This window comes from Strix aluco, chromosome 2 (genome assembly GCF_031877795.1).
Source record: "Strix aluco isolate bStrAlu1 chromosome 2, bStrAlu1.hap1, whole genome shotgun sequence".
In the NCBI taxonomy this organism is placed as follows: Eukaryota; Metazoa; Chordata; class Aves; order Strigiformes; family Strigidae; genus Strix; species Strix aluco.
Window position 1 is genome coordinate 76476306 of NC_133932.1, and position 60948 is coordinate 76537253.

Here is a 60948-nt window from a genome sequence, read left to right on the forward strand (position 1 = left end):
AAAGATATTAATTTTTAAATGTGAGACTAGCAACAATGGAATAAGGAATGTTGGAGTTACTGAGAGTATTTTTCACAGAATCACAGAATCACAGAATGAACTAGGTTGGAAAGGACCTTGAAGATCATCTAGTCCAACCATTAACCTAGCACTGCCAGTTCCCATCTACACCATATCTCTCAGCACTATATCGACCCTACTCTTAAACACCTCCAGGGATGGGGATTCCACCACCTCCCTGGGCAATCCATTCCACTGCCTAATAACCCACTCTGTAAAGAAATACTTCCTGACATCTAGTCTAAACCTTCCCTGGCGCAACTTGAGGCCATTCCCTCTTGTCCTATCACTTGTTACTTGGTTAAAGAGACTCATCCCCAGCTCTCTGCAACCTCCTTTCAGGTAGCTGTAGAGGGCGATGAGGTCTCCCCTCAGCCTCCTCTTCTCCAGACTAAACACTCCCAGTTCCCTCAGCCGCTCCTCGTACGACCTGTGCTCCAGACCCTTCACCAGCTTCGTTGCCCTTCTCTGGACACACTCGAGTAATTCAATGTCCTTTTTGTAGTGAGGGGCCCAAAACTGAACACAGTCATCGAGGTGCGGCCTCACCAGTGCCGAGTACAGGGGTAAGATCACTTCCCTGTCCCTGCTGGCCACGCTATTGCTGATACAAGCCAGGATGCCATTGGCCTTCTTGGCCACCTGGGCACACTGCTGGCTCATGTTCAGCCGGCTGTCAGTCAACACCCCCAGGTCCCTCTCTGACTGGCAGCTCTCCAGCCACTCCTCCCCAAGCCTGTAGCGCTGCTGGGGGTTGTTGTGGCCCAAGTGCAGCACCCGGCATTTGGCCTTATTGAACTTCATATAGTTGGCCTTGGCCCATCGCTCCAGCCTGTCCAGATCTCTCTGCAGAGCCTCCCTACCCTCGAGCAGATCAACACTCCCACCCATCTTGGTGTCGTCTGCAAACTTACTGAGGGTGCATTCAATCCCCTCATCTAGGTCATCAATAAAGATGTTGAACAGGAGTGGCCCGAAAACCGAGCCCTGGGGGACACCACTCGTGACCAGCCTCCAACCGGATTTTTGGCAGAACTGAACTCATCAGGTGTAGAGAGATGCAAGTGCCTGACACTGTGAAACACAAGCTGAACAAACCCTACAAGAAATACAATAAAGATGATTAAAAAAGAAAAAAATCTTTCTTATCGAGGAAACACCAAACAATGTATCTCAGACACGATACCCAAGCAGTAAAAGGGGTTGTGGTCTATCAAATAAATCATCTGTTTAAGGCTACTCTCTCAATTGATTTGCAGGTAGCTCCAGCTGCAGCTGCTGCCGCCTTACATGACTCATTGGTAGCTACTACAGATGAAAAAAAAAACCCACAACATGTTAAGTGTCTGTTAAAATTAGACCATGACTGCTCATGTCATGTTATGTGCTAACCAAGGATGAACAGAGTGGATTCCAAGTGCCAACAAATTCAGATTCCTCCAGACCTTCTTCCTCTGCACATTTTACTGCTTCTTACTAATGGGTCAGGTTGTTTAAACTGCTTTCTGTTTATATATCTCTCACAGTGCTTTTATCTCCGGTGAGCACACCTCATTATTTTTTATTGTGCTATTTAAGGGTCACTTATTAACTTTTCCCTTTCATGCTCTTTATAGGTATAGATACTCACCTACAGATAGTAACAGTTCCAAATGACCAGAGACTCATGAATAAAATGCAGTTCATAAATAACTTCTGGAAAGTCAAGAACCAACTTACAAAATGATCTGGTTCCAGCGATTAGAAATCATATGAAGGAGAATCTGGAAGTATCCTTTCAAAACTTCCTACTCATGATGTATCCACCATACCCATTTATGAATCCTGTATGTGCAAAATCTCCCCATGCATGAGGAAAGTAAGTTAGCAGTAACACAAAGAGCAACTTTAAGTGTTCATCTTGCCTATGCAGATGTGTGGAGATGAACTGAAGGGCTGGAGGAACCATTAATTTTCTGGGCCAGTCCTACTGCAGTGCAACAAGGTCCCTAGCCTGCACCATACTACATATATATTTCTATTTATAACAATTGAATAAAGCAGGAAATTTGAAAATGCATGACCAGTAAAATTTATCTTTACATATTTTGATTCCTTTATTTAATGTTAACATTTTATTTTATTTTATTTTGCTTACATTATATTAAATTAAACTCATACAGCCTAAGTGTCTTTGGATAATTCAGATCATTTATATTTTCATTTTTGTGGTTTCATAGGAAAATGATTCCCTACTTGTTATGAAAATTCCTTTTAAAAAGAAGTCCTGTAATTCAGAAGCAGAACGAGAGGTAGATTCACAGGTTCTTGAAGTCAATGTAAAATATCCTGTTAACTTTGCAGGAGAGGGGACTTCTAGTAAAAATGTTTAATTGAGGACTAATTTTTGATATCTCTGCTTGCAGTTTCAAATATTTTGCAGTATGGTATCAATCAAACTCTACAGTATCAATCAAACTTCAATGACGACCACTGTGTTTGTTGGAGCTTCTCCCTGGCCCTGCAGTTCTCTGTATCAGAAGAGTATGCTATCTCCTCTCCTTACTCCACATGCCTGAGTGACACAGGCAATGGAGGAGAGAGAATTACATGTGCATAGCTAAATTGTGCCTCAGAACAGCATTGGGATGTTGCCAGGACAGTCACCAGGACATTGGCTTAAGAAGGTTTCCAGGACTTGTCAATGTATGTCTGTCCACTTAGAACTACATGTGGTAAAATGCTAGTCTGTAAGAACAAGGGTAATCTGACCTGACAGGACACTGACCTTGCCCAAAGTTATGCCTACCAGAATACTGTATTTTATTCATTTGGGCCAGGATGGCAATTTTTTCAGTGCTTCTTTACCTCCTATTTGAAAAATCCTTTTTCAGTAAATCAATCAAAAGGGGCTTAAAAAGAAGACTGACCTCCAACAAATCAATTAGATCTTAAATGAAAGCTCTTTTGTAGTCTTTTTAAAAAAAAAAAAAAAAAAACTAAGTAAAATATAGTTTACCTTTAATAAAACTACCACAAAGTAATTGTATTGTATAACAAAGGATATATCAATGTCCATAGTTATAGATTTTCTATAATAGCTAAAGTCACAATGATCCATGTGCTTTCACCCAGGTTAGTTATTTCCTATTTTAGAAGAATAAAAAGAATAATTTAAATTTAATTATCCTTTTAAACTGTCATAAAATAGGGATTTAGCCTTCCAAGAAATCATCTTCTTTAATCTCACCTCTGAACAGGGTGATAATGTTGCTATGAGACAGAATATTATTTCAGAACATGGTACCTATTATGGGTTAGTGTGATCAGTAATCAGCCCATCAATGTGTGGAGCTTTTGGAGTTTGACCCATTCAAGAGATATACCTCGGTGTATTAAATCCTAACCTCCAGTACTGTCCCTGCCATAGCTGCTGGTTCACTCTGTGCCTAGTTCCAGAATTTCAACTCCCAGACTCTAATTACTAAACAACCTTCAGGGTGAACCACTAACAACTAGTGTGGTTGAAGAAGTTGAAATAAAATAAGATCTACTAAGAGTATTTGCTCCAAATCCAAACTAAACTTATACAACATACCTAACGTTCAGAGCCTTTGGCTAACAGCTTTGAATTATTTTGGTGTTTCAGCTCTTTGAGCTCTGGAGATGAAAGTGTCAAAATATCATGAGTCAGCTTCTTCGTATGAGATTTTCCATGAAATTTTGCAGACACAAGAGGTTCAGAAAGTTTAGGAAAGTTCCAATTAAGAGCCTGTAGCTTGCCTGTGCTCACCCTACAGCACTTGTTAGATGTGAACAACACAAATGCACTCACACACAAGCGCGCACACACACACACAAAGAATTTTTAGGTATGTAGTGACATCCAAAATGTTCCTTGTCTCAGTTCGATGGGAAATGGAGTTTTATACTACCTGGGAGAAAAAAATCAACAGCAACACTTGCAGTGGAAATGGTCACTATCTAAAGAAAACAGTTAAATAGAATCTGGTCTAAAATGTGGTGTGATATATTCCTTTGGTATCTTTAAGCTCCAGTTTGAGAATGTAAACCGTCCTTGTACTAAAGATTTTGTCTAACCAGAATGAAAGTACAATGTAGTATGAATTTCAAGAAGCATTTTCTAAGGCAAAACACACAGACAATATGCAGAATGGTTGCCTCAGTGATAAGACAAAGAAATAATTGAATAAATACCTGAACCGAGTCCCATTAAAAACAACTCATATTGAAAAAACTTTTATAATGACAAAGAGCTCACTTGGAAGTAATGAATAATTATTTGGCTTCAGCACAGTCAATGACAAAACCTGTATCTATTTCAGTAGAGTTAGAATTTAAATTTATATATAGTGAGAATAATTAGGGCCTGTACTCCTCCTGCCTTGCTTACCTCAAAATTGGTTTATTTATTTGTAGCTCATTGGTCTCTTGTTGCCTTCAATTGTTCCCTCCTCACAGCAAAAACAAGTTCCCAGTTTTTAACCCAACTATTGCAAATAATTTTCACATACTGAACTAGCACTGAATTGATTATGAAAGGGATGATATGAAGTGCCTACCTGAAGCACAGGAGGTTGCATTTGACAACCAGGGAGCTCCCTATCAATCGCTAGTAATCAGTGAAACAGGGATTCATCATCCAAAGACAACAAATGGCACATTTTCTAGATCTCTGTACTTTTCCATATTTCCAGGACAAGAAGTAGAATAAGACTGCTGAAATTATTTATTTCCCATGCTTCCAAACAGGACGTTCGAGCTTTCAGATTATGTGGGTGCATGTAGATACATTTGTGTTGATAAGCATAGTTTCTGATTTGCTGTTGCAGCTCAGTCCCAACCTTTCTATGTGAATGTACTTGTACCTTGGTTGTCCACCTGTAAAATTGAAATAGCATTTCCTTACCCAATAAAGCTACTGTAAATATAAATTAGTGTATCTGAGATGCACAATGTTATGGCAATTACAAGAGGAAATGTTGGGTTTATAGTTTTTTCAATTTAAATTGCAGGCAGAAAGACTAATGGAGAACAAAGACACTAACGTTTAGATCTGAAGTCCTCTGATCTGTTTATTGCCTTTGGCTATGATCTTAGGGTCCACCAGTGTAGGGAGCAAAGCAGGAGATACCTATAGCTTGCAAGATATTAGCCCTTCTGGATATCACTCAGAACAGTCCTCATATCTGAAGTGCTGTCTTCATTGTTAAAACAATAAAAGATTTATGGGATTACATATTTCTTTTCAGAGGTTTTTCTTCCACTGAAACTGACTTCTAAAATTCTAAACATTATGCAAGAGAATTTTCTCCATATTAGCTTACTAATACACTCCTAAGTACTTTAAGTCTTGAGAGACTAAGCAAGAGAAAAAGAGCAAAACAGGGCTTTAGAGATCTAGTTGAGGGCCTTTTCTTCAGATATTCCAAATCTTTTTAAAACCTAAGATTCTTGACCTACTTGATACTGGAGTAGGGAGGTTTTTTTGCAGACATAGTTCTCCTAAGCATAAAATGTGACTTTCTCATCAGGATGCCCTAGAATGGTTCTAGCAAATTATAAAACTATTTTAGGGCTTCTGCCACTGATAGAGGCCACAAAGCATTCATAAGAGCATAAATTAAAAAAATAAATTTGCTTTTAAAATAAAATAAAAACAACAACTAAAAGAAAACCACATTATGTAGTGTTTTCAGCCAATGTCCTCCAACACATGTTTACAGATCTGAGTTACACATCTGTATGTTCTGACAAAATGAAATGGACTACAGATCAGAGTACTTCCATTTCCAGTTACCTAATTGGGAACTACAATCTCATACACATATCTACTTTCAGGGGAAATATATCTTATATACAGTAATATTACATGCCTAAAAGGAAGAAATAATGGATTAGTCACCCCTAAATCCACTGTCACTCCAGAGGACTTCTGTGGCATCATGTCTGGTCTCAGTCAAAAGCCAGTAATAAGATGTATACAGTTAAGACTGTTGACTTTTCATGTATGTTTTTAATGTAAAAGCTGATAACAGAGCAAGGTCTAAGAACAATACATTCCTTATTGAAGCATTAGAAATAGTCACCAAAGGGAAGGAGACAGTTGTGAACCTCATTGAAACAAACTGCTGTTTACTAATCAGTTAAGAGCAGAGGGTGAGTTCCAGTAAGCAAAAAGATATTTACATAACTATGGAAAAAATCTCGTTTTTTCCCGTTAAATTTGGTGTGGAGCCAGACTGCCTCTCCTAGAAGTATAAAACAGAAGTCACTGCAGAGGGAAAAAAATGCATGGTCTGGACTGCAGAGGGAAAAAAATGCATGGTCTGGACCACTGGAAGATTTGATTGAAGAAAAGGAGTAAAAAAGCTAGAATACTCCACCACAGGCAAGAAGCAGCAAGCATAAAGCTTGAAACTTGGATACAATCTTGACAAGAGAAGAAACAATCCCATTTAGAGAAGGATGACCTTTCTGATCTAAACTTAGTCAAGTAAGCTAAACATAGCTTTTCTTTTATTTCTTCACCTATTTCTTCTATGTACATGTGTGACTGTGCTGTCTGTTTTGGATGTTATAAATAAATGATTGCCTATTTGTTTAACCTGTTTTGAATTAAGGGTGATTTTTAAAAAAGAAAACCTGAATAAAAACAATGCACTACTCGACAAGATTTGCAGGTCCATAGCAAATTTTATCCAAATGGTAACAAAGTAAATTCCCTTTTGAGTTTCAAAAGCAGAGTAGAGAGTAGGTGACAGAGATGTCAGGAGGTTCCCAGCTTTCTTCAGGTGATGGCTGGTGGGACATTCCAGGCTCTCTGCTAATCAGTAAGATACAGAGATACATGCTTGAATGTTAAAGCTCTAAGTGAAAATGTGACAAAACTTCAGCCCTAAATACCCTAACATCAAGACAACTGAGGTTTTAGATGCAGGGTGGATAACAGACACTAGACAATATCTGATGGTGAGGCAGAAATAAGGACAACTATATTTTTCAAACATATAGTGGCACTGGCAATATGTTGTACTTGTGTGTTAATTACAGAATTTAATTAGTTTCTAGCAAAAGAAGACTGAATTTTCCATTGTAACACGTGGCTTTTAAACTGAAGAATTTTAAGAGAAAAGAAAAAATTAAGATATTGTAGTCTGGAGATTTCAGGGAGAAAGACTTCATGGAATTGTTGCAGTTCTACTATACATTTCTTCGCTCATTCACGTTCCGTTCAGTCAGGAGAGAACTGCAGAAAACCTTTTCTTACAGTACTGACAACTCCAATGATTCAAGAATCATAAATTAAGCACAGAAATTATGAGATTGACTTTAAAACCCTGAGATTTTTAAAAACATTTGGGTATCTTTATTTGCCTTTCCAATATGGAGGCATTAGGCTTCGCTTGGGCCATACAAACTCTTCAGCATGACCAGAAGGCTAGAAATGTTGTTCTGCGAGATGAAATCTGAGCATTTCAAATAAACACAGGAGCTGGCTCAACACAGAATCCACCAAGCATCACAAGACACATTGTAAAAATTACAGGCATCAGCGAACACAATTTTTAAAGCACTCTTTTTTTCTCAGACTCCAAGCAACGATGAATTCCCTCCTTCCCTTGATAGTCTGTTCCAGTGGCTAATTACTCTTGTAAAAGTTGGGTTTTCTTTTCACTTTTCATCTTGATTCTTTGCCTAACTTAGCTGCCAGCCAAGGGGGATCTTGTTATGGCTTCGTCACATTAAGCCCCTAAAATATTGAGATCCACTACACTTTATAGGTTTTAACTTCTGTTTACCACACTAGCTGTTTCTTGTAATGGACTGGGAGATGAAAGATGCTGTGTGCAGACCCTGAGGCAGCCTTGCCAGTTCTTTTGTCCTGATGAATCACACAGGTGCAGAGCACAAGTCTGACCACAGAGCACTCAGGTCATCAAACTGAGATGCCCACATGCATAACCAACATCTGCACCTCTGAACCACAAGTAGTCTGAGCAGTGAATACAGAAGGATGTTATTCAGCATGATTTGCAATATATTCCAAACATTTAATCCTCTGGTTTTTTCTTCCATGGATCATAACCCTTTATAATAAAAGCAGCTACAATAAGTTCAGTTTCATATAAGTGAGTATTTAGCCTAATCCTTCTGGAAAGCAAGCCGAACACCCCACAGAAAATCAAAATATTGCTATCGTGGTTTACATGACATTCAGATATTACCATAAAACATAAGTTAGCCAAGCACAAAATAAGTCACTATCATGCAAATTTGATTTTTGAAATAACTTACTAGTATAATCTCTTCCATATGTCCAGAGAATATGCAGGAAGAGAGTGAGAAGAGAACAACCAACAAATCCTGTATGAGTCACCCAAATGATTGCATGAAATGGTTGTTCACATTTCTCACTCTGTTCCAATACATAGGAACAGGTTCAGAGGCCTGTCTTGCCTGAAAGCATTTGGGAAGGAGGGGTGTGTTGTTATTATTATTATTATTATTTTTAGCCTAGACATCTGCTTAAGGATTTAGAAGGTATCACAGTGTATTTTGTGGTCAACTTTCTTCTGTGCTTGTTCCTTTATCAGGACTTCAAATATCTCAATGAAAGACAAAGTTACTTGTCAACAAGACTAAAGGAACAGCATGAACCCAACAAAAGTTTCTTACTAACACATTTTGTTTCATCCATGAATAAAGTCTGAACACTGAATATTCCAGTTTGTTTATTGGAAGGATAACAGTATTGCAGCTATGGATTCTCAAAAGGCACATGCAGTTCCTAAAATGTTCACAGCATACAAAGTAAGAAGACTGAATAATGCAGAGGGTAGTGTTCATATGAGTTTTACTTTGGGGGTTTAAAGGGGTTTTTTTTGATAATGAGTTCTTTATATAATTAAATCTTAACAGTCAAAGAACTTTTCATGCTTACATGTTGGGAATATAATGTGTGACCTAGAAGAGCAAAAAAAAAAATCTTTCAGTGCTTTTTATACATTTTAGGACAAAGGGAAAACCATGCGTCTGAGAAAAAATGAAATGTGTTTACAATATCTTTGTATTTGCTTTTCAGAGGGAGAAATATGGTGTAAAACTGAAGCAAACATCTTCCAGGGGATTAAACAGTAACTAGTAAAAAAGCAAGCTAATCATACTAAAATAATATGATGAATCCTGAAAGTAAAATTCAGCAAATAATTCAGTTAAGTAGAAATTTTTCCTAGGATACATAAATGTAACTATTGCTTTGGTCTCTTTCATCTGGCACATTTGTTATTTGGAACATTGAGATTAAAGGACAAAATTTCTAATCCAATTTGTAGAGAATAAGTTCATTGCTTCTGGTTCTATTTTAATTATGTGATAGATGTATAAAGGTTATGACCATGATACATTTTTCCTGAAAGCCACAAAAAAACCAAAGCCATAAAAAGTAAGAGTTGAATCCTTTGATCCATTAAAATCTAACACATTGATATTTGTCATCTTGTATAGTTATGTACAAGTGCATATGTCTTATGAAATTGGCTAATTTTTATCTGTCTTGGCTACTATATTCAGATTTGTCAGGTTCCTCAGTCTATTAAACTGTCTGCTTGACAGACATCTAATATGGAAGTTCAGCTCCTGAGCAGGAGTTATGTGTTCATCAGTGGGCCCCAATGGCACCAGGTATAAGTATAGCTAAATGAACAAATCATCAAGTAGCAGATGAAGAGAAAAGAAAGAAAAGAAAACTCTGAGTGGTAACATTGCAGTTAAGTATAGACAGATCATTCAGTGTCACCAGTTTCAGCTTTCTTTCCACAGGCCACCACTCATTCCTCTGTAATTATGAAAACATTACTATGGCAGGTTTAAATCCCATATGATTTGGCAGTGATGCTGTGTATTTACTATTCTGGCAGTTCATAACACTGTCGTTACATGTACAAATATCTGATAATACAAGAAGGAATTCCAAAATTTGTTTTCCTTCAATGCAGTGACCCATTCAAGCCTTTCAAAAAGTTAATGTTGACTGCATTCTTTGGGAAAATGTACAATAATTGCTTCATAGATAGAAAATATGCTATTATTCTCTTCCTTCAACTGTTATTTTGGCAGTTACCTCTCCTCCAAGCACTCTTTTTTAACAAAGGCCTCTATTAGAAAATAAATTCAGAAGAAAATTTACCATGATTAGAAATTAAAGGAGGAAAACACATGTTTATAATCTCTGGAGATTTTTATGTATTTTAACTCAAAAATATTTAAGAATCAAATTTTATGAAACTATTATTTAACAACCTTGCCTCAGAAAATGTAACAGCTGAAAAAAACAGAAAGGTTTACATAATGTATGTATGTACAGCTATCTGTCTTTTTTTGCTGTATCTTTTCTAGATTGTGATCAAACAGCCTAACAGACTTGTAGTTCTGGGATTTATATTAGCTTCTTGCAATCTTAATAGCTGTCAGGAATTTCTGTACTGTTGAGCTGTTTTATTATTACTAGCATCCTGTAGATTTTTGGTAACTCAGTTAATGCAATTTTGAAGGGGTTATTTTCTCCTAATATTACAGCTATCTAAGAGAGACAGATTGTCCATGAAGCATTTATGGTTTCAAAAGACTCTTTTAGTATAATTCTGCATTTGCACCAGGGAAGGTTTAGACTGGATATTAGGAAGCATTTCTTTACAGAACAGGTTGTTAGGCATTGGAATGGGCTGCCCAGGGCAGTGGTGGAGTCCCCATCCCTGGAGGTGTTTAAGAGTCGGGTTGACATAGCGTTGAGGGATATGGTGTAGTTGAGAACGGTCAGTGTTAGGTTAATGGTTGGACTAGGTGATCTCCAAGGTCTTTTCTAACCTAGATGATTCTATGATTCTGTATATCTTCATATGGATAACCTGATTGGGATATAGCAAAAGATGCAAAGACATGTTCATATTTGATCCTACAGGAGCACTGAAAAATGTATCTAACTGGGGCATACGATCAGTCTCCCTGTCCTTATGTTTAAGCGGGTTATTTTGGACAAAGGCCACAATCATCTAGGCACTTGGTTATATTCCTGCCTATAAAAACAATTATAATGACTTCAAGCACAGGAAGGGGACATAAGTCTGTATGATGCAGTGCAGCACTATGTGGAGCTACCCAAACCAGCTTTGAAAATGCTGACAGGTCTACAAAAGATTGGCTTACTGCAAATTCTTCTCTGTCAGCTGAAGGCATGGACGAGTTCAAGAAACCAGATGAGGTTGTATTGCAATGTTAGAGAGGTTAGGATGAGACCACAAAAGCACTACCATAAACACTTTGCCAGTTCTGTAATGTATCATACAGAGATACTAGTTTGTGTCCCAAAGGCAGGATAGCTATGATAGCAAAGTTCTTGGAAATTAGTCCTGCCTTTCTAAAGCTTCTTAATTGCATTATAATCAGAATGCTTAATGTTGCAGCCTTTTTACAATGTCTTTTTTAGCTAGGCTCACACATTGCTGCCTAATGGCAGCCAGTTCTGTAGCTTCCTGAATTACAGGTCAGGTGTGTGATTTACAGACACCCTTTCACTCAAACTCCAAACAAACTCAGATGTTACTTAGTGCTCTCATCTCTAATGGCTATGATCTACTCTGTCTCTTTTCCTCTGGTGCATTGATCGATTTCCTTCTTTCTGTTTCATATTTGGGGTGGTAGTGTCTCTGATGGCATTTGATGTCCAAAAAAGTTTTATCTTAGTATTCAGAATGGTCAGTACTGGCTCTACCTAACCATAAATCCTCTTGTTCAGTACAGGCAGCAGCATGTCGTTTGTAGTGAAGAAACCTCTAGAATTCAAGCAGGAAAAGAAAACACGGCATATTTTTTTGTAGACCGGTCACTGTTCTCTTTCTGGTCACTGCAATATTGATCACAATAAGGTGCGTAAAAAGCCCGACACATCACTTAATCAAACTTGTTTAGTTCAGTAGTTCACTGTTTTCTTGAGGCTGAAATTTGCCTGGAAGTTAAGGTCTGTAATATAAGTCACCATTTATGCCCTCCCTTCACTAATCATGAATTCAGTCTGACTTGAGGCATAGGCGAACCTGGTAGTGGAATGAGTCAACAAAATCTTGGCACCTCAGGCATGGTGGGGGGTAGACTCACACCATTTGACAGTGGGCTTTGTGCCCACACCCATAGGCCCAACTTCAGCACTCCAACAACCCACAGTCCCTAGGGAGAGTCAGACAAAACCCACAGCCTGAAGCCTCCACCACTGCATAAGCAATCATACAGAGGAGGTAGGACTGAAGAGAGGGCCCTGGAGGAGGAGGTCTTCCTCCACTCTGTGGCTGATTGTGTTATCAGAGACTGGCACAGGTGCAGGAAGCCACAGATTGGAGTGAGGGACAGAGATGGGGTAATACCAGGGCTGAGTCACTCATTTAATATTTTCACGTGGAGTGACTTAAAGACAATATTATGTTGTCCCACTGGGCAACCACAGGTTGCACACAGAGCCAGCTGAGAAGGACAGATCTCTGCCATAAACATGAATGCTATTTGACAATCCCCAAACACAGTATTATTTTACCTCATCCTAAGAACAAGAAAATTGAATTTCATTATACCCCTGAGATATCTTAGGCTGATCCTGACTGGTCCCAGCTGGATTAACTGATCACAACCAGATTTATCCTACTTAACTTCAAGCACTTCACTGTGGCATATAATTTGAGAGTAGCCTGACCCCACTATATTTCCTCTGTAATCAATGGAAAGAGAAAAATAGGCTAAAATTGACTTCTGGAAGTAATGCTATCTTTGTTGACTGCAAAGTGAGTTTGACCCTGAATTAAGCACCTTCATCATGTGTCTGAAGCTAAGAGGGAATGAATCATTACTCTGCAACTTCAGATATCAGGTTTGATCAAGACTATAGTCTTACAGTCTTAACATTTACCCAAGCTAGTTGCTGTGCCAGCGCTGTGTTGAACAAAGTCTAGGGTTTACTGCGTTGTTGATCTGCTGTTGCAAACTAGGAGGGTTTCATAAAGGTCATGTAATTAATTCCCAGCACCACAGGTAGATTCACAGAGTGGGTTTAAATTCATATATGTCTCCATCTTCTGAGTGCTTGCCATCAAATCCACTTTTAGAAACTCACAGTAATTCTGAAGGAAAAGTACCTCCTGAAACCGTGTTTCTGCCCTTCACCTCCTATAGTCCTCTTCCATGAGGAATTTTCTCTTTAGATATTTTATACTGTATTTGTATTCAGAGCTTTTGCTGCACACCCAGCAAAATGAATATATTCACAATTCCTTTTTGCATCAGTGGAACTCAGCAGAAAGTGCTTTTCAGTCTGGTTAGGAAAATCATCACTTCTGTTTGCTATACTACTTTAGTGTGGGACGTATAACTCCTCTTCATCCAAGAGTGGTAATACCCAGAGTAAACAGATGATAAAGAAAAATCATTGGGATGGAGTAAAACACAAGATAGAACAAATTACACCAACTGGTTCAAATCCAAGGATTGATTTTATGTATTAATGTTATTCTATTCATTTTGTTAACACTGCAATGCAAAGGAACTTAGTTATCCACAAAGTAATATTAAACAAACCTTAATTTTTTCATTCCCTCCCAGTCCCCCACTTCCCCAATACATGAACTAGGGGCTTGTAATACAAAGGTCATAATTCTTAAAGACAAACTCAAATAATGTATTTAAAATACTAGTTCTGATGTGTACATCCTTTTGGCAGGAATATAACCTTCTGAGGAAATAAAAGTCATGCTTTTTTCCTAAGCTAAAGAAATTGTAAACTTAATGCAGAAAGTGAATGAAGGTCTATAGTCTGAATAATCCAGAAGGTCAAACTAGCTGATAAGAATGGTTCTTCATTGATCTACTTAACTAGATTATCAGTTTAGTGATCGCCAGTGATCAAATCTAGTTTTGTTCTTTATCTTAGAGACAAATTTGCAACAACACAGTGCTGATTTCAGCTAAAACTTAAAATACCACTACAAGGAAAAGCAACTTCTGTGAATTAACTCTTCGATGTACTTCCATTTTCTCTGGAGATTCCAATTTAAGTATCACCTTCTTCAGCTCATGTAGAATTCCTAGATCTTTTCCATCAGTGGACACATCTAATAATGCTAACTATAGAAGAACAACTTCAGTCTTTCTGCAAAACAGATAAATCACCCAGATATTGCAGTTAGAAAATGAAATGTACAAAGTATCGATTTCTATGTGACACAAAAAAAGGACATGATGTTAGTTTAATTTGCAGAGAACCAATAAATATATTCTCTCCATATGTGGCCCAGACATAAAATTTAGAAAGATGAAATTCTGTGGCAAAAAGAAATGATTTCTGAAAATGCTGTGGTTAGAGATCAGAAATAGTATGCAGCTTAAGGGAATATGATATAAATAAAAAGCAGGTTTGTATGCATTATTACTGTCCAATAATTAAAAATTCATGTGATAGCACGGCAGTGAGACTTTTAGTATACTGCAACAAGAAATTTAACAATTTCAGGTATTGATCATTAGAGTCTAAGAGACTGCTTACTATCTTATGAACTATGAAAGCAATAAGACCAGTCATGCTATCTTACCCCAAGATACAGTAAGAGGGGATCTTGTCAGATTTCAGTTGAAAAGCCTGTAACAATGGCAGGCACTTTCTTCTTCACAATGTTTTTCACAACACATTTATATCTGGAAATAGATGGATGATGTTTCTTCTGGAGTTATTCAGAATAATCTGCCAAATTCACACCAGCATAATTCCAGAAACCATATTTAAGTTTTGTCACAGACAAATTTTGTCTAATAGGAAGCATAATATATTTAGTGACGATACTTTGTGGCAACGGTAGTAGAAGTACTTATCATATCTTTCTAAATGTGTCTGTTCAGAAAAATCTACAGTTTGATAAAAAAAAAAAAAAATCTTATTAAACAGGAGTTTCACCTTCCACGCTCAGTTCAATGCTACTCAGAAGTCACACATTAAAAACTTCCTTATTAGTACTGTAAGATTTGAGAAAAAGGATGCTGCAGTGAGCTGTATCGATGTGTGTATTAGATGTTGCATTTTATTAACCCATAGAAGGAAGAAAGCAGGCACATGACATTCTAAAACTCAGTGGTTTGTTATAACCTGTCAAATATGGGCAATCTTAACATTTTTCTTTCAAACACACTAATTGTCACTCAAGCTGTGACAATGCTCACTATGCATTCTGCCTACACAGCTTTAATGATTTACTGGTAGAATATATTTAGGTTAGCTAATTTAAATGCAGAAGGAACAAATTTCATGGCTATTTGTGGGATAATATCTCTACCATTTACATGTGGACATGTTCTTCTCTTCAATCATACAAAGGAAAGCTTAAGCTACAAGAAGAAAACATTCAAAAGAGTCTAAACAACTTTGAAGGTCTAAGTTCCAATTTTTAAATAATTCAGTCCCTAGGAATTGAAGTTCCATGGGAATACCACTGACTTTGGTCTTAGTAGCTAGATTACTTTTGAAAATACAGTATGAACATCTTTTGAAAATAGGAAGGACTTGATCAAAAAGCAACTTCAGGCAGAAGTTTAGTGCCATCATTTAGCAGCTGAACACTTCATGTGAGTACCAATCAGGAATAGGCAGAGTTGAAACCCCAAATTACCCTGTTCTAAAATTAAAACAATTACACCAAAAATATATCATACAGATTTGATATACCACACCCTACCCTATATTCTACATCTGGGTGCCCAAGTTATAAAGTGATAAAAACTAGTCTACTTTTAAAGGCGTGTATAGCACAGATATATAGAGGGAGTCAGGAAGAACTATTTTACTTGCTGATCCTTCTGCCTGTATGACTTTCTACGCAGACACAAGTTTCTGGACCTGTTTACCCAGGCTGGGAGGGCAACTGCCTGGTGCAGCATGTGGACATTGAGTCGTATAAGATGGCATTGGCAGATGATGTGTTTCCACTCTCGTGAAAATCCTGCCTCCTTCTCACTGGAGTGACTCAGTGGCCCTGACCTCAGAGCTGGGCTGCTATCGCTGTGATGAGCACAGAGAATTTGTTGTCATGCTCCAGACATGTTGAGAATGTAACAAATCATACTGAGTGCTGATGGGTCCATGTAACACAGTCTGTGGAAAGTGGCTTTAAAATCTTTATATATTTCCCTTATTAAACTCATTGATTCTGCTCAGAGTTCACAAAGTGAAAGGTGAATAATTTTCCCAAATATCCTATGCAGATTAACATACTATGCCATGGGAGCAGATTATGGTTTTGTTTTACCAAACTTTTTGCTGGTGTACATATTTACTAATTATAAATGCCTAGAACCCAGACTGGAATCTACATGTCACAGAATTATAGAATCACAGAATGGTTGAGGTTGGAAGGGATCTCTGGAGGTCATCTGGTCCAACCCCTCTGCTCAAACAGGGTCACCTACAGCTGGTTGCCCAGGACCATGTCCTGGTGACTTTTGAATATCTCCAAAGATGGAGACTCCACAACCTCCCTGGGTAACCTGTGCCAGTGCTCAGTCAGCTTCACAATAAAAATAATGTTTCCTGATGGTCAGAGGAACATTCTGAATTTTCATGTGTACTTATTGCCTATTGTCCTGTCACTGGGCACCACTGAAAAGAGCCTGGCTCTGTCCTCTTTGCACCCTCTCTTCAGATATTTATATATATTGAGAAGTTCCCTCCCCCAAGCCTTATCTTCTCTAGACTAAACAGTCCTAGCTTTTTCAGTGTGTCCTCATAAGAGAGATGCTCCAGTGCCTTCATCATCTTTGTGGCCCTTTGCTGGACTCTCTCCAGTATGTTCATGTCTCTCCTGTACTGGGAAGCCCAGAAATGGACACAGGACTAGAAGTGTGGCCTCACTATTGAAGAGTAGAGGGAAAGAATCACCTCCTTTGATCTGCTGACAATGATCTTGCTAATGTAGCCCATGATACCATCAGCTTTTCCCACTCGTTGCATGAAGGAGGAGATCCTTAAATATTAACCAGCTTTCTTGGGCCCCTCTTTCCTCCAGGTCCTTACTCCATGAGACTCTTACAAGCAGATCTTTGAAGAGGCCAAATTCTGCTCTCCTGAAATCCAGGATTATGATCTTAATTTTTACTCTCCTTCCTCCCCTCAGGATCCTGAAGTCCACCATCTTTTAGTCACTGCAGTCAAAGTCACATTTGACTTTCACATCCCTAAGAAGATTCTCCTTGTTGATGAGTATGAGGTCCAGTAGAACACCTCTCCTCATTGGCTTCTCTATCACTTGGGTCAGGAATATATATTGCTCACTGGACTAGCCTTGCTTTGCTTTCTCACACTAATAATATGTCTTCCCAATATATATGACTACTGGAGAGGAAAGAAATGTTCTGAATGAGCAAATGTTCACCATATTATTTCACAAGTTGGAGAAGAAACATATCTAGCTTTTGTGGCCCACAAGAAAGCTCTGGAACAGTAAGTGGGGAAGAAAAGGATACTGAAGACCAAATGCTACCAAAGGAAATTTACTAACAAGTAAAATAAAAAATCATCAGAGGAGTAGCCTCACTCCTAATTGTAAATGAAGAGGAAAAGCTAAGTAGAATACTTGTTCAGCTTTCAAGGAATCAGCTCTGAAATGTTTACCATACAACTTGACAGCTATAAGACACCATTTGTTTTCCCATCTTTCTATTTTCTGAAATGTGCAAGCATTAATTGAAATAGAAAGATCCTGTAAAGGCTCATGCTGCTATATATTGTTTTACAATCAAGGTTTCAGATTTTAACTTTCTTTTTCTCAAAACACTGTTGTTCATAAAAGAGATATCTTTCTGCTTTTAGCACTTAGTTTTCATTTCCTTCTAGTTAATGCCAGCAATAACTAGTGCTTCAGCAGCTTACTATTCATTAAATACTCATTTAAAACACCTTTTCTTCTGTATATTTTGGACTCTAAATAGTGTTTTGATACCTAGAGCCTTTACAGTATAAGCCTTTCTTTTTTTTCCAAATACAATCTAGCTTGATTTCTCTAAAACAAGATTTTTTTTTATACACTTTATTTTATTTGTCAAATTTCCAGGCTTAGTTTTAGTTAAAAGCTTAATGGAAAATATAAAAATATTGCTCCCAAATCCAACAGAAGTAGGGAAAAAAATGATCCTATAAAACAAAGCTTATAAATATAGTATTCCAGTGCACTTTTACTAGACTCTGCATGTCTGCCAGAAACAAAACCAAAATATTTCTGATTTGAAGTTGTAACCCAGATTCTCTAAAATTTTGCAGATGTACCCAATGTACAATCACATAACCTTCAAAAATAAAATATTAATACACTTTGATAATCTATTTCATTTCAACATGGCATGAAGTTGGATTCATCAACTATCCAGCTTTAGGCACCTATCGTCATTGTTAGAGTGAAGCAAGGCTTCTGTTCAAACTTTCTTTATATGAGGGGCTCTAGAGGCTCTTCTAAAAGACAATTCAGAGCAGGAGCCTCTCTCTAGGAAGACACTGGAGAGACTGCCTGCATAATTAGCTCACAGACTTAGTCACCTAAACTTGAGATACAAGGTCCACCTTTTCCTCTTAGTATGTTTTTCTACTGTGTGCAGGAAAATAAACAGAATAGACAGAAACAAACTTTTCAGGAAAGGCCCTGCGTGTCCTGGTGGACAACAAGTTGAACATGAACCAGCCAAACAACCTTTGCAGCAACGAAGAGCAACGGCCTCCTGTGCTGCATTAGCAATTGTACATTGTTTCTTGCCATTACCTGATGGCAGTATGTGAAGAGGCAGAGACAGACTCTTTCAGGACATGCAGTGACATGAAACAGGGCAGCAGACACAAGCTGCAACCCCAGAAATTCAGATTAAGTATTAGGAAAAAAATCACCCTCTGAGAGCAATCAAGCAGTGGACCAGGTGGTCCAGAGATGCTGTGGGACCACAGTCCTTGGAAATATTTAAAAAAAGCCCTGAGCAGCCTGGTCTAACTTCAAAATCAGTCCTGCTTTCACCACAAGATTAGACTAGTTTACTGTCAGAGGTCCTTTCCAACTTAAGTTATTCTATGATTCTGTCAAAACAACAAAGAACTTAAAGCAGACATTTGTCACATTGGCTGTGTTTTCATGTGAAGCTAATGACAAAACAGAGGCTACAAACATTCACAGAAAATAATACACTAAAACATTTTTCTTTTCTAAAATTCTTTTGATCACAAAAGAATATAATTCTGCTATGTTTAGAGAACAATAACGGATCTAAGAAATTCCTCAGACACACATTGTCATAGCTGCCTAGAGACCCACTCCTGTTCCTCTCCATTTTTAGCCCAGATACATTGCCAGCCAAAACTCTGATGTGTGTATTAGCCAAATATGAAAGACTGAAAAGGCCACTAAAGGTGTCCCAGTGAATCCACTCTCATGTCCAGAGGAATGTGTCTGTGGGTGTGGCACATCATCAGTTAAGTCTGATTTCCTCACTTTTACACTGATGTTGCTTTAACTTGTTTAAAAAGTGTCTTAGTCACTAGCCCACTTCAGAATGATAGGCATAACAGATGCAAATTTGTACCCTGTAACACATGTTGCTGGTGATTAAAAAACACAGTACAGCAACTAATGTTAATGAATTCTGCATACCATAAATAGTGAATTACCCTTGCCAGTACAAACATCCACAAAGGCAAACCTTGATAGAAAAGAGCATCAAAGAGAAACAATTAGGATCTCCTTTCTAGACAGGCATTACAAAAGGTTACTCACACAAATCTGTGTTACTCTTGACTTTTAACTGCACTCCATGATACCAGTCTGTGTTTGAGATACCAACTCCTGTCCACAGTCTGAAATGTACAGCACTCACAAAGGATCACGAATATTGCATGACTTATCCCTTCCACATGCCTGTTCGCTTGTGCAGGTTCATAACCTGAAGCACTTCGGCCACACATTGGATTCGCGAGATGTGAATCTGTCATTCAAATATTCTAAAAACCATGCAACTTCTTGTCAATGCAAGAATTGCATGGAACAAATCAGCCTTCAGTATTTAAGTATTCATAGTCATTTTGTTTCATGCAGGATGCAACAAAACTATCACTCTTCTTACAAACCATTTTATACTAAATCATCCCAATTTGTGTAATGTTACTGACTTCACCAAGCTTTTATCCATAAATTAAGAATCCAAATTCAAACATTCAAATTTAGACATTAGTTGTTCTTGTTCTACTGGTGTTGCTGATATCCATACAAACTTTTTGCATGTTTGTATCAATGTTTGAAAAAGTAAATATTCAATTTTTTTCCATTTTAATTTAGTAATAACAAAGGCTGATGTTCTCTAAGAAAATGCAAAGGGTCTAGGTGCCCAGCCTTCACTGAAGAACATTTCAGTATGACACATGTTGAAATTCTTCAGCTTTTCATAAAAATACAGTCAAAATAAGAGAAATATCTAAACAGGTTCTTAGTACCACATCTAAAATAATATGCTCAAGAGCAAGGGAGTAAGATTACATTTATATATACATCACATAGATATAACCACGGTACTAAAATCTCACTTTAAATTTAATGACAGACTTTGCCAAAGTTCATGCATCCTGGATACTTGAACATCAGCTAAACATGATGACCTGTGATCTGTACAAACTCTCATTTTAGGTAAATTGTCAAGACACAAAGAAAGCCGTGGGAAGCAATTCTAAACAGTGCATGAAATTCTATTTAAAACATCCCAAAACATTCAAAATAATTTTAACTGCATTCAGAGGATCTTTATACTGTCACAAGACATAGCATCCTTTACAGACATCTTAGACAAGTGTTGGCATAAGAGTGTTAGGGAATAATATGCATATGTTCTCATAATGTATTTACAAAAACGTAGGGAGAACATATGGTAGTCACTATCATGAATGTTACAGGAAAAAAAGTGCTGTGTACCCCAGTCTCCATTTCTGATGAGAACTGTGAGTAAAAGTAACATGGACAGAGTAATACTCCAAGTGACAAACCAGGTATTGATGGACCAGAAAATGGCAAGACAACTACCATTCACCCAATTTCTTTTGAGAAACCTTTATCTGATTTATGCAAGAAGAATAATCACTTTTGAAAAACAGACATTTGACTGAGTTAGGGATATCTGTCCTTCATTCCACAGTATGACAAGAACCACATATTCAAGATCATTTTTGTTGCTCTTAAAGTTGAATTACATCCTCAGTTTCAATCAAGAAATTCAGTGAAATTAAATCAATTACATTATTCTAGCTTTATGCAATGTTCAATGAGAACAGAATTTTACTGCATAGCTATCCTCTAAAAACTGGACATAAGTACTAGTGTAGTGTAAATATATTAGTATTGAAACTTTTACCATTAATTTATTTAAGAGTTTTTATTATCACTTAGGAAAATCTGAGGCATGTACATGCCAAATTTCCAATTTTTCATACAAAATATTTTTAAAAAGAAGATTACATGCATTTTCTTTGTATTAAAAGTGTAATTTTGACAAGAAACATCTCATTTCAAATTAATTTGCATATTGAAGGTCAGGGAAAAAAAACCTAGAATTATGACCAAAAAGACACAATTTTGACTCTTGAACAAAGCAATCTAGACTTTAGAAAAAGAAAAACAAACACCTGGTGTTTAGAGGAGAAAGGAGGACAGGACAGCAAGAGAAGATGGGAGAAAAGTCAGTCTCTTTTTCCCTGACAGAATCCTAAAAGAGTTTTAAGTACAATTTAAGAAAAAGAAACTTCCTTCATCTTGCTGCGAACGTCCATAAGCATACATTTTATAAACATTTTCATTGTAAGTGCTCCAAGAACTGTATTTCACATGAGTTTTGATAAACCTCTACTTAGAACACACTTCCAGAAATTAAATTCTAGCTAAATGGCAAAAAAATAAGGAATGGTGTATAAGAGTGTTCTAGCAGAAAAATGGATGAAACAAAACATTTTTTTAGACTACTGCTGTAAGCCCAAGATAAAGAATTATGTAACAGATGCCCTGACAGAGTCAGTCCTATTAAGAGTCTCCTAGAGTGGGATTCATTTGATCAGTCGCAGAGGTCTGGAGCAGGACTCTAGGTCTGAAAGTGACAAAGGCTGCCTACAGTCAGCGGAGGGAACAGTCACTTTCAGGCACAATCTGTCTCATCCTAATTTCAACACTTAAAATACAACTGCCTCAGCTGGTAGTGGGAGGTGCTGCTGAGGATCCTCTGCCAGAGCTACCAAACAGCAGCCAACGGTTTGTGCATTTATTTTCAGGATCTCAAATGCATTGCAGTTTCCAGGATGCTCTGTTGGCCTGCAGCTCCTCCTCCTACAAGCCACCCCACCCAAACTTGTGGAAAGACCAGTGGCTGAGGTTAGAGCAAAGTTTTCACTTCTGATCATTTACTGGTGACTGATAGCAGAGTTGACTTTTCTGCTCACTACAGGTCACCGAGGCCACTACTGTCAGCCCTGCACAGTTCCAAAGTAAGAATTGTGTCCTTTATATCAGGAATATGTGAAATATCTAATTTACTGTACATCAGGGAAATATCTCTGCAACTCAATGGATTTCTGAGTGAAAAATCCCTTTTACAAGAAGTTGGTTAAAAAAAAAAAAAAAAACACATGACATTAAAAAGCTGGGTTTATATATAATCCAAGCTACAACTTGGAGAAAAACCGCATAGGGAACAGACACTAGACAGTACAAGGTTAACATTTTATAGGGTACTTTTTCAGTCTATAACCCTCTTTCAAAATATTGATGTCTTTTCAGATACCAAAAATTGAACAAATCTTTAGCCATAAATTGATTATTATATGTTGCTAGGATAAACAAATCAAAAGTACTTGAGACAACACATGAAGCAAAAGAAAACTCCAAGTACAGATATTGATCTTCTTCATGTGAAATATGACTCATATTGAAGAAAAGAAAAACAGAACCATCCAGTGGTCACTATTATATAGTCTTTCATGTTGACCAGAGTTACAAAGCCACATGTACTGTTATGTCAGTTTTATTGTGAAATATGTATTTCTATCTATATAAGCAGAGTCTGCTTTTGGAAACTTAAATCAAGAAATGTAGAAACTTTTGACTTGTAGTATAGTCATAACCAACAACCACACAGAGAAGCAAAACCATTTTTATGAAAACTGACATATGGCTTCCTCCTAGATAAATACTTCATTGGTCCAAAATTATTGGCTACACTTTAAACAGATAATTATTACTAAAACAGCATATTTTATTCATATATTCCTAATTTTGGCATTCAACCAGTATTACTTTGGTTTTGTTATTATTATTATCATCACATAAAGAGGCTTTTTACACTATTAGAATCACTTCTGTTCTTCTTATGCTGTGATAACCAAGGCTTGTTTTATTCCTCAGGATTCTGCTTCCATTATCATAAGAAATAAAAATCATTTGTTCCATCAGTGACATCAAAATAAGAGTATGAGATTGCCTATTTATAAGATATATAATTTATTGCAATGAAATTAGGAAAACCTAAAGGGCAAGAACAGATAGCTCCACTTTTTGTCCAAATCAGATGCTTTTCATTCATAAGGATCCATTAACAGCAAACAACAGTATCACAAACAAATCTTGGACCTTAACAGAAGATTTGCATCAGAGACTGAGGTTTTTCTAGCTGACAGACAGGCTATACAGCATTTTTTAAAATCAGTGTAATGGTATGAAGAAAGTTGAGAAATACCTTGGTAAATACACACTGCTGCATAATAAACGAGGTCTGCAGTCTTAAATTTGGTATTCTGCAAATTCATTCCACAGAACAGTTGAAAGTTGTGGGTGTTTCCATGTGTTTGTCTTTAACACACACATGCTGCCCACAATGACACACATATGGTGATAAGCAAACCTTATTCATGTTGGATGTAAAATCCCAGATGTTTATTCCTGAGCATCAGCTCAAGTTTCTAACATTTGAGGCCAACAAGAGTTTTGTTTGCCCCTTCGAGAAGAAGCTAGTCCCACTTCACAGACTTGAACTCAACAGCCTTAATGACTGTGAAGTATAGGAGCCCTGCATCAGATAGGCAGCTGTGTGCCTCCTCGTCCCACAGCTAGTCTAAACATCATGTGAGGCTCTATATGTCAGTGCAGGCACTGGTTTGAAAAGATGTCGTGCGCAGCTTTCCCTCACACGCCCCAGAAATCAGATCACAGCTGAAGGAACTTGTGCTGACAAAGCAACACGCACCAGTTGGCAGCTCTGGTGGTCCCCTCTGCTCCTTTTCTACCTTGTCTTTCTATGGCTATCCTTGAAGAGTAAAAGGCTGTTTAAAAGCCATTTTGACCTAAAAGGGGGATGGTTATTAGCTTTCACATTCCCTCCTCAGGCTATACTATTTAACATTTCCACTGTGGCTGTCCAGGAAAATAGCACCATTTTCATCTGTTATACTTTCTTGCCCTCTGCTGGAAAAGCTATCAACTGACTGTGCAGAACTGAACCTTTTAAAATTAATTCTCAAAATGATCATGAAAATAACTGACTTTCTTCACACAGTCTTCCCCCAAAACCCTCATAAGAAATGTTAAAAAATTTTATTTCTAACCAAACCACCTGATTCTTAACAATTAATACTGACCCTACTTCAGAATCAGTCCAAGACAAAGAACCACCTTGTCTCCAAATTGTACTTGCTTCAAAACACAAGGGGAAAGTGGGGAGTGGAGACTGAACACACGAGAGAAAGTTGGGAAACTAGTAATATGCTTGCATTTTTTGAAAACACAAATGAAATGCAGGTGCTGGTGTTAAATGGCAACACAGGGCAATAGTATTGTCTGCTTTAATAAATTATATTGGGTTTGTGATCTTTTAAGTGAATAAGTGGGTAATAAGTATTCTTCCATTGTCAATAAATAGCATGCATATGTTTTCTACTTAGAACCAAAGAAAAATTCTTCATAACAGAAACTGAATTACCTCTCTGCCATTAACCATTACTATGTGAACATATCCAGGAGCATTTTGAGAACTTCTGGGAGAGAATTTTGCCTCTGGGTTTTATGCCTTCAAAACCTCAGTTTTCTGAATTTCTCCAAACACATACAGTTTCTCCTGAATAGCAGTTGGAAAAGCAGTCAGGTTCAATTGGCTGTATTGTCACCATTATCCTTTTCATCAAAGAACAGTTATGGTGGATTAAAAAAGTAATGTCACCATGTCACAAAGAAGGAAGGATAGCTCTTTGTTAAGTATGCCGCTGGGAAGGACCTCTCTGACTTTTAATGCCTCTTCAGGCCTTTCAGGCAATCAGTAGTTCCCTCCTGTGAGCCATGAACCTTTGCAGAAAGTCTTTCTGTCATAAGTAACCTTCTGCTTTCTATTTAGTGACCTTAATCTTCAAAATGACAGGGTATTTCCATGGCATGGAAAGCTTCCCTTACACACCCTTACCCAGCATGGAACAGCTCACATGAATAAGCATATCATATTTAGGAAAATGGAAATACTTTCAAAGACCAGGTCTTAGCTTGATACTGCAAAAAGTAGTAATCTGTGTTGGAATAAAACAGATGGAAAATGGATATGAGCAGGACTCATGTTTCTCTTTTCAGCTGCAGTCAGGTTCCTTTGCAGTCAGGTTCATTTTCAGATAGTCAGTTGTTTTACAGTGACTGCTTCTATTCATCATGCTATATTGCATTAATATCCACAAGTTCCCAGATTTGTTTCATAATGCAAACCAGATTTTAAAGGATTTGTTTTGAGAACTACCACTTTTCCACTGGCAGTACAGAGAGCATCTTCACTCGTGTTGCTGACGACCTAATAACCTTACTGTAACCACAATATCTTTTTATTCACTGTAAGGTGAATAAGTTTTTAAAGCATTATAAGAGCTGGAAACAAAAAGTAGATCCAGAAAAATTCAGTCAACAAGTCCTCAGCAGACTGTTGGAGGACTCCAGACTACAGATTGAGATAAATTGATTCAAACTGCATTTATATATTTTTTTATATAAGGATGTTTTATAAATATAACTATAGAAAAGTAACATCCATGACACCATCTTCTGTCAGTGTCAGCTTCCATACCAGAGTTGCAGAAATAGTTTCCTTTTGCTTAAATTTCTTTTTAAAAACAAAACCATCAGAGATGATGTAATAGCAGAATGGTATGGTTCAGGGAATAAGTAATGGCATGCAGAGCTTTCACTTCAAGAACATAAGTTCAGGTTCTGCCCAAGCCACTAGAGCCCTGCAAGTCCTGTTGTGGCTCCTCTAACAACCTATTGAAATGAGTTCTTTTTCCAAATCAAATTACTTTGGTTTTATTTTCCAAATCCGGGGGATATGTTCACATCACAAATAACATCAGGATAGAAGAGAATCTTCTTATTTTTAGCAGAAAAGTCAATGATTAGATGAGATTAAAACTGATGTATCCTCATTCATTTTGGGTTTTCCTCCTCTGTCAGGATGCCAGTGCAGATAGGTTCTCCTGGTCAGTTCTTCCAGAGTGGTCACCCTGTTATAGGTTCCCATGGCCAAAAGAGGGACCAGCTGTCATGGTTTGAACTTGGTTGGCAGCCAAACACCATGCAGCCAGTCACTCACCTTCCCACCCTGCCCAGAGAATGGGTGAGAGAACTGGAGGGACAACGGAGACTCTGTCCCAGCCAAAATCTAGGTCCGGTGCTCTGGCTGTGCCCTCTCCCAGCTCAAGAAAAATTAACTCTATCCCAGCAGAAACCAGAACAGGCTCCACCCCTTATTCCATACCATTTACATTATGTTCAGGTTCCCAATACATTCTAAGTAATTACTATCCCTTTCCGTGGTCTCAGATGTATATACACAGATATCATTCTCTTAGTTCATTTAGTCCATACCTTCAGGTTCCATTTGCCATGGCAGTCTTTTAAGGCAAGAGGGATCAGGTGGAGTTGGGTCAGTCAGTGGAGCAGGTGACCTTGGATGCAGCAGGGGGGTGGCATGTAGTCTCTGCTACAATTGGAGCTTGTAGCTGATATATCTGGCGCAGTCCATGCTCACACTCTGCAGGATGAAGATGTTGATCTCAAGGACGTTGCTGGGCACCAATTGCTGAAATCAGTCCTGACCCTATCAAAGTTCATCTTTTTAATTAATGTGATGCCATTAGTATAATATGTATCAATCATAGCAATGACAACATGCAATAACAGGGTTATTTGGCAATTAGCATCATATTGTTCAATTTATTGGCTATTTTCACCTAAAATCAAATCCCCTTGAGGCACACATCAGACTTCCCTGTCTTTCTGCAATTAGGGGGCACATCTGAAGCTCTGGACCTGGATTTCAGCTGGGATAGAGTTAACTTTCCTTGACCTGGTAGGGGGCTCAGACAGAGTGCTGGGCCCAGATTGGCATTGGAGTGATCCATATCATGTGACATTATGCTCAGTATATAAAGGAGACAGGTTCCCTCTCGCTTCCAGGTTTGTGAGAGCAGGTTCTTCTTTCTTTCAGGATTTCTGGCAGGGAGCAGTCTGGGTATCGGTTGGCAGGTGGTGAGCAATTGCTTGTGAATTACCCGTTTGTACTTTCTATTATTATTATTATTGTTGTTTTGTTTTGTTACAAACATTAAACTGTTTTTTATCTCAACCTATAAGTCTCCTTTGTCCCTACAGTTCTCTCACCCATTCCCCGGGCTGGTGGGGGAGAGTGAGCAACTGGCTGTGTCATGTTTGTCTGCCAACCGACTTCAAACCACAACACCAATCAAAGCACTTAGTGAGAGGTCAGGATCTGAATTTTCAGATCAGTTCAGAAAGAAGTCAGTGAGGAAAGGAGCATAACCCATTTTGAACTAGAGCTGTGTCACAACGAATATTTCTGACCTCAGAAGACAGAGCTGCCACACAGTCCAGTGTGTACACAGAATTGTGCACATTTCAGAATGTGAGTAAGGGTTCCTGTGCTGCATGTTTAATGCAGTTTATACCAGGGTGATCAAAAGTCATTTTAAGGAGGAGAAGTTACAGTGCCCAGCAATATTCACTTGATATCCCTTAACAGCAAAGAGGAGCAGAAGGTCTTGAAATCTAGCTTTAAACTGAAAAGTTCACCTTCATTTCTCATCTCTATTATTTCACAAAAAATCTTAATTAGATCTACCAGTTTACATGTAAAGCAGTTTACCTGAGCACACTCCAAAATGGACTTTCTGCCCACACCAGTAATGACTATGGAGCAAAACATGACACTTCAGAACCAACCTGAAAACTGAAATTCAAGACTTTTGGTGTATGCCAATGCCATTAGTAACAACTTTGTTTTCAGTATTTTTTCCAGAAAGGGTTCAACTCCTCTGTCACCTTTTTAATTTTTGTAGCCTTTTTCACAAGTAAAAACTGGATGCTGAATGTCATACATTTTTCAGAAGTTAAAAATTTTGCACCCACTTTGCTGCAGTTCTCCCTACGCTGTGGCAGGGGAAAAGTCACAATACAGTATGGTCAGATCAGTAGTAGGTACCTACAGCTGCTCCTGGATTTGCATGGTGTGACTGATCTGCATTTTCTCTGATCCTTCTGATGTTTCTTCAACAAGTGCATGGTCTTAACATTGATACTATTTGCCCCTATACCAACCAGTAGCACATTGCAAGTTGCCTGAACATACATGTTCTGGTTTTGGCAAATAAGTGGTATTTTCTTAGTGAGACAGGGTTTTTTCCCATCATGTATTACAGTCTTACTCTATCTAGCAGAAATGGAAAACAATGATTTACAGGTGTCTTCAAAATTCCCACAGGGAGTTGTTTTATGGTTTTAGGTATGCACAAAAAAGTATGGTTGTGAACTACATTATCTAACTCAAGAGAGTAATAAAGATAAATTCACTTTTAATAGAGCTTGGTAACTCTCTTTAAAGCATTACTTCAAGAGTTAACCATCATTACTGGAGTTTAAAGTCAAGTGAAGAAGGAGCTTTGTCTTGCAATGCAAGGTACACTCACATTCTCAAAACTATCCTTCCTTAATGCATTTTTTCCCTTAAGGTCAGATGGAAGAAAAGGGGAGAATTTGCCCGTTAAAAGCATCTCACCAAATACAGATGGTCTGAAAGCATCATCTGGGATTCACCTCCTTTGTGTAAGGATGCTCTGCAATAACAAGCACCTTTAAGGTATCAAAGGAGAGTGCTTTGACCCACATTATACAATCAAGAACTCTTCAGATATTGTTTCTACCTTGCATCTTTTTTTTTTTCTCTAATTTTAGTTACTTCTAACGGGCAAGTCATAAAGTTTGTCAAAATATGCTCTCCAGAGAGGTCTGTTCTACAGACATTTTGTCAGCAAAGCTCCTTCAGTCAACACTCAGCAGCATTAGCCAACATACAATTTCCAGTTCTTCAGTGAAACCCTGATCTTTTGAAATTAGTTTCACCATTGCCACCAAGTAACTGCAGATCTACCTCCATTCTGTTCTGCTGGCATAGGCAGAGATGTTGCACCTACACCATCAGGGAGGAGCTGGAGTGGATCTGGGGAAACAAGCCAGGATCTGAGGTGGTGGACTTCACACAACCAGGGCAGGGCCCCCCAGTAAGGTGCAGTCCCAAGCACCTGCACAGTGCCAGGACAGCGATAGTAAAGGCTCAGTTGAGCATCCTGGATGAGGCTGGTAGTTAGTCAGGTTTGGGGTCCATCCAGGGAGTCCAGTCAATAAATATAGACAATAAGACACATAACAGTAACCTGTCCCACCTAGTGGTCCATGACAGATGAGAAGAAATGCATTGAATAGATCCATGGGGGTTAGAAATACATCAAGCTTGTGCTTGCCACTGAAATAACAACATGTACATGCTGAGTTTTGTAAAGGCCTTGGAAAGCCCAGAATACAGTGAGTAAGAAAGTCAGTGCTGAGTAATGGAGAAGATGACATGGTAGTCCTACCAGAAGGCAAAAGAACACAGCTTCAAGACTGGCATCTCTCATCGCAGTCCACCTAACACAAGGGTAAACCATTATCTAGAAGAGCTATAAACACCTTTTAACCTTCAATGAAGAGAAATCCGGAACTGACAGAGAAGGGGGATCACAGAATACGAGGACACAGACCAACTCAGACCAATCAATAAGGAGCTATGCTGTGCTATGCATTTCTAAAGATTTGAGTATCCATTTTATTTTTATAATTTTTTCTTCCATTCAAAAGCACACCAACTTCATTCTTGTTACATTCTGATTTTAATTTGTCCCTCAGCAGTGCAACCCTGACATAAGATCCTTATCTGTAAAGAAAATGCAGCAGAACTTCGCCCACACAAGTTTTCAACTGCTGTTTAATCCCAGCCTGCAGCAAATTGTCCGACTCCAACTCCACTGCCTCACCAGGGAAATTCCAGGGCAGCACTCAGACTGAGAGCAGGGGTATGGAAAGAGGCAAAGGTTGAAGGAAAACTATCCTGTAATCTGAAATAAAGGGCTGATTTGAGGAGGAAATACATTTAGTCTTTTTGCCATGTCTGCTATAAATCAAGCCAGCTGGTGTTATCACTATGGTGGCTCATGATATAAGAAAACTTTTTTGCTGAGATCTTTGTGGACATGGTTATTTTTATTGGAAACAAAAAACTTGAACACAGATTATTATGAGTTATGTTTAAAATAGAATGAATGTTATTTGAGTCACTTCCAAATTAACATGATTGTTTAAAAATATATGAAGTGCTTCACTGAATTTTAATCTCTCTACTGCAAAAACAATTTTTAAAGATTACAGCCTTGCACATTTTTAGAAGGGTGTAATCACTCTAGCTAAAACATAAATTTCATACACCACAATAATTTTTAATCATTCTGCACTGCACATATACAGCATTCAAATGTCTCTTTCAAATGTCAAAATAAAATTAATATTTATCACCACACCTCTGAACTACCACATTTACAAAACTGAAGCTCGGGACATTTTTTACTAAGCCATCTAAGCCATTTTGTACGTTCTCAGTTAAATGGATTTTCTAGAGCTATTACTCTGCCTCAGGGACTCCCAGAATTTGTGAAGCACTTTACGGCTTGTTTCTCTACATTCTTCAGGAAAAATCACTCAGGTCAAGTCAAGAAGGGGTTCCCAGTTCCAGAGGTGGCATTTCTATGTTGCTATCGTGCTATAAATAAAGCCATAAGAATAACTGACATTGCTGAACCTTACACACACAGAAAGTAGCACCTGAGCAAATACATAAAATTAAACAGAGGTGAATCATGCAAAAACCAAAATCTTTGGCTTTGACACCTTCAGGGCATGGGGGAAGTTCACGGTAGCGGGGAGGGATCTTTAACAACAGCAGTTCCCCAGCAGGCCAGAATAAAGGCCAGATCCTCAATACCTTCCAGTTTGGGGAAAAAGGTAGCTCCAGATGAGAACTTCATGAGCTCAGACCCCCCTGGAAAAGTATCAGAAAGACCTGTGGGATCTTGTCAGAGAGAGAAGGTGTTCCCAGTCGCTACTGCAAACCAAACATTACAGAGTTTCAAACTTGGGTTTCTGACTTTCCGGATGTAGATCATGGAGAGGGAGGAGGTCCCTATACACTTCTCTCTGCAACTCTTTTGGGTGATACCTTCCCTGTCAGGCAGGCTGTAACAGATCAGGTCTCTCTAGAGAGATGTGCAAGGGGTTTTGTGTATCCACCATGACCTGTGTGCTGAGTTTCTTAGACCTCACAGGATTTTTTTGACTGTGTTCACACTCTGCAGCCAAACCTCAGGCATGTAGGAGACTTCAGTGGGAGAAACCAAAAATCATGCCTAAATGTGTTTATGATATTATCCCTGTGTCATTTGGAAGGACAAAATGAACACATCCACTAGTATCGGCACTCCTAAATCACTTCACCACCTTTGAAAAAATCCCACCCTTCCATAAAAACACTAGCTGACAGAGATCATGTTGTCAAGCAGTCTGCACCAAATAAAAATCTAAACAGATATAATGTAATTGTTTGTAACTGCCCATAAACCAATTAATCTGGATTTAGATCTCTAGGATAACAAACAATGCATAAAAAGAGCAAAATTATAGGTGCTCCTGCCATGGTGCACCAGGGAGGAGGGGGAGAAAGAAGCTCCTTTTACTGTTTTGAACTCAGTCGACTGGCAGCAGCTATTTGGTTGATATGTACAAAGCACTGCCAGCAGTTTTTACTGGCCATTGTTTTACAACAGGAGCCCCTAACACCTCACAGCACCAGTACTAGGGGGTGTTGGCTGCCTTTTTATAGATGTAGCAAGTTCCTGGCATTTGTTACATCCCTGTACACTGCACCGCTGAGGCTGTTATACTTTGTTCAGTCAGGGAGGCAGGCAAAGTCTGCATAAAAATGGGAATTAATAATCTTCTAACTGCACTTCTGATCATTCTGGGTTTATCTTCTGTGAACAGTTTAAACAAATGAGTGTGACTGGAGGGACTGTTCTCAGAAACCATGATGCCCATAAACACTGGCTGTCCCACTGGAAGCAGAGTTACTGCTCATGCAGTGTGGCAGCACAAACAAATAACATTGCTCGATATGACAGGCTAGGCTGGAAAAACCTCCACTGTCCCTCCATAAATGTTCCTTCCAGGAGAAGAATACTCCTCTGAAATTATTCTGGCAATGATTTGTTATAGCCAAGACTCTCAAGGAAGTCCGTCTCTATCTGCAGACAAGGTGCATAGTGAGCCCTGCTTGTTGTGACATGACCTTGCTCATGCAGCTCCTGGCAAACAAGCAGCACTGTCACACTATAATTATACAAGCACACAAAACTGCCATACCAAATGTCCCAGAAAGCTCTGCTGCTTTGCTGATGTCAGCACAAGGAGCCAAAAGCCATAATTAACTTTTGACTGAACCTTGGTCAGACTGAATGGATATAGCCCGTGGGCAGTGCCTGTGCTGGGAACTCTGCCAAACCTGCAAGTTCCTACAGGGAAGAGAAGCATCACTTCATGGTTATCCCTGCCCTCATGCCCTCTCCCCGCGTATTTGCTGCCCTCTCTTGTCCAGGGCAGGAGGCTGAGCTAGTCTTTGTCTTTCCTCAGTGTGGTTTCTCTTTCTTTCTAGGCATTTTAATAAGAATTTCTAAAAAATCCCAGCAACATCTAAGCAAGGTAGCTCAAAGCATTAACAAGTCACAGGAGAGAAGGGGAAATCCCTCCCCTCAAAGCTGATCACTACCCAAAATTGTTCTGTTCTTCTGGGTAAACTCCAGTGGAGTTTGGGGTCCTATGAGATGGACACGAGCTGCCTCGAGAGGGACAGAGACTAGAAATGACTGCTCACGGTCTATCACACTGACCCCGTAACCCAAGCAAATATTGGACTAGAAACTTGGCAGGGAAAAACTGCATCTTGTGTTTCTTCTGTTAAACACGGTATATTATTAGCATTATGTTAATTTGGGTCACCTAAATGGGCTCGACATAATTTAATGAATTACTTAATAAAAGATTGAACTTGGCTGGGTGTCAGTCAGCCAGTAAAACAGTAATTGACTGATATCCAGGGAAACAAGACTCTCTAGAGTGGGGGAACCCATCATGGGGTTATGATGCCGAACTAGCTTTGTTAGACAAAGATGAGGCTTTTGGCAGCAGGCATTCATGGTTTCAGATTCAAGGTCCCAAGTTCAGTCTCTGCCGTCAGTGATCTTCCCAGGGGTGTTCTGTTGCATGCAGACAAAGAAACGCATGAGCTGAATAAATTATTAATTAAAAAACATTTGTTCAGCTCTGTGCAGACACAATGCCTCTCTCCCCTAGAGCAAATGTCTTACTCTCAAATCAATCCAAAGTGCCAGGAGAAATGGATGATAGTTTCACTTACCTCTGGTCTACTTCAAGAAGAGTGAATGGGGCTGATTAAATGTGCACTGTCGCCAGAAAAGACTAGTATTTACTTTCACAGAATCACAGAATCATCTAGGTTAGAAAAGACCTTGAAGATCATCTAGTCCAACCATTAATCTAACACTGACCATTCTCAACTACACCATATCCCTCAGCACTATGTCAACTTGACTCTTAAACACCTCCAGGGATGGGGACTCCACCACTGCCCTGGGCAGCCCATTCTAATGTCTCACAACCCATTCTGTAAAGAAATGCTTCCTAATATCCAGTCTAAACCTTCCTTGGTGCAACTTGAGGCCATTCCCTCTTGTTCTATCGCTTGTTACTTGGTTAAAGAGACTCATCCCCAGCTCTCTGCAACCTCCTTTCAGGTAGTTGTAGAGGGCGATGAGGTCTCCCCTCAGCCTCCTCTTCTCCAGACTAAACACTCCCAGTTCCCTCAGCCGCTCCTCATACGACCTGTGCTCCAGACCCTTCACCAGCTTCGTTGCCCTTCTCTGGACACACTCGAGTAATTCAATGTCCTTTTTGTAGTGAGGGGCCCAGAACTGAACACAGTAATTGAGGTGCATCCTCAGCAGTGCCGAGTACAGGGGTAAGATCACTTCCCTGTCCCTGCTGGCCACACTATTTCTGATACAAGCCAGGATACCATTGGCCTTCTTGGCCACCTGGGCACACTGCTGGCTCATGTTCAGCCGGCTGTCAATCAACACCCCCAGGTCCCTCTCTGATTCTGATTTTAATTTGTCCCTCAGCAGTGCAACCCTGACATAAGATCCTTATCTGTAAAGAAAATGCAGCAGAACTTCGCCCACACAAGTTTTCAACTGCTGTTTAATCCCAGCCTGCAGCAAATTGTCCGACTCCAACTCCACTGCCTCACGTGCAGCCTAAAGTCAAGGTAGACAAAATCCAAAGCCTTTCACTCATCCAATAAGCAGGTCGCCCTGTCGTAGAAGATCAGGTTTGTCAAGCAGGACCTGTCTTTCATAAACCCATGCTGACTGGGCCTGATCATCTGGTTGTCCCACATGTGTTGTGTGATGGTACCCTGGATGAGCTGCTCCATAAGTTTCCCGGGCACCAACGTCAAGCTGACAGGCCTGTAATTTCCCGGATCATCTTTCCAACCCTTCTTATATATGGGCATCACATTGGCCCATTTCCAATCTGTCGGGAGAACAAAACTTTAAAAACAAACAAACTTTAAAAACAAACAATACTTTAAAAACAAACAAACAAAAACAGAACAAACCCAAAACCCAATAAAACAATGAGGCAGGAAGACTCTTTTTATTTTAAACCTTCAGAGATACAATTTTTCTACATCTTTTTTTTTTTCATTTGTCTGTATAGACACCTTGTCCTTGAGGAACAGTTATGACAAATGCATACCACAGTACAGGTTTTTTTTTTGTTCATTAATTTAGTTGCAAAATCACGTGGAAAAAAAAGAATAGTTGTTTCACTTACTGTAACCTCCCTCTTCAAGACATCTTGTAGATTCTTCTCTTTGTATAGACGGGCTTTTATATACAAAAGATCAGGTTTTGTGGCCAAAGCCTGTTGGCAATAAAATATCAGCAGTCAATGTACACCAAATGTTGCCATTACTGTAAACTAATAACAAGTTTTTACCCCTTAGCTGGTTGTCAATACTGCTTCACTTCTGGGATGGGTTTCCTTCAACCAGATGTAGACATTTTTATCTGAGCTGGTCATCTCAGGCTCCCTTTAAACTTACAAAAATGGAAAAAGCACTTTTGGCATACAGCTCCTTTCAGATCCATTTTACTAAGCATGTAGGCCTTTACTGCTGAGCCATCACAACTACTTCTAAAGTCAGTGGAGAGGTGTACCTCCATAAGGGGAATATTGCCACCTACTGCCAGGAAAATGCCTTAGAATTAACTGAAAATAAAATAATTTTATTTACAATAGAAAACTTTAAAATATATTTGTCTTTTTATTTTGATTTGAAATAAAAATAAATTTTGAGATTGCTGCAAAATATATTCTCTGATTTGTTTTGTTTTAAAAATTATGTGTGTCAGTTTCTGAAATTCCTTCTGAATTTTGTTTTAATTTCTATGTTTTCACTGTTCTACATGAGGTCGTGCCATGTTAACAGAAGGTCATGTCAGCAACATCGAGGCTAAAGCTCCAGATGTCCCTTCCAACACAAGTTTTTTTGCAATCAGTATGCAGTAGTCACTACTACATTTTAATATCTCAAATCCTAAAAGGTGTATCAATCTGAATTGATCAACATTAAGTTTATTTAATATAACAATTTTTAAACAGTATTTCATGAATGTCTAGAGAGACAGCAGTGTCACACATGAAAAAATTTAAAATTCAGAGCCCTCTGCTTTCTCTTGTCATTCTATCATACCCAAGAGGGAGATGAGCAATTAAATATTAGACAAAGTGAAAAGTTTTATTTGCTTCTCTTTGTTCATGCTTGACTTCCTTCTTTGCTATTCCTGCTTTCTGCTCATGTTTCTGCTTGCTGTATTTGAAATTAATTGAGGATCCTCATGGACAATCACTTAAAAAGGAATGCCTCCTTGCTGAACAATAATTTCTGAAGTCCACATTGCCATTGGACAGGTCACCTTAACTTCTTTTTCCTGGATAAAATCATAAAATTCAAAGGAATCTTTCATATACATCAACTGTATGGTGTTAGTTTGTTTTACTATAAGCTAAGACTTTTAAACCTGTAAAATCATTTGAGGGTATATTGAAGAGAAGTTTGATTGCCCTTTATCTTTGTCACACCACTTGCATATGTTTCTAGAAAATACTCAGGGATATTCCTAAAATAGTAAATTATAAGCAATAGCTGTACAACAGTTGTGGGATGAAAATTTCTAGTTCAATTAACTGTGTTTTTGTTATACACATCTAACTGTTACACATATCCTGCCAGGACTGCAAGACACATGAAGCCCTAACAAAATTAACAGCATATTGAACCTGAATGTTCCTAGCAAACTTTTCACATATATTGAAATGAGACTGAAAGCGCTGAAGTGAAAGAAAACCTATGTTGCTGTTTAAAGTAAATATGAAAAGCAAATCACCAGTAAAATATACAGAAAAAAAATATTGAAATCTAGCTGGAAGACAGACATATGCCTCTTTTCTAAACTGATAATTTTGCCATCTCTCATTTTGGTACTGGATTCCTGTCTAGACCTCAGACAAGAGGCTTGCTGATTACCCAGTTTGGGACAAATTAGGAGATGAGGTCCATTGTGCTACACAAAAGATTTTATTTGTGGCTCTGCAGATGGCTAAGAGCAAAATAGTCAGAGGCAGTATACAGGCCATCCCACCTTCCCAAAATTTCTGTCCATAATAAGCGCTAATTTCCCAGGAAGTTTTCTAGTCTTCAGTTTACTCCACAAAAATAATAAAGCATAAATCAAGTTTTCTGTTGTCTGAAGGTTTTTTTCCTGTCATCTGAAGGACTTTTTCCTTCATGGAACACTATGAAACAATATTGTAAAACCACAGATGTTTAGGAACTAAAATATCATTGCAACAACAAACCATTTCTTGAAAGACTAAAAGCTTGCTCACTGTCTAAATGAGAGACTATTGCAAGATTTATCTGGTGACATTTGGTGGCCAATTCTACCAGTTTTCCCTGGATCATTTTTCACCTGCCAGTAATAAGAATATGACAATATCTCCATGTATTTCTCCTTAATTATTGGACAAAAGCCTGAAATAAACAGGAAGAGTCACTGGAATACAACATATAATCATTCTGACATGCATCCTATACCACGAGAGCCAGGATAATGTATTTTGAATGCATTAATCATAAATATTTAAGATAATTAAGAATGCTCGCTGGTGATCCTCCTAAATACAATTGTTTCTTGCATAAGCTCCTCAGCAAATTCAATAGATTGTTTAAGCAACATCTGAACCATGTAAGTGGATGACATATTTTTGTATGCATCCTTAGCACCAATAATATACAGCTAATGCATCATATTCAGTAAAATGGCTTTAAGTGATAACAGGTGTTTAGCATAATGGAAACTGCTGCTAGTTGGTCAACACATAAATTAATTTTGTTATTTACAGAACCAGATGGTCAATTCTAGAGCACCAGCATGGATAAAATTAATAAGCCTCCTCACTGCAGAACATGACATCTCGTCTGTAGTTTTACCAGTTTCTAATTCCAGCTACCATGTGAATTGCAAGAGTACCCCTCTGACAGAAAGATTAACTGACTTACTCTCTGCCCAAGAATACTATACCATATATCATCAACTAAAAGTAGCTAAAGGTCATACAAATGAACTTCATGAGACATTAAGAGAAGTGGTAAGAAACAATAATGTTGTGCTTTTCCATTCTTGTACTCTGTGCTGCTTACAGCATCAGTATGATTTGCTATTATTTTCTTCCTGCTTTCTTTCTTGTAGCAATGGCTTGATATTGCAGAAAATGCAATTTAGCTACAGAGCTCAACTGTTAAGCATTCTAAGAGATTGTTTTGTTATGATATAATGTTAAGTTTTTCTTCAAAAGCCCTATTTGAGAATCTCATGATGTAATTTAATCTGTGATTCAGAAGAACCTTTTTTTTTCTATCCATGGTCAAAGCTCATTCAGATGAAATCAGGCAGTTACACATGCACACAGGACTAAGAAATCCCACTTATCTGGATTTTCTGAACCAAAAGGAGTGGCAAAGACCTCTGGCACTACAGCGACACTCCTCGGGGTAACACGCTGTGCCCAGGCTCCCACTTGCTGCATGCATAGGACGTGCACAGCAAACATGGTGCAGCTGGTGCACGTCAGACCCAGCGCACTCCAGCTGTAAAACTCATGCATGCGCACACTACAAACACCCAACAGCAACTCATGCCACATTGCCAGGCAGTTGGAAATCCTGAGCTGCCACCCCCTTATCCTTAGATTGCACTTGGACAAAGTCCAAAGGCAGCAAACGAAGCCACTTCTGGGAAGCCCAGGCACAGAGTAGCCCTGCACACACTTGCAGCAAGACATATCTTACTGCAGAAAGAACTGTATCTGCCTCCTTTGGACACGTCTCTCCTTGTCTGTGACTCTCTTCCAGTGTTCTGCACAGCACTGGTTGGTCTGCCCAGCGATGGAGTGACAAGGTGGCAAAGAGGAAGGCTGAGCATGCTCACAGCCCTTGCAAACTGCAGAGAGGCTCCTCAACCCATGCCTATTTCTGCAGGACCTCTCCTCCCATGTGCCCTATGCATTCCTGTTACATACATTAAGGTTATATTAATTTATGCATACTAGAAAGAAATAATAGTTGATAACAGTTTAGCACCTCAGGTTTTCACCAGAGCAGGTCCCTTTGATGAATGCAGACAAAAGTCCAATCACTGCACACTGTGCATCTTTGACACTCTTCTTATCCAGTTCAGCTGGCTTAAATTGAAGGAAAAGATAACAAATATAAGTATAGATTCAATTGTAATCTATAAACATTCAGACCTTATCCAGAACTTGAATTTCGTGTTTCCTTTTCCGTGTGCATCAAGAATGCTTTTTTTTTTCCCCCCTTCACTACTAGGAGTTTATGTTTTAAAAATGCAAAACCTTCAGTGACTTACTGAGAACTGTTGTGCACATATGAACTAGTTTTGGAATTCAAGTTGCATATCTGGAAGCTACATGTCACACTGAATTATTCAGGTAAAGAGTACCATATTAAATGGGTAAAATCCAATGAATCCTGCCTGTTGTTTTAAGAAATCCTGTCTACTTTAGAAATATTTTGGTGTGTTAAGAAAATAAAAGCACACAGCAAGGTGAACAGACATTCCTGTGGACTGCTTAGATCAGTCATATCACATACCTCAGTCCTCTAATCATGGCTACAGTGCCTCTAAATACATCAAACCATTCATTATCTGTTGTTATACAAAACATTCTTCTTGTTAGCATGCTGTGCAATGTGTGAGACAACAAGCAAAATAAGTCATAGAGGAGTATTAGATTCTTTTAAAATATGTATGTATCTCCAGACACTTGTCAAGCACTGCATACTCACCAGCTACTTTGTCTTCACAATAGCGAGTCCATGGGGCATTAGTTGGCCAACTTAGAAAAAAAGAGGAAATCATGGTAAATAAACAGGTAATGCAAATACATCTAGGTCACTAGCATTCAAGTGACATGGTCATCAAATTCAAATTAATAACACTAGCAGAAACTATCAAGGTTCTTAACACACAAAGCAGTAACACGCATCTGCAGGCAAGTAAATGTTTTCCTCATTCTGGCTTGAGTGCTTTGACTGAGGCCACACAAATCAAGGACAAGGACAGAATTAGGGATCCGGGCTGGTGTTTATGGAGGTGGCATTTTTCAGTAGTCGGTTACAACAAGTTTGTGTTGCCCTGTTAAATCAGTTGCATACTGTACGACCATAGGATCCTACATAGATCTTGGGAAACAAAAGAGGGAAGCAAAACAAAGACTGAAGATATATATCTTCCAGCAAACACTAGAGGGAAGGGGAGAGAACTTTTGATTTGGAAGAGTCCCTGCATGTCCCACAGAGCTCCATAAATGGGTTATTAGAAGAACTGAGAAACCTGCGAATCAACTGCATGAAGAGTTGTGGGTTGCAGTCAGCCAGGTAAGCTGTTGACAACTGATTGGAGTGTCAAAAATTCCAAAATGTCTATTTACACCCTGTGTCTCTTCAGTGATGCTGTTTGAAGCACAGGTCCACAGACTATCCTATTGGTTGGTTTTGCTTTCTTCCTGCTATTAAAATTAAACTGTGCTTACAAACAAGTGCATAGTGATTTATTAAACCATTCTGACCATAGACAACCAGACATACAGCTACTGAACTCAGTCATATCTGATGGAGATCCAGCTTTGTGGCAGTGAATACACATGTCCAGTGATGCAGGAGCACCATCTCACAGCTGCAGTTACCCACTGATGGAAACCTGTGTCCCCTCAAAACATGCCCAGCAAATCCCTGGGTGTTACATGGCAAAGGCAATTGATTTACAAAGTTCAATCTAAGAATGAAGATCATTTCTTCCCAGGAGAGCGAGAGGCACCTTGCCTGACACCTGCAGGGTGGTATTCCAATATTCCACTGAAGAAACAAAAATGCAACAAGTGCTACGCAAAACATCTTTTTCCACTGGGCATCTTCATCCCACAACTGCACCATCTACACTGGAGAAAATTCTTCCTCCCACTGTCAAACACTGTTGTATATTTGCAGCAAATCGGTACAAATTTGCATCAGTAACGCTTCAAAACATGTACCTGACTTTTGTCCTGCAGCTGGCAATTTGCTTCTATTATTTAATACCAACAGTGATATGCTTGAATAAGACTGTAAAGTAGTTTAATTAAAGTATTAGATAAACAAAAAAATGCCTCTCTCTTGGAATCCAAACAGAACAGTCAGAGAATAAAAATTAAGAAAGGAGAAAAAAATAACCAAACTAAAACAACAACAAGAAACAATTAACAGACACCAAACCTCCAATAAACCATTCAAGCAAAACAAGTTTCTCCCAAATCATAATGACGGCTCATTATAGAAAAATCTAACACTGCACAAACCACAGGGCTTTCAGTAATTGTGATCATCTTACCTGCAACACGACGACAAGAGAACAAAAGGAAGGTGAAACTGTATAAAAAATTGGGTAAAGCATGTGCTGTTCTCCATCATTTATAAGAAATGTGCAGATGAATTTTCCCCAGCTGAAATGCCCAGCTAAAGTGAACAGGCCATGCTCAAGGTTCAAGATTGATAGAGGGGCTTTGCCAGCAGTCGGTGCAGGCAGAGCTCCCAGGCAGCTCTCGGGCGCCTGGGCTTGTGGTGCAAAGCTGAGCTCAGGATCCTGAGCAGACTGCACACACAGGCCTCAACAGCAAAGCTTACAAAAGGTTATGGGCAGTGTAATAATGTCAGGAGACAGAGCAGCATCTGGGTACAGGAATATCTTAACATAACGATGACTTCTAAGCACTCACTAGGGGTTAGAATAAGTACCTGTGTGCAGCACTGTAGCACAGAAAAGCAAGCTCCCAAAGTGCTTTAAATATTTCTAATGAAAATTAAGCACTTTTCCCATCACTGCTTCAGGAATGAATGAGGTTTAGTATAAAGAACAGGAAGGAAAATGGATTGCATTTAGTTCACTTAGGAGCACATAAAGGCAATCGTTGCTTTAAAATTAAGCTGTGTAAATATTGTAAATTGTGTTTAGGTAATCAGAATACAACATTACTACCATCCCAGTATCTCAGCCATTGCAAGGTGTTAAATCCTCTCAGCTGCTAGAAGCAGAAAATTCAGGATCTTTCTTTCCTATCTCAGAAACCAGCAATCCAAGAAAAACCAGGCATACCCATAAGTTTGTAGAACATGCAAGAAAATGTGCCAGAAGGTCAAAGTCAATTACAACGAGGCTGACTAATGCTCACATGAAGACCTAAGTTTTTAAATATTTCCACAGAACTAAAGATATGAAAAAAAATCAGTGATATATGAGAACATTTAATGCTTGGTAACTGTATGGACAGACTGTTGTTCAAGAGTGCAAAGCAGTTTTGCCAACAGGCAATTGCATTAGAAAGACCTGAGGGTGGAAGGCAAACAGGAAATTAGGTGATAGTCACGGACAATGCAAGAAGAAATTTGAGGGGGAAAGTCTCTGTATGTTTCATAACAACAACCTGCAGTTTTACTGCATTTTTCCCTAAAAGTTCAAAGCACTCTACAAGCAAGGTTTCATGCAGTTGCACCCTGGCAGGACACCAAGACCTTCCTGTTCATTCCATAGATTTGGTTTTTTCTTAAAAAAAAGGCTTTCTGTCCTTTAAGACTGTCATGTAAATTGGTGAAATAATATCTAGTTGAAAGAGACAGTCAAGCACCAAAGTTAATTATCTCTTCTTGGTCTCTGTGGATCCCTCGCTATAAAATTATGGCAATATTTCTGAGATAAATCTGATATCTGTACACTGTGTGCACTGAAAATTTCAACTCCTTGAGGACCTTTCACTAACAGAGACCTCCAAGAGGAAGAGCACCAGAAATTAAGGAAAACACACCTTCTACCCGAGGGTCTATTAATGAGCTAAAATGGGAGACTTGTGTTCCAAATTAATTCTCAGCTGAAAGATCTTGAACCTCTATGCCAAGAGGATGTCCTGGCTTTGGGGCTATAAAGGTATCTGGACCATAACATCCCCACTCCATGTTGCACCTAGAAGGCACAATTCTCAGGTCCAGAAAGGACCTTTTCTGAAAACTCTTTCTTAACTTTGAACAGAGAATATTTGCAAGGGAGTGTTTAGGAACAAAAATGCACCCTTCCAAAGGTGCCTACATGACTTCAGAGTTTAAGTCTCACTTCACAAGTCATTTAGGAACTAAGGGCAAATCCTCTGCATGGGTTTCTGTTGATATAGTTAAGCTAATGCAGGGTACTAAGAGTTATTATGTCTGACTGACATGCTACGTCAGCAGAGTTCCTAGCGTTAATGTTGCTTGACCAGTATATCTGGAATTTTACCAATTTAGCTTGTTCCACTCAGAGGGTCATTTAATGTACTGGTGCTGACTTAATATGCATCACTTTACAGTTCCTACTGAATTTCCTCTTGGAGCACTTATCTGCATTAGAAAATTGATATTTCCATACCAGGAAAGCACTACCTGTGCACATATAGCCTGCGTATCATTTAAATTTAATAGGACTTGATTTCTCAGAACTACATTTTAGAGATATTTAGGCACCTAAAGATGAAGCTAGGGGCTGAGGTACTTTTGAAAAATTCGATATTAGCTACGTACATCCTGAGACATCCAATTTCTTTCCAAATAAAGACTTACACGAGTTACTTACAGGTATGGTTATCAAATTAATTCAGGGCTTCTCTAGATGCTATGGGAAATTGGTAGCATGACCAGAACTGGAATCCAGGAAGAGTAATTCAGAAGTCTGTACAGTAATCACAGAACAACCTTTCTTCCCTTTAGCTACTTACTTCACTCTTCAAATAAATACATACTGATCAAGAACTACCATACTTTAAAAATAAAATTTTCTTAAAGTGGAAAAGCCATCTGTAAAGTCTGATCAGAAGGGAAACACCAGCCTTATATTTTTATAATGTTTATAACTTTAATATTTTACCAGTCTTTTCTGGTCTATATCCTAGCCAAATGTTGGTAGTAATTGTTGACTGGATGTGTATGCAATTGTAACTTTTTGTAATGTAAGACTCTTCCATTTAACATTTCATAATGGTAATGTCTTTTTTTAATGGATAAGAAATTTGAAGAACTTTATAATATACACTCCTAAGGGACAAGCAGCATTTTCCTAAGATACCAAGGGAGATAGATAGAATAATTCTTTACACAAAATATATTTTGCCCACCAATCTATACTTTGTTCAATATTTTAAATTGGTAGCTTTATTTAGTGCCTCTTCTAAATATAATTACACTACTCAGAATTCATTATACCGAAAAAAAACCCTATAAAGATACAGCAAATTAAATTTCAGGAGCACTTTTGTTTCTTAATTGATCAAAAGAATTATGGAGCACTGTACGCTGTAACAGCCATAGGTCTAATGGACATGTCAGCCTGTCTGGCTGCAAATGGTGGGAAAGTCACTGCATCAAACAAGCGACTGGTCTCAATTCTGCAATCACTACACTGAAATAGATGGGATTGGGCAGCTGTGTTTAAGACCATTTTGACCCATTGATGTTAGTGGAAATTGTGCTAGTGTGTGTAAAAGAAGAAATGCATCCTTTTAGCTTAAAAATAATAGATCAAGAGCCGGGATTATTTTCTCATTTACACTGGTAGGGGACATTTGAAGTAATGCTATTGTTTTAATGCAAACTGACATTCTTTTTGTCTTCCCAGTAATCTATCAGTCTACTGCTATGTATATCGTATATAATGTGTATTGCTTTAGTGAGTAAAAATGTTCATTTTAAATACCTAATGTCGTGCATCTGTCTTTATTACAGCCAAAACAATGAAAGTCCACCATCTCACCCTGCAATCAAACCTCTATTTTTTATTAAAGACAATTCCATTATTCTGCAATAAGGGACCTATTAGATGCCCTCATTTTGGTGAAATTACTAATGCAGATTGAGTTTCCTCAAAGAATTACTGAACTTCTGCACTTTTTGAGATTCTAACTTAATTTATGCACTTATCATGATAATGCACTTTATTATTTGTTACACCAAGCTGATGAATTCTCCCTAGGCAATGTGTAATTATTAGACAGTACCTATTACAAGAACACTGAAAATTGCTATTATACTGTGACTCCATGTAGTTTACACCATTCTTTCTCTATTGAATCTCTTGGCTCAGAGCCGTCATTGTGATCTGTCTGTATTAATTCAAGGACAAAAGTTCTATTAAATTTTCAAATTATCTAATTATAGTGCCAATTTCATGTTAAGATATAGGAAATAAAATAAGAAGACTTGGCATTATTTTATCAGTGTAACATTCCTTAGGTATGGGAGGGTACTATCCCAAATCCAATCCACTAAATGCAGCTTAGCCAATAACAAAAGTTTTAGGAAGCTTTCAGTGAAATGGGGTTAAGATATCTCTACAGAAGAATAAGTAAAGAGGCAACTGTGGGTATCACTTTTCTGTTCAGATCAACTTATAGGTGTCCCACATTCTTCATCAAAACAAAAGCAAGTAGATCCATAAATTAGAGGATCACAGAATTTTATTGGCTAAGTATTTCACCATTGTTCATTTTAACTTTTCTTGCTGTTTTATTTGAGCTTTTATATCCAGAGTTTTAGAATACCAGAATATTTCAGCTACAGTTAAAAAGTTAGAGTCTTATCTCACAAAAATACAGAGAAAAGCTTAACAATCATAAAGAACACAAAGAGGACAGCAGAAAAGAAACATCCACTTTCCCACACTTATTTAATTTTCAGTACTTAATATTTTCTTATGCTAAATTTGTAAGCCTCATTTTAGGTGTTCTATGCCACCAACAAGTAAACAACCTCCTTTGACACATGCTGAGCCAGTTAGACACCAGCACCTGAGGGACAACAGATGTAATCTAGCCCAGTCCTGGACCACCTTCCACATTCTAGCTAGCTCAACTTGTCACAGAAATGATAGTCTTTCAACAGCACAAAACCATCTTCAGGTGCCTGGTGCACTTACACAATGCTGATTTACAGCACAGCTGGTTTCAAAGTTGCCATTTTCCAAGCACTGGAAGGTTTCTTCTAGGCATTTTTAATCAAAACCAAAACACTTAACAGTAATCAAAGTGTTTACTGAACTAACAGAAATCTTCCACTTAGAGTCAGCTCCATATCAAACTGCACTTTGTGCATTTTGCGCTTCATAAATCTGGTAGGTTTAGAGTGCCTGGAGCCCAGAAAAGAGAAGCTGCTTGGACCTCTACTCTGCAGCATGGAGGAAAGAGCACAGAAACTCTCCACAAATAAAGCACGCTGCCTGGTCATGAGAGAAGCTGTATTTGATCTTTAGGAAAAACAGACTTAATGTGTTCATTACACTAAATTTCCCCTGTTAAGAATTATTCTACCCAGCTTGTGGAAGCTGTAACAATGAATTAGCCGAAGCAAAAATATGGGTGCTGTATTTACTGTGTTACTAAGCTTAGAAAAGAACTTCTACGACCTCACAGGTCACCATGAATATTTTACATCCCATAGCTGCTATGGTAATGTGGTTCTGGTTTTGTTTTTCACCAATAGAGGAAGATATTTCTTCAGTGTACACTTCTTGTGCCAGTGTGGAGGAATTTCAGTTTACATTTCAGTGATGAGGCACATAAGCAGCAGCAGATGGTATTTGGAGCACAGTGAAGATACAAAGATATCAGGGGAGCTGGAAGAGAGGATCAGAGCATAACAAACTGCTTTATAAGCCCTCCCTGAAGAGAGCATGCAGTTTTAAACACGTTTACTTGCTAACATTGTTTTCAGTTATTCTCTATAAAAGGATAACAATAAAATACAGTAAATATTCCTTCAGAATGCTTCAATACAGCCCAAAAAGAAACCCCAAACTATGCTGATGTTTCCCATCCTTCATAATTTCCTCCCTTATGCATACTGTATTCCCTTAACAAAAAATAGTATTACATGGGTTTGGCAAATGTGGAACTGAGTTGCAGAGGGACAGGGGCAGCCCCACTGGAAGTCTCTAGTACTGCTAAAAATTCAGCAGAAGTCTCCAAGCTCAAGCTATAACACATTAACCATGATGCTGCCTGTAGCAGAAAACAATAAAAGGTGAGTATTTGAATGTGGAGAAAAACAGGAAACAAGCAATAAGCAAGTTCTGGTGGGAGTTTAGCTGATTATCTTTGGAATGCAGTACAATATCATTAGGAACTTGGGTTTCACAAGGCACTAAAAAGACCTCAAGAGCTGTCCAAAGTGACCCATACAGGGTAATTGTCACCTAGGATAGGTGACTGGAGTCCTGAATAGCTCCTGAAAGCTCTTGGGACTTAATGTTGGTGATGCTGCTTTCATGATACATGTCACCCAAGTGTAGAGTTAAGGAGCATGCAAGGGTAGAGAAAAAAATAGCTCAAATTGTGAATGCAAACAGGTGGCAGATAGTTGGGTCATGTGTGGGGGTGGCTGTCCCAAGCTGAACTTCTGAGCTCTCATGCAGAAATTTGCTACATCCTGGCTGCAAACCAGTACTGGTGGCCTGTAACCTTTGATAATACCTGGACTAAACAAAAGTGACACATCCCGAATCCTCCAGTTAATATGAACCAAAACCAACAATTAGGAGACTGACCATGCACTGTGCTTCCCCACATAGACTGTTTAGGTTGGGAAAACAGAGGCCTTTGGGGGCTGAAAACAAGAAGGTGAAGATCTTCACCGAAGGAAGTGTCCTAGCAGCAGGGAAAGTTCATGGAGACCAGAGCTGCATGGAGAGGAATGCAGGGGGATGTCCAGTTACCTTGCCCCTAACACTCAAGCTGGGTCACAGTAGGAACCAACCCAACTTTCTGACCAACTGTCCCAGGCCATCAGTGACCTCTCTGCCAGGAAGGGATGGCAGGATCCAGTGACCATAGCACTGGGGGCAGTGGGTGCTTCAGGTAATCAAACAGCATAAAACTTTCATCTCACTAGTCCTTAAACAAACCTTAGAATTCAGATCCACTCTGGCTTGTCATACACTCTGTCTTACCTGTGGCACCAGTCTTAGAAGTACTCTCAGATTCCACCTAGATATGACCATGGTGACTTAGGCAAAGTGTTAGATGTTGGAAGTGTGGGAAAAGCAAAACAATGAAAAATCTGCAAAACACACATTTCCTTGACACATGGTGCCCAGAACAAACACAGGACACGATGAAGATCCAGTGATCTGTGTTTGCTGTGACACCAAGGAGGAATGCGAAGCAAGGTGGAGGCCACACAGTCCCATTCCTTCACTTATCTTCTCTCAAGGACTGTTGTGCAGTAGTCTGCCACCTTGTCTCTCACCCTTCCTCTTCTCCCACAAAAAACAGCGCACCCCTCGCACCAAGGAATGTGCTGTGTCATTATTCAAGAGATAATGGCTTGACCACAGTCCCACCCACTCACACATATATACTATGATAAATACTACCCCAAGTTTGTACCTAACTTGGGAGGACGATAATCTGACATCAAATCGGAGGGACAGATTGACGGGTTTGTGCTCTCACCCCCTCCCAGAAGGGACGCCTTTTGGTAAGATTTGAGCCCTCGGCTATGCCAAGTAATTACCCAGGAATTAAGTGTGTGTGATTGCAATCGTTTTCCTTTTTGTGTGTAGTGTTATATAACCAACATGCAGTTTGTGCATTTATCGCAGGCAATCTTAAAGAATCTGTAAATGTTGCATAAAAAATAAACCATACTATTTGTGAACCTGACTGCTTCTCTTGAATGCAGCTGGACCTACAGCATACAGGCTGTTCGTGCATCTGGTGTCAGACCTATAGTCACAGCCCCAATTGGCATGGCTATTAAGAGATAAGTCCAGCCGCCCCTAGCTCCTCTAATCTCTGAGGATCAGCTAGAACGCAAGGGGATTCATCTCTTACCAAATTTAGCCTCACCTTAAATGCAACACAAAGGAAGTAAATTTTTTAAATTTTCTTCAGGCTCACACTAAAGAGAGGTGATGAGGTTCTCAGACGAGAGAAGTTTAGGTATGCAGGTACATAAGAGACTACAGCAAAGGCTTTGAATAACATCTTTTTGCTTTACACACTTCAGTTCTAGGTCTAGGTCCTAAATTCTTTACAGTCTTGCTGTATGAGGAAGATTCTTGAAGAGATCCTAGAGTTTGTGAGACACTCCACTGCAAAAACCATCCAAAAAGCATAATTCTACTTGACCTCCCACCTGCCATTACAGGTTTCAAGAGGAAGTAATTTCTCTCTGCCTGGGATGAAAGAGACTGACTGTTTTAGCTTTGTTATTCTTACTCTGGAGCAGGAATTATGAGACAGTTTATTTTAAACTGCTAGCTTGTCATTAAGTAAACAAGCAACACTAATTGCTATTAGTGATAGACATGGATTGCCTGGGGGAAAGCTTGGAGCTGATGAGAAAGGTTTTAAGTTTTTGTAAATCTCACAATGAAACCAAAACAAGGAAGAACCATTTTAACTGAGTAATGTGCTGCATATTTGGAAAAATCCTTTATTCAAATAGATGAGGCAAACGAGATTTTGTTTTAATCCACATGGAGTGATCAGAGTACTTCGCTTTCCTACAGCACTGTAGCTAAAATGTTACAAAATAAAGACTCTAACTGACAGAAGGAAATTATCATTATCATCTCTTTTGCATGCCATAACTAGAGGAGGTTCCCACATCCAGGAGGTTCACACTACCACTGCAAAGATTACTGAGCTGCTAGAGAAACAGTTAAACACATATTGCTGATAGACAGTTTACATTTAAAGGTAGAAACTTATACCAGTAACAGGTTAAACCCACTGAACAGTTCAGTGTGGAATGGCTGAGTGATTACTTTAAACATCTCAGGATGGGTGGGAACCACTGTGGTAGGAATAGGACAAATGTTTGGGGGAACTGGAGCCAATAATAACCTCCCTATTTGTCAGCAGCAGCCTGAAGATAATGGAAATTTCAAGAACATATGTAGGGAACAAAGATTAATTTTTAAGGTACAGAATTTTACTAGCAGGTTTTTTTTTTCCTTTGTATAATTTGTTTTTATTATTTTAGCACCCAGGAAACATAACCAAGATGAGGATCCCAGTGCCTACACATGAACATTTGGGGAAACAGATGGAGCAGATGAACATTTATCACTTGTTTAACAGTTAATACACTGCAGTACTCCAATCATTGGGGTTACTCTGTAATTCCTCAACAACCATCATGTGGTTAACTCCTGATAAGATCTGACTTCTTAATGGCACCCTGTGAGGTCCCTCAACCTCTGGAGGAATAAACATATACAAAAATTACACCATTGTGCTTCAATTCATAATTTCCAGCATGACTGTATCAAATACTGAAAATCTGATTATACTATTGCTTTAACTATATGTTGCAGCATAGGTTGTTATTAAGAGATGAACCTGCAGTTTATATAGTGTATAAAACTTTCTAGTTTTATTAGATCAGAATGGTATTAAAAACATGCTGCCTGCAAATACGAGCTTGCAAAATAACAGGTGCTGTTTCCATAATTTTGTGTTTTTAGGCATGTATTAAATTCTTATTTTGACTTTTTATATTATTAATCGGGAAATTCAAAGCATTTATACCACAGATTTTCTAATGTCCTGCTATTACTTTATATGTTCCAGGTGATATGTGGATATATTAAAACTGTTTAGTTTACAATATAGATGTAAACAATATTCAGAAAAATTAATACATGGTCTAATGCTAATTAAATCAAGAGAGTTAGAACAGGAATAAATTAAGCCTTTGTGAATTCTCTTCATCTTTGCATTGTACATACAAAATTAAGGTGACTTTTTTTCATTACAGTCTACATCATAGGTCTAGAAAATTCAAGATTAGATTTATATTTTTATAATTATTTTTATCAAAGAGAGCATGAGAAAATACCTGCTATTCCAGTGTAGTCTAAAGTTGTTCAGGAAATACTTCTTTCTCTTCATTGTCACAGGAAAGGAAGACAAGTTTCCACATGGTGTATGTGCAGCCACCCACATTTCCTTTCTGTCCTCCAAACAAGGTTTTGGATTCTATCTAAGGATAGAGAAATAAGAAGGACAAATCTGGAGGGCGTCCAAATTCTGCAGTAGACAGAAGAAAGGAAAGGCATCTTTATGAAGTTCAACTCAAGACAAATCTCTGCATCTATGTTTCTAACCTTCCTCTCAAACCTCTTCAAATTAAAGCCTGGAATTTCTCAAAGTCATGCTAATATATATGTTGTGCTTTATTCTTCTGAAAGCTTAGAGTTAATCAGTCAGGAAAAATGCCATTATCTAAAAAATAAATGCAGTACACAATATAGGCATATATACATATGTCCACATACCTGGGCCAAAACTGTAAACTATAGAGTAGATGTGGTTTTCTAGTGTAGGTCTCAAAGCATAGCCTCCCCAAGAGTTTCGAAAATTGCTGATCTTGCAGCTCTCTAAACTTTATAAGAATAAAAACCTATCAAACTTTGAGATTAATGTCTTAAACATAAAATTGTAATCTTAAATGTTGGAATAACCAAGGAAACACACTCCCTCTTATATATCAAGAGTCAGTGAATTTTATCTGCTGGTTGGGCCTGACAGCAATTTCCTGATAGGAAGTAGAGTAGATTTATTTCTGTCCAACCAAGCAAACTGATTTTACATTAAAAACAAATATATTCCTTTTATTAATGCTAACGCTCTGGGACTTGATTTGTGCAGTATTCATCTGTAATAATATTTTTCTCAATACTAAGAGACACAATAGAACAAGACCTAATAAGGGTCAGATCCTACCACCTCATATCACTGTAAATGTCTAATTCTGTGCATAATGACTTGTGGTAGCACTTGTCAAAGGGAAGGTTATGGAAGTGAGAGGTCAGTCATCCCAACCCACGGTCACTTCAAATGGGAGCTGAGGCAGGTCTCATTCATGTCCGAAGGCATAGATTTTATGTACCTGTTTGTACAGTTATTAACACATTGACAAATAGCAGTAGTCATATATTTATGTGAAACATAAGGAACAATTTATGCTAATGTTTCATACAGAAATGGTACATTACCTTCCCAGACATGGAAAAAAACCCTGGAGAAACAATGGTTCTTCATTTTGCAAACATGGGAGTTGCCTGCAGCTCTCCTGCCTTGATCCTAGCAACTCAAAAGCAAATCAGAAGTAACAAGGGACAGTTAGTACTCCAGAAAGAGAAGGATAAATACCCCTGAACAAATAAAGATCCTAACAGGTTGAATTTAGACTTGAAAGAATGGTCAAAATCTCAAACAATATGAGGCTTCCAGAGTCAGCTCCTCATCTGTGAATGCACCCGAGGCAGATCACAGGACTGAGCTCTCAGCCACTTGTTCACAACAGTTATACAGCCAACAAGCTGTAGACGCTGAGGCAAAGAGAAAATTTGCAGCTTGCATCTTGGAATCCATAGATTAAGCCGATCTTTTTCCCCTACATCTTTATCAACAGTCATCATCCTCTCATGTCTGTTGGATATTTAACTCCTGTTCTCTTCCAACTGACCTTGTCTTGTATAAAATATAATTTCAGTGTCATTAGCTAATATCAGATTATTCTATCCCTACTCTATGGTAATCTTTAAATAAAACAGGCTACTGGAATAAATTCATGGTAACAAACATACTAATACATACACTCCAAATAAATGGTCTGCACTTTCATTTAATCATTTAGGATGCTCTGGGAGGTGGTAATGCAAGGATGAGAAAGAAGTGTCTTCCAGGGACCTGCATTAGTCAGAAAACCACTCTGACATATGGCAGTAGAGATCATGCTTGGGAACCAAGGGAATTTTTAACATTTCTTCTTTGATGATTCAGAGAGGCTTGGTTAGCATATAATTGGATCCCATCAGCACATAATCTACCAGTGAGAATAACTACATCCCTGTGTTCAAATCATCAGTGTTCCAACTTCTTTGCCAGATAATCTCCTCAGTGTGGCTGAACTAAGTAGTAAATTTTCAAGCACCAAAGTTTAATTAAGCTTTCCACAAGTCCATGTGTTGTTGTTTTGATAGCAACCTTTGGAAATATTACCACATAATCTTATGCATTTTCATATCAGTGTGTTTTATAGTAGGATCAGCATTTGATTTTAATATTTATTGAAGCAGAATATGGATTTTATTACATTGTAAGATTTCAGAAGGTTAAAAAAAATTCAGAAGAATATTTTTTTTATTAAATGTACTTTGCTTGGTTCAGCTCTGTATGCTGAAGTTTTCTCTCTACTGTACTTTGTACTCAAGGTCTGACTAGAAATGTTCAAGTCAAGAATGTGCATGTGTCTCAACTCTGTGCTAATCTGGGTGGAAAATGTTGGAGTGGGGATTGTTCAAATGGTGTTCTCAGTCTCCTTCAGAGCAAAGGCTAGAGGCCTCCTTTCTGGACAGAAGCTGTTTTCACTGTCACCAGGAAGGGTGATGGAACCAAGTGACAACACTTCTCCATCAAACAGACATTCAGTCTTCATCAGCTCTGGCTGAAGAATCACTTTGCAAAGCCAGTATAAAGTGGTTTTGTTCTGTGCATTTTGTTTAACCATACATTTCATAGCTGAAGTGCTATCCAAGTTTGGTGTACATATTTACAGATTTTCATGGAATTTTCTGATTTCATGTTCTTCTTTGATAGTAGGAAAGCAAACTCTAATTCACAGAAAACCCACTTCAAAGTAAGATGTTTAAAAAAGATACATTTCTAATTACAATTCCTATTTTGTAGTATAATGAAATTAACAATATTTAAGCATTGGACCAGGAGACCTTTTGAGGTCCTGTCGAACCCAGGCTATTCTATGATTGAATGTTTCTGTAGAAATGCAGACAACCCACATCTTAAATGTTAAGTTATCAAAAATTTGCTTAGCTTCTTTTTTCTTTTTTTTTCTTTTTTTTTTTTTTGTAAAATGATTGCATCAGATACACTTTATTCACATAATTTACAACAAGCAATAAATGCAAAGCATGTTTGCATATAAGTAGAAGACTTATTTAATGAAAAAAATTCTGATGAAGTAAACAATTAGGAAGGAATTTTCCAACTATCAAAACTGACTAGTAGCAAGTCTGTCATTAAGCATAACTCTTCAGGAGCACAGGTTTACTTTCTTCTTTCATGATTTTAAAATATCCAAATTCAGATATTACAATTGTGAGAAGTCTCATGAGAAAAAATATGTACTGGCAAATACGCTGCTAGTAAAGACGTAAAGATCCTGAGCAAAAAGTTATTACAAACTTCTTTAATGAACTACTGGAACAAAAATAATTATTAGAAAATGTTTTCATAATGCTTAATATGATTCATTTTAGCTATTGTTTATTTAATCAGGACTATGTCAATAAAAGTACTATTTCATACAAGCAAAGGCAATAAAATTCAAGACTTAAAAATAGATTTACATTCCAATCTGCATTTCAATTAACTGTTTATTCCTCACATAGACCTTGAATCTGCAAGCAGTTATAAAAGTACCCTTCTTCCTGTATGCAAAAACAGTTTTGTAAATACGTAAATCCTTGCTGAATTGCAATCTTGATGTACTTGGAAGGTTTTGTTCTTCTGGACATTTTTTCGCCCCTTAAATGATACAGTTATAGACTGTTTGAGGCATTTGTATATTAATGTTGAGCTCAGAAAAATAAGTCAACAAAACCAGGCTTTACATTGATATATTTTTAGAAAGTAATAAAACCCTGAAAATGAAAATGGATTTTTTTTTATTCAGCCCTCTGCAAAGAATTTAGATTTCTGTTAAGTCTAGAAAACCAGAGATGTATGTCAGTCTCTCCATTCCTTTACTGTTTGAACTATCTTCTTCTTGGTTTTAGTTAATCCAGCAAACTCAAACTGTTCTCTATACAAGGTGGAAACTTCCGTTAGGTTTGCAAATAATATCTAGGTCTGAATACAGGAGAGTTATTGATATTGTATGTACAGCTAGTGAATTACAGTACTGGACTGAATTCCAGCAGATTTATCTCTGTTGTGTGACACAGGCTAAAACCATTTAACATCCAAGTACCTCATATTCTCTTCATCCCCCATTTCTGTAAAAGCAAGGAGGAGAAGGAAGAGTATCACAGCTAATACTTAGTTCAAAGAAACGTTACAAGTGTTGTTTATCACAGGCTCTAAAAATATATTTTTATTATAAGTATATGTTAAAAGCTTCAAAGGATTCTGTAATGATTAGAGTGTTTGTATTATTGCAGTATGTAGTAGTCTTGCATATCCGGTATGTGTTTGTTGTAACAAGAAAAATCAACCACAGCACCATGTCTTTCCTTTGTTCCTTCTGTTACTCCTACAGGTGTGAACAGCAAAAAATATTAAAAGCAATCTCTCTCAGTTTTCTAGTGCTTTATTCTCTTACTTTTCATAAGTCATGAACCAACCACATCTTCTATTAGATCATTCAGGCTTTGCTGTTCTGAACCTTATGTTGCAATAGAGATAAATTAAAATTTTTAAAAATTCCCCAAATCTGCAGTTTTAACTCTCAGTTTCCATTTCAATTGGTTTGACATAATATTCTATATTTCAGTGACTGACCTTGGAATGTTTACAGACATTGTATGCAACTTACTGTTATGGTAACAGTGAGTTAGTCACCTTTGCTAAGCATCCATAGCCATTCTGCTCCATCATGTTTTTCACCCATCATAAGAAACAAGAAAAAACTTATGCTCCCAGCTGAGAAAATTCATTTGTCACTGCAGGGGAGAGGGATGTTAGTCTATAATATTGAAACGCTTCCACAGACCTTGAAAAGTGTTTTTCATAAAAGTGTTAACAATTCTGAATTAGACCTAGAGAATTAGGGCCTCAATGTACTCCTAATTTTTTTCAAATCAGAAAGAAAAAGCCTCAGCTGATTTACTTGCACTCTGAACATCAGTTTTAACAACTGCCTTTAGGCAAAATATAGCTAAAAATTTAAGAGTAAAGTGCTTAAGGCACATTTTTTGCCCAAGAGTTATATGCTGCTTTAATGATTCTGTTCCTCCAGTGAGAACTGAAAAATCTGATTAGGTCATTGAAGAATTAGAATGACCACTTGTATAAAAACCAAGACCTTTTTTCACATAATAAAAGCTCAGACTGTTTGTTACTCTGCAAGAACATTTCAAGTTAATTAATCCTTCCATTTTCTTGCTAATCATTCATTAAACCTGTCCTGATAATAATAATTTATGAGTTTTGTTATATAACTCACCTTGAATGATTCCAAGAAGTGAAACTCACATGAGATTTCATGCTGCAGTGACCACTGATAGAAATTTGTAACATCTGGACTGTCTTGGATCCTCACTACTTAATTCTTTGAACAGGCTGCTAACATAAGACCCATATGCCTGTGAGCATGCTTCACATCTGTAATGGATGTCCTGCTGTCTACTAGAACACTCTTCTGTATCCATAAGATATTAAGATGAATGCTGCAATCAGCTCTAGGGAAAAAAATAAAAATCAGAACTCTGTAATTTCTTCAGCACCAAACAAGCAGTTAATAATGTTATGCACTAGCACAGTCTGGCAAACTGCAGGTTTAGTTCAAACATTATTTTTATATTTAGGTAGGAAAGAGAGCCATTGAAAACATATCAGAAATTATGATGAAAGCCTTAAGGAACATAAAGGTTAGGTAAAAGATAATTAAGAAATTTTCCCAAATCTCTGGTTTTCTGTATATAGAAAATTGTGTGTTTTCCATGCAAGCCTCTGCCAGTCCCAATACTCTGTACTTTCCAATAGCAAACTGTAACCTAAATTGGCTTCAAATGCTCCAAACTCTTGGCCTTCAGCCAAGGTCAAAAACTGATCTTATGGTGACAGGACAGATTTGCACGTGAAGTTTTCTCAGGTTATGGATACAGAAAACTGTGTCATAAAAAGAAGCCGTCTTTACAGGTGTGGTTTGGAACTCAAGTTTATCTTCATTGTCTTTATTTCCTAGAAAATAGTTGTCAAAATTAATTAAAATTTGGTGTTCATTTTCATACAAATATACTATTATATGAGTCATGTGAAATAAAAAAGGGTCTTTTGAAACTTTTGTGGAAACCACCTAATGTGTAGTATATATCCCATTCTTCCCCTGCAGGTACATCAAGAAACATTTACAGGTCTCCTGCTATGCATGACTAAGTAGTAAAATACAGAGAGCAAAAGTAAGCAGAGCATATAGTCAAACTTATGAAGAGCATATGTGAATGTCACTGAACTTCATTTAAGACAAGGGCTGAAGGGGAGACCAGTTGCTTTATTTTATAAATCATCTTATAAAATTAATCTTAGAAAGCAATTAAACTTGATTTCTGAACCCATATCTATGAGAACCAAAGAACATCAGGAGGAATCTGTACTGTAACAGCCATCTGATTTCATGGACAGTGTATACAAGCACTTCCATCCACTACAGTTCATACTGAATAACAAAACAAATCATTGCCTTTCTGCATGTGCATCCTCCTGTTTTCCCCGGCACTGCTAATGGAAGCCTAATGGAAGCTATTAAACCTCTTTAAAACCATAAAGGACATTACGCCCCAAATGTTACAGATAGGTTACTCTAACAGACTCATCTAAAATTTAATGTGTTAAAATAAATATGTTTTAATCAAATGATGTCAAGGTCTATCCATCTAATTTTACATATCCAACTTCAGAGCCTGTTTTAGTAGCCAGTAGACTCAGGCTTTCAAACAGCCCTCTTAAAATTTCAGCAGCCTGTGCCTTGGAGTCACTCCATCCAACTCCAAGCTCCTAAGTGATGCACCAAAATTGGAAACGCAGCTATTTTATGTTCCCTCTAGCATCCATGGTGAAAGTTGGGCCCTCTCAGATGACTATTCAGATCTTCCATGCCCTGGATATTTTGCCTGTATCCCTACTGACAAGAAAATTTTACTAATTTTAAAAAGTCTTTATGATTGCAGCAGCACAGGAAACCCATCTATGTTCAAAGAGTTGACATTCTGAAAATTTTTGTATCACTGAGTACCTTTTAAAGATGAACTATCTCCTGACGTGGAGATGAGATAGGATCACTAAACCTGGATGATCCTCAGCTATAAGAAAACATCCTAATACGATCCACTAATAGAAGAGTAAGTAGAATAAGAGAATAATAAGTCCAAATAACTACCCATAGGTAGAGCACTTGGAGCAGCAGCATTTTTCCCAGGAGCAGGAGAAAGAATTCAGGCATTACAGCTGGGTCTTTGAAACCACAGAGGTTATGGACACATCAACACAGAGGTAAAGCTTGAGGCAAAAAAGCCTGAAGCAAATCACATTGTGACAGCTGGATTCAAACTGCACCTTGTGCTTCTGAGAGCACAAGAGAGCATGCTGCGCATCAAGAGGAAGGGTACTCTCAGGCATGACAAATGTAGCTGCCATTTGTTCAGGAGTCAGTTGGCTGCTGCTGCAGCAAGATTAAATTACAGCAGGAGGTGTCCACATCTCTTTAAAACCAGAACAGCTAGACTTGCTGTGGATTAACTCATGATGTGTGTATATCTATTCAAAAGCTTGAGGGGTAGGTCAAGAAGCTCAAAAGTAGGTAGTTCAAGCACAAAAGAAGGAGGGAGACATGTGCTTTACTGGCAGAGGAATCCCGCTTTGTTTCTGCAGGTAGAGGCTGGAGCAAACAGCACAAACTCTGAGACTCAGGTCACATATAAGAGAGAAAATTGAAACCACTGAAAAAGCAAAATAAAAAAAAAAAAAAATAAGGGGTTTTTTGAGCCCTTAAAAGCATGGGAGAAGAGCACTCAATAAGAACCACTACTGCAAAGTGCTCATGAAGCTGAGGCTCCAGAAAATGAGACACTTATCTTACCAGGGTTTCTGAGAAGGCAGAATTGGACCTGAAGGCAAAGGCTTTTAGACAATAGGTGCCATTTCTGCAGCAGATAATGCTCAAATCCTCCATGCTCAAGAGGTCAGGGCTTCTGGAGCAGCTGGTGAAAGGCAAAGTCAATGCAGCCACCTGATTGGCTTTGAAATGAGAATGTCCTCCAGGCTGCATATGAAAACTAACAAAATCTAAATATATTTGATCTAATTATGAGGATACAGAAAATGAGCAGAGAAGCAAATAAACCCAACAGATAACAGGTGATCCAAAACTAAAAATGAATTACTTCTCTTACTTAAAGACACAAAATCTGAGCATGAGAATAGTTTTATGAGCACAAACTCTCACTGCGATTTAAAAGATTTTATAGCCTTCCAGGCTCCTACAACCTTAGAATTTTTCCAAAAGTGGAGCCACAGAGAAGCATTAAGTATACATATATTCACACATTTTTTGAAAGGCTTTAATTGCTTTATCAAGTTCACCCCTGAAAGTGCCTGAAGGAATTTGATCAAACTTAATAAACAGCTTTCAGACAACACAGAATATAAAGGAAAAAAAATAAGTTCACATAACTATCATTTGAGACAATTAGTAGTAACTGGAAAACCTCTTTAAAAAGAGAGGACTTAGGTAGCTGTACTATGTACGTTGCTCCACACTCCACAGACATAATTGCCCTAAAATACTTGAGCTAAGATTAACAACCTATAAAAACTTTCAAGGTAGGCCAGCTTTTAGGACAAATAGTCTCAATGTTGCCTCTTAAAGGCGATTTGTTCAGTGATGCTTCTGCGTCAATAAAAGGGAAAATATCTGCAAGATATCATTCAAAAAGCTTGTTATAGAAGGCTTGCCTCTGGTCCAAATCAAATACTGGAGTCAAGTGAAATCAACAAGACAACAACAACAAATAAATATTAATACTGTGATATAATGAGCTCATCATTTATTCTTCTATATTTAGTCTTAAGGATGCAGATTATTATTAATTAATCTGCCTTAATCTAACAATTCATAGAACGTCCAGTAGACAAATCATGTTTCATACAAAATCCATGGCAATTATATGAAATTACATAGTTTACTAATTTAATTCAATAAAGCCCTAAGCTAGGAAGAATGATGTAACTGCCTTCAACAAATGAATAAAAAAAAAACATATATGAGCTATGAATGAGTGAGCTACAATCAAACATGAAACATCTTTCAGAATCAATATTCAAGTACTCTCTTCCTCTGTAAACAAAACTTGCCAGACTTAAATCTGTAAAACTTATGAAGTCACTGATTACAGCAACAGCAATCCTAGAAATTCCCTTTGAGCAGGAACAGGCGGAGTTACATGTTCCTTTCTTTCTTTTTTTGTTTTCTTTCCCTTAAACAGTATTTACAGTGCCATTATACTCATGATTTAGTTTAAAATATATTAACCTCATTAGCTACAGTTAGAATGCTTCTCTACATTTATGTGAGGCATGTACATTTAGAGGGTTTTCCCTCTACCTATTATCCTCTCAAAAAAAAAAAAAAAAACCCACACCCAAAAAAATAAAACAACAAAAAATTTTTTCAAGTTAGAAAAGAAGCAAAAGCAAAAAAACCACTTGATGGTTATGGTCAAAATCTCAGCACAGGGTAGAAGGACCAGAGCAAGATCAGGTGTCCTCCAGGAGACATTTTCTGCATAGCATGCACAAGTCAGCAGCTCATCTTCCACCAGATAAA

At 38.1% G+C, this 60948-nt stretch overlaps 1 long non-coding RNA gene across 1 annotated transcript; it reads right to left on the minus strand.

Annotated features, from left to right (window-relative positions):
* Positions 1–34856: 34856 nt before the first annotated feature.
* On the minus strand, positions 34857–39459 carry LOC141920236 (uncharacterized). Its single transcript, XR_012622267.1, has 3 exons — positions 39388–39459; positions 35517–35606; positions 34857–35213 (listed from the first exon to the last, which is right to left on the minus strand). It is a non-coding gene; the product is annotated as an uncharacterized LOC141920236 (long non-coding RNA).
* Between the last annotated feature and the right edge of the window lie 21489 nt (positions 39460–60948).